Source organism: Vicia villosa, linkage group LG6 (assembly GCF_029867415.1).
Source record: "Vicia villosa cultivar HV-30 ecotype Madison, WI linkage group LG6, Vvil1.0, whole genome shotgun sequence".
In the NCBI taxonomy this organism is placed as follows: Eukaryota; Viridiplantae; Streptophyta; class Magnoliopsida; order Fabales; family Fabaceae; genus Vicia; species Vicia villosa.
Window position 1 is genome coordinate 127,769,628 of NC_081185.1, and position 72,089 is coordinate 127,841,716.

General features: G+C 34.3%; 2 protein-coding genes and 1 long non-coding RNA gene across 3 annotated transcripts; 2 read left to right on the plus strand and 1 right to left on the minus strand.

Annotated features, from left to right (window-relative positions):
• Positions 1-6,491: 6,491 nt before the first annotated feature.
• On the minus strand, positions 6,492-33,669 carry LOC131609956 (probable polyribonucleotide nucleotidyltransferase 1, chloroplastic). The gene is made up of 24 exons (XM_058881797.1): positions 33,210-33,669; positions 31,829-31,897; positions 30,134-30,240; positions 30,026-30,068; positions 29,741-29,824; positions 28,950-29,014; positions 28,437-28,593; positions 27,780-27,836; positions 27,069-27,182; positions 25,525-25,788; positions 24,924-24,995; positions 24,496-24,609; positions 17,780-17,872; positions 16,632-16,810; positions 16,238-16,421; positions 12,331-12,378; positions 12,088-12,160; positions 10,839-10,912; positions 10,607-10,714; positions 10,412-10,506; positions 8,987-9,050; positions 8,661-8,714; positions 8,525-8,566; positions 6,492-7,423 (listed from the first exon to the last, which is right to left on the minus strand). The coding sequence occupies exons 1-24, from the start codon at positions 33,498-33,500 to the stop codon at positions 7,058-7,060; spliced, it is 2,817 nt and encodes a 938-aa protein (XP_058737780.1). The 5' UTR covers positions 33,501-33,669; the 3' UTR covers positions 6,492-7,057.
• A 9,783-nt stretch (positions 33,670-43,452) lies between these two features.
• On the plus strand, positions 43,453-45,873 carry LOC131612330 (protein EMSY-LIKE 4-like). Its single transcript, XM_058884125.1, has 7 exons — positions 43,453-43,599; positions 43,678-43,787; positions 43,882-44,074; positions 44,606-44,794; positions 45,209-45,280; positions 45,378-45,444; positions 45,534-45,873. Exons 1-7 carry the CDS (start codon positions 43,453-43,455, stop codon positions 45,587-45,589), a joined length of 834 nt encoding a protein of 277 aa, XP_058740108.1. The 3' UTR covers positions 45,590-45,873.
• A 14,475-nt stretch (positions 45,874-60,348) lies between these two features.
• Positions 60,349-60,933, plus strand: LOC131612331 (uncharacterized). Its single transcript, XR_009287353.1, has 3 exons — positions 60,349-60,419; positions 60,515-60,581; positions 60,666-60,933. It is a non-coding gene; the product is annotated as an uncharacterized LOC131612331 (long non-coding RNA).
• The last annotated feature ends 11,156 nt before the right edge of the window (positions 60,934-72,089 follow it).

Below are 72,089 nucleotides of genomic sequence, written 5' to 3' on the forward strand. Positions count from 1 at the left end.
TAAATTTTTATTGTTCCTTTTTGTCATGGGTATATCCCCAATATTTTGTCATCTCCATCGCGGCTCACCACTAACTCAACGGATCTACTTGTATGCAGCAATGAAGATACCGTTGATATGTTTGTAAACAATGCCGAAGATTATTCATGGGTATATCCCCAATATTTAAGCATCCCTTCAGAGCATGTTGAAAAGGATGGGGAAATAGAGATTCCCTTATCTCTCCTCTTTGAAGAGCATTATTTCTTGATTTCCCTTATCTCTACTCTTTCTCTTAATGAGTTATGCACAATTTCTTCTTCTTCTTCTTCTTCTTCTTCGGCTCCAACAGACTATTCTGAATGGAGGAGTCGATTTCGGTCCTCTGATCACTTTATTTAGAAAGCTAGGGATTGCTATGTTATTTTTTCCTCGTATAACGTTGTGTAGAATTCTCTAGGCAACGCCAACTCTTTCAAAAAAGTTTGACGGACAAGAAAGTGATTCTCCTCTCCTTTACCAATCAAGCTAAATACGATTCGAAAACCGTAATTACCATCATCCTTAACATCTACAATTTGCTCAATCTGTTTGTGCATACAAAGCGGTATTTCTTCAATGAAGAATATTTTAGCCATTGGCGGCAAAGAATGTTGTTTGCTAATGTGAGCACCCTTGTACACACTTTTTTAAGATTTTGAAGGTGGAGAATCTGGAAAATGTGAATCAACATGTTCAAAGTATGATGGAGATTGTTTAGTTGAATTACCATTTTGTGTAGGTTTGACCGTTTTATGGGCACCTTTGATTTTAACTGGTTTCAAAGGAGGTTTCCAATTCGTGGTTTTAGGATGGGTAATCTTTCTCAACTACTCTTTGATATGAAATTTCATGGTGTCATCTGTAATGCCCCAAATTTAATTAATTGGTTAATTAAAATTAACTAAGGATTTAATTATTGGAAAATTGTCGAAGTTGGGATTTATCGATATGATTCTAAAAGGCGTAATTGAATTATTATGTTATTTGAGCAGTTAAGTGAATAGTCGGGTAAATTAGTCGGAGAAATATTAATTGCGAGTTGGTATTATTTAAAATTATGGATCGATTGTAGTTGTGGAATATTATTGGACATAATGGAATATTATTGGAAATAATATTTGATTATGTTATGTGACTATGTAATTATTTGGAGTTTAACTGTAATAAATCGGAGGTGTGCAAATAATAGGCCCAATTAGGAAGTTATGAGAAAGTACTATTATTGGGTTAAGTTGAATAAAAGAACAGAAACTAGGTTTTTAGTTGTATCAAGAAGAAGAGAAAAAGAGAACAATAAGGGTTTTGGAGAAGAAGATGGATCGTGAAAAAGTGCAGAAGAGGAAAAGTCTGAAGTTGTGGCGGAGCGGAATTCGACCGGAAAATTATAGAGAGACCGTCAATCCCAGGTAAGGGTGGGGTTCGATCTCTATAACCAGGTATATGATAAACCGTATGTGGATTGGGGTTGTGCAAAGTATTTCCTCTGTGTTTGTTGATCTGTGTTGAATTGTGTTGATGAATCTGATAAAAAAGTCAATTAATAGGTGCAGTTTCGTAAGATTGAAGAAGAAGATTATGAAAAAAAAACAAATTTAAGGGACGGGGGACACACCACTTGGGGTGGGCGCCCCTTAAGGGAATAAAGAGAGGGCGTGGGCGCCCCTTGGTGCTACAATGGGGTGGGCGCCCCTGTTTCTTGTGGCGGGTGCCACTAAATTTTGTTTTATACATTTTATTAACGTTTGGTTTTCTTTACTCTAAGTTAATCCTAATTTTTTGTTTAACTCACATGTTTAAGTAATCTGTTAGGAATCACTAAGGATAGAATCAGTAATCAATCATGGAATTTCAGTGGAGTTTTCAATGGAAAATCGAGACAAGAAAATTAGTAGAGTGGACATAAGTTTTAATAGCAGAGAATTTAGTAGCAGAGATAATTTTGTAACAGTTTCGGAAATAATACTTAGTAGGAACATTTTAGTAGCAATTTTGTACTAGTTTCACAGTGAGAACTTTATTAGCAGTAGGATAATTGTGTTATGAAGTAGCAGTATGAGCAATAAGAATAATACTAGTTATAGTAGGGATCTGTTAGTAGTAGTAGTAGAATAATCTAATAGTAGAAATAGTGGCAGACTAAATAAAGTAGTTGGGTTGGATTTTAATGACATAGTAGTTTGGCTAGCAGAGAATAGTTATATCAGTGTACCAAAAATTACTAGAAGTTGTATAATAATCACTAGTAATGCAGGGAGTAAAAACGGTACCGATTTAGCCGAATTAGCCTAACTAAGTGGTAAACTTAGTTGTCCGGAATTAATCGAAATTTGTCGGAGTAACTAGTATATGTTATTAGATATTTTTGGTTAGTTTATTTGGTTGGAATTATGTCGAATGTGTTGATTTGCAGGTACAGTTGAATAAGTTGAATTGTTCCGATTTATGGACATATTTGAGTTGTAGGTCTGATGACCAGTGTTGATTATGTGCTGCAGTTGATGCATATTTTATGTTGTTGTTGTCGTTGTATGACATGCATAATGGTCGCATACATCGCATTTTCTAAGTTGAAGCTAATGCTCACCATGTTGGCCTGGATTGACAAAAAGTTGAAAGTTGAAGGCTTATGCCTTGATGCCTCAATAAACTGACAGTTTCTAAGTTGGGAGTTCTACACCAATGGTACCACATGCATATGAACAGTTGATTCGCATCTTGAGTTGTGTGTTAAAGTTATTGTGTTATTAAGTTGTGTTGATTTAATTTGTTATGTTGATGTGATGGTTGATTAAAGTTGTCTTGTTGTTGTTATTAAGTTGTTTGTTGGTTGTTGCACAATTGTGGTTATGAAGTGGTAAAATTTGTATGATTCTAATCTAATATACTGTTTATCATACAGTTGTTTATATTGGTTGATAGCTCACCCCTTTCATTTGTTTTCGTTGTTGCCTTATACTGGTAACGTACAGGTATTCGAGAATGAAGAATTAGTTGTTGTTAGTCCAAGTCGGTTTAGTTGCTCTGATACGTAGCACTCGGGAGAAAGAATGATAATTGTTTCTATGTTGTTGTTACTACTCCAGTTGTTAAATAATTATAAGAAATTTGTTTTAGTTGAATAAAGTTGTAAATGATTTCTAAGTTGAAAGTTGTGATTCCGCTGCGTAATTGATAAAAAGGTTGTTTTTCCTTGAAAGAATAAAATGTGTCATTAATTGTTAATCCAAATGTTATGTATCTACGAAAACATGCAAATTACAGGTTTTGTTTTATGTTGAAATGTGATATCCCATTGTTTTGTCGAAATTTTATCACTCTGATTTTATTATAATTATCGGGTAGAAATGGGGTGTTACATAGTGGTTTCTAGATAGGTAATCTTTCTCAACTACTCTTTGATATGAAATTTCATGGTGTCATCAACTTTAGAAAATCTATCTTGGATTATTTCTCACTCGGTAATGATAGTTATACCTATTTTACCACCATTCGTCACACCATCATCATCATCATCAAATCAGAGTCTTTTCTAGTGACTGTAGATTTCATCCATACGTATCGGGAAAAGAAGCTTCATCTTTTTTGAAGTGAGACAAGCACATGGAAGACCGTAAGTCTTCCTAAGAGTACATCCACACTTAGAACTATCTGAACCTATCTTCTCGGCTCGGTTCGCTTTGTGAAAAATGAAATTCAATCCCGCCTAAGATATGTTGACAACTTACTACGAATAGAGGGTGTTATCTTTGAAGTTGTGTTCTAACACGATAATACTCCGACCAAAAGTTGTTTGTATTTCATTATGTTGGTTTTTGGCATTTGGTTCACGGTGTCCTATTTTATACAAAAATCACTCTTACTATCACCCAACTATTTCTTCAATGTCGCATGTTGAGACTCGAATTTGTTGGTTATTATGTTGACGGGGTGTCTAACCTGGTCGATCCAAGCACAAACAAGTTTCTCATTCACTTGGTCAAGAATAGTACTCTCAACGTATTTCAGGAAATCTAAATATTTGGAACACACACTCCTAAAATGCATTACAACGACAACATAGAAGTCTTCCGTGGATAAATTTAAAATATCAGTTCATACATCCATTATCGTTTCCAACATCACACCAGGTACGACCATTTTTCCGTCTTTACCCTTGATTTATTTGGTGCCAACTGCATATTTGATTCGACTTCTCACATTTTTGTTATGTGATATCAACAAAGTAATGCGTAATATGTATGAAACACCTTCGCAATCAAATTCATCATTGTTGTGTCTCGATCTGTGACAATTGCCTTCGACATGTTTTCTTGGTTATTCAATAAGGTCTTGCACATTTCCAATGCACATGTAACATTGTCTTCTATTTCGAATTCTAAAAATGTGAACCCCACTGAAAAAGTTTTGTCTGTATATGTAACACCAACAATTTATAGAAGCAAAAGTCTATACTTGTTGGTTTTATACGTTGCATCAATTATCAGGACGGTGGAAAATATGTTAAACAACTTGATACTTTCGAGATGAGTCCAAAATATGTCACGAACTGTGACAGTGACTTTAAGCTCACAAACTATGTACCTAGAAACATAGTGGTTGTCATCCAAAAGCTTCAAAAGTTGTTGCATTTTGAATCTTGGACCTATTTTTTCTATATTGTTTCGATAACGCGCATTGTATACTTGCTTGATATTTGAAACACTTTCGGGTTTTTTTTTTGTTTTAAATCTGCAAGTATGTTTTTAGGCGTCACACTAATTAAAAACATGTTCGAAACAATTTCCTTCTCCTCCATTTTAAGGCGACATACAATGGGACGACCGACTAGCTTTGATTGCAAGGCATGCTTATGTAAATCAAGAATCATATTAAATTTTCATGTATCATCAGTCTTACGGTATATGCTCTATTTAAACGGGCACTCACATTTTCTTGATCCAGTATCATCGCATTTCAACTTCAGAACCCGTGAAACATATGTGTGCCACTTCTCTCGCATCTTATGGTTACAAATGATTGCCTTTGGCTAGAATTATCGTCGGAATTTTCGATTACAATGGCAAACCCCAATTTTCGAACCACCATGTGAAACCATTCAAGCTTATGTTCACCAGTGGTAAACAATTTTTCATTTGTAAACTGCCGACCAACATCTATCTTGACATCAACCGGTCTAACATCTTCCTTCACCTAGGGATGTTCGCGGACCAATTTGATTCGATTTTGAGAGAATTCGATGCCCAAACCATTAAAAACTATATGGATTGGTTTAGATTGAATTTGCACATTTTTGCTATAAAACCCAAACCGAACCAAACTGAAAAATAACGGATTAGTTTGGGTTGGATTGATCTGATACATTAAAAAGAAATGTTCCAAAATATTTTTTTTTTTTTCTGTTTCTCAATATTGGTTGTGAATGTCACAAATGGTGTTTTATTTTTTCTTCTTGAAATTGAATATCTTATATTAGTTTCCATGATAATAATCATATAAATTATATGATTTAATATGGTTGGTTCGGGTAGACAAGCTCACGGGTATAATTGTTGAAATTCGTTGCCCAAACAATTTAATATTGAATTTTATTGGTTTGGTTCGATTTTGACCCGAACCAAAAACAGTCTTACCCAAACACTATGGTTTAGTTTGGATTCCGATTTGGTTCGAATTTTCCCGAACCAATGAAGACCCCTACCTTCACCTCATCCAATTTAACATCGCCCTTCATCTCATTCGGTTTAACTTCGTCCTTCACTTTATCAGATTTTGCATCATTACTTGCAACAGCTTTTGAAAACATCCTAGTGCATCGTATTTAATGCGAACCAAGACAAAAAAATTGTGAAAAAATCACAATAACAGGCAAATTCAAAGATGCGTCTCCAAAGCATATCGCAGGTGATTTTCGAGATGCATCTCCAAACGCAACGTACATTTTTCTGCTCAAAAACAAGATTGACGCAAACAATGAGGGATGAAATGAGTGAAGCTTACCTTAAATTGTTGTTTCTTTTAATCCCTTTGATATGATAAACCAAAAGAATGATGATTTGAAAATGAAAAGTTGATTGAGAATGGTAGTTTTTTTTAAGGTTTTGGGTTATGGATGATGAATGAAATATAGGAAAGATGATCATGCATGGTGTTGATATATTCAATTTTTCGCTAGACATTTTTGAAAATGCATCTCCGAAAATTTCACCGAATGAATAAAGGATAATGCTCATTGAAAAGTGCTAGAAAATTGGGTTCAAGAATGTTTTAGGAAATGCATCTTCGAATACCCTCTAGTAAGAGTCATAGATGCATCTTCGAACCAAATTTTGACAAAAATGATTCATGGTACATTCAAAAATATATCTCCGGAAATTTATGAGGACATTTTTATGTTTTCAGATGTGTGATTCATATGGCAAGGGTGGAAAAGAAAATTGTCTTTTTCAATTAGCCAAAAAAGAAACACCAAATTCAATGCCGTGCACATGCACAATAATATTAATTCTTCCTTATCACATGTAAGATAGTATTACTTCTCCCTTATCACTAGTACTGTTGTACTAAAGATTTACATTGGATACTTCCAAAACGAGAGTTATCACAGGAAGCATCACTTAAATAATTGAAGATTAGAAAACAAAGCTTAGTATGCAGAGGTATCATTGGGAGAAACAGAAAAAATTCCCATGACATACTATCACACACAAATATCTGATGCATTACACGTGAGATTTACAGACTATACAAAAGCAGCATCGAATAGTTAAACTCTGGCACCTTTCTTTAACAAGGTTAACTGCCTTAAAACATAGAGACCCGAAGTGTCTATTCTCTGAGTTCAGGCACCAAGATGTGCCAAAAACCTGTTGTAAATATCATCTGTTCAGGAAAAGTGAATCAGGAGAACGATATTGATTGCACATACCATTTATTTGTTATTTTGTATGTTGCAGCCTCCATTGTGTGCATATGAAACCAATTTTATCATAAGCATTATCATTCTCAGTTTTCGTTGGAAATATTTTAGCTCTAAATTTTATGCCTCTTCACCAACCAAACTACTTTCACCTTTGCTAGAGACACTACTGACTGTTTTGTTGCTGCTCTTCTTTATCTTGTCTTTGTTCGTGACAGGTTTCTCCTGGGAAGGGCTTACCGATCTCCTGATAAACTTTTTTGATGGAAGTACGGAATTGTCCTCTGAACTTCTTTTAGATGAGGCTGTGCCCTTGGGTGTGTTAACCTTATCATTAGGCTGTTCAGTTTTCTCTTCAAATAAACCAGCATTTGTCAGGCCGGTTACTTCTTCCAATGAACCCTTATCAGTCGAGTTTGAACTGTCTGAATCTGCATCAGGAAGCAATGCTCGGTGACTAAGGCGCAGCTGTCCCTTTTCATTTATCTGCAGCATATAGTTAAAGTCCATTAGAAAGAATGTATACAATGAGATACGGTAAAATCAAATATTGAGAATACAAGAATACAATGTCCATCAGATATAATAAATGTTCGGATTTGCGTTGAAATGGCTTGAACGTACATTGCTAGTGCTAAATATGATTTGCCTCTTATATATAATTTTAGGCAATTCAAAACAAAGCATATGAAGCAGGTATAAACTCACTAACATGGGATTGACTTGACTGGATGCAATTTACCAATTTTGGCAAGAAGTTCAAGTGATAAGAAATAATCTCAAAACCATATTAAAAAAAGAAACATAGACATATATAAAGACAAAGAACCAATCATATAAAGACTGTTTGCATCAGCTTCATCCCCACTTCTGAATGCATGTATAATACTACATGTCGTACTAATAATAAAATAAATAACTATTGAACTTGATATATATAGCTGGACTCAGATTTTTGGGTTTTAAAAAAAGCTACGAAATTTGATCCGAGGGGTTTTCACCAAAAGAGGTTCAAAAACATCTAATACAAATCAGTTTTGTTCAGTTTTCAATTATTATTTTTTAATAGGTTTATGGTTTTTTTTTATCATTAGATGTAAACACCCGTCGTATGGCAGGATAAATATTTTAGGGGTAACAAAACAAAGTTATGAAGCAAATAACAATAAATATAGTGAAGAGTGATTAAACTGATTATTTCCCTAAGCTCAGCAGTAGGAAACAATCTTGTACCATAACAAAAATTATGTAATGGGGGACCATTCTCTAAACATTTCACCCTTTAATATAAGTCGTTAACACAAAATGAAAGTGGTTAATTCAATAATTTCAATGACTCAATGGTTAATTTTAGTAGCAAATGAAATCATTTGTTAAACCGTTAGTAAATGCTTTTTGTTAACTTATTATACATAGAGTAAATTATTAAACAAAAATGTAGTTAAAATAATTATCTATGTAATTTGTGCATAAAAAGTGACTCCTGACTACCTAGAAGAACTGTACTACAAACCTGGGTACTTTAGGACCAATGATAATAATAATGTTCCACGTGATTTAAAGTTAACAAAAAGTAAAATGACATACCTCTATAAGTTTTACATCAATATGATCTCCGACCTTGAACACCTGGGAAAATGTAAGTCAGATAGTATCCTACCATTTTTTTGGGTACATGCACAATTTGTGTTCTTTAAAAGAGGAATCAAAATAAAATGCTTACATCTTCCGCCTTAGCTAGCCAACCTGAACTCAGTTCACTAATATGGCAAAGTCCCTACAAAAAAATGAGAAGAAATATCCAAATATTAGTTACAAAGTTTGGAATTTCCATCGTTCTAGAGAAGCATTACCTTTTTTCTTTAAAATATTTTTGAAGTATTATCAAATGAAATGATACAAAAAAGAAAAGCAAATATATGCATTTTCTGGTCATCCGAGTAATTATAAGCACGAGAATAATAAATATTAGCTCTAAAACATTTATAACACCTGAAGAAACAACTATAATTTTAAGACTTCTTTTGACAGCTAGGTGAAAGTATGTACCTCTCGTCCAGGTGCTATCTCTACAAAAACTCCATATGGAACTACTGTTTTAATTTCACAATTCCTGAGGTATACAAGGAAGAAAAATCAGATATAGTCTAATGTCAAGTAGTTTTGCAAAGATGAAAGAAAAAAGTAGTTTTATTTTTATTCAGGACAAATTCGTTCAGACAAAAGAAAAAGGGGATAGATACCATTCATGGCAATACAAAAACAACACAACCATATCATTAACTAGTGAAGAGATTATTATAAGTTCAAGAGACTAAAAGTCTATCTCTTAAGTAACTCACAACTAATTTTACTCTCATTCCAGTTCGTATTAGAGCTTACATTTCGTGGGCCTATTACCCAATCTTTTATGAAAGAGCAATGCAAATCAGCTTGAGACTGTTTACTTGCGAAATTCGACGATAGTGTAACAGCACTAACCATATATATGATTTACATATAGGAAATGAGTTTCAAACCCTGTTCCTCTCAAATTACAAATCAATAGCTCGTTCATTCTTTGCTTTGGTATATATGATTTTCATAACATCGAGTTCGCCTACCTCCCAATGCCATAAGGCCCGGTTCCTCTCAAATTCAACAATGCTGCCCTCTCTAATCCTCCTATTTATTTATGGGCAGCATACCTTATTTATTAGGCCTAACTACCTCTCAACAAACTATTAACTACCCATTAACTAATTAATTAACGAACTAACTACTTAACTAACAAGTAACAACTTAATTAACAAGTAACAACTTCTTAACTAACCATAATAGACCTATCAGACACCCAAACTAAAATATAAACTACGGTTATCCTTGACGGTGGCTGAACCCAACAACAAAGAACAATGATTTCAAACCTTGCTAAAAAAAAAAAACTATTGTTATATTCGCAACCGTTTGAGAATTCCATAACAGAAAAGTGGTGAGATGGTTCAAGAGGATCAAACAAACTCTAGATACCGTGTTGAATAAGATGATTTGAATTGCTTTAAAGAAATTACTCTAAGCCCTGTTATTTACAACCAAATGATTACGATCAAATCTAAAACTAAATCCCTTGATTATAGGGATAAAGCCAACAAACCTAATCTTAGAGATATTTACTCAACAAACTATAAATCTAATATATCTTAACACGCAAAAGACAGAAGTTGAACACTGAGTCTCTCACAAATGTTTCACTCTTTAGGAATACTTTGAACATTGAATCACTCGCAAATGTTTCACTCTTAAGGAATACTTAAAAAATTACATATTTTAAAGTATTTTTTTAAGCTCACTTGCTCATGCCATTGAAAATAGTCATGTCAGTTCAAACAACAGTCCGATATAAACATAAGAACAAAGAAATAATTACTCATATATTACCAATAGTTGGAACCGAGTAACATATCAACATAAGCAGAAGAATAAAGGGATATTTACCTATATATATCACCAATATTTGGAACCATTGTCAAATTACTAATGATAGCCTTAGACTTCTCTAAACTAGCCAAATCTTTTGCAAATATTTTTACCTGCAATAGCCACATAAACATTAATCATTATCTACAGAAATTTTATATCAACAAAAAAGTACTGCAATAGTCAGAGAAAATAAGCTGATTGCTGACGTACAGTGCCATTATCTTCGGTATCAATAGCCTCTACTCCAGATTGCTCAATAATGCTCTTCACTTTTTTCCCACCAGAGCCAATTATAAGATTTATTCTATCCGGTCTGACCTAAATTTTTTATAGATATAAGAAAGAGATGTCATGTGTTGTAGATCAAAATACTGGGATGAGGAATTAAAAATGTGCGACTGAATGAAAAAAACTGAGAAAAGAAGTAAATTAACAAACAGACCTTCATAATGTGAATCAAAGGAGCATACTTGGAAAGACTTTTGGCTGGAGGGGGCAAGCATTTCATCATTTCTCCTAGATTAGGTAATAAAAAAAAATCAGCAAGAAAATACAAACATATATATAGGACTTCTAAAACAACCAAAATTGTTTTAACTTAACTTCAAAAATTCAGATAAGAAAAACAGATCAAACTTTCCCCTCCTTAATTAATCTTCTCTCGACTTTAATTACCTCTCATAACTGTCCATTTTTCTATGACAAGAATCAAACTTTGCCCTCCTTAATTACTTTTCTCTCAATTTTAAATACGTCTACTCTCTCCTATTTGTGATGCACCCATTTAATTCACGATTACCATTTTTTAAGATCAGATTCTTTATCTCATAATTCCTTTATTTTCCGTAATTACTTTTCTCTCAACGTTAATTATGTCTTCTCTCTCTCTCTCTCCTATGTAATTTGTGATGCACCCATTTTAATATTCTCTCACAATTACCATTTTTTAAGATAGGTTTCTTTTGTCCCGTTAAGGCAGCTCGGTTGGTAGCTATGTAGGGACATCGAGTGCAAGGGCGCGGGTTCGAACCCGTGACATCCCACTTGTTCATCTTTAATAAGATGAACTCCAGCCATTGGGCTACCCAACCAAAATATATATAATGGCTAATTTTAATTGTCATATATGCATCTTAAACATATTGCATCCTATATTTTTCAATGACTGACGTATCGCTGTATCGGATATGTATTGCATCCGATACCCCTATTGTGTCTGTGCTTCATTTCTTGCAAGACAAGCTTGGGTTTATACATAAATATCGTTGTGACTATCAGATCAAACAGAAGCAAATCATTAGCAAAATTCACATATTTTTGGATCAATTCTCTTTTGATTCTCCCTTCTAGGTTCTCGTATGTGTTTGGTTTCATGGTAGAGTATAGGAACTGACTTTTCTTTATGTCAAAGCAAGTCTAGTGAAAATAAAGGTGTTCGGTAATAATCAGGCAAAATTGGTTGTCTCTGTATCTCACTTTAACTAGAAATGATAAAAAGTAGCTTTTGATTGGCTTGAAAAACTTAACACTAGGTTTTGTTTCAAACATGTTTTTGAGTAAAAACATTCAATTATAAATCACTTCACTTCAAACTCACTTGTAAGTAAATCAATTTTACAGTATCAATTTACTTGTAATCATCTTTTTTAAACATTCACAGTGTACCTAATGAGTTTCACCTTTGAACTTACCAAGTATATGCTTCCTGCCGTCTCTTGCCTGTAGCAGTGCTTCTCTCATTATGGGCAAAGTAATTCCAGCAACCTGTAATGCCAATACATTAATAGCCCTTAGAGAACAATATTATATCAAAAAAATAGATATCAAAAACTAGAGAAAATTATTATTTACTTATTCCGGAGAAAATAACTAAAAAAGGATATAAGCATGTCAAGACATTACTACTAGCATAAAAGATGTTTATACTACTAAACCTTAATGTCCATCTGAAATGCAGTTATGCCATCTTCATTCCCAGCAACCTGCATTATATCATTTTCACCATTTTCAGAAGATCCCTCTATTATACTAAAATCATCATCTTATTGATCAAATATGGCTTGAAATAAGAAAGTGGCTAGTGGCAGAAACCAAAAATAAGTGAAACAAAGATGAAAGAGCAATATAAAGAATCGGTGGAGCTTACAGTTTTCGAGAACTTTTAGCTGAATAAAACTAACAAAACTGTTTAATATTTATAATAAAGAATCAAACAGAGCCCCAACTACTTTATGTACAAAATAGTAAGGCCAGTTAAACTAACAGCTGAACAAATGACATGCAAAAGCATCATCAGCGTCAGAAAAATATAACAGCTGAATATAACTGACCTAAGTATTACTCTAACATTTACCCTTCAAAACTCAGGGTGAATGCATCAGTGAGAATTGACTACAACACCCTAAAACTTGTTGAGCAATTCAGAGCCTAGTGACAAACAAACCCAGCGCAAAGGATTCCTGACTCGAAGGCAGTCAGAATCTAAAGTTTCATGGCCAGTCATTCATTCGTTCGTCCTTTCAGATGTGCCCTCCTCACATGTGTTGTAAAAGAGGAATTTTGTCAGTTCAGGTACAACATGGGCCACGTTCTAAAATTCAAACATCATTGTCACCAGTTCCCACCTTGAAAGATTCAACCACCTCCTCACACGCCGATACAACATGCTGCAGCTTAAAGTAGCACCACCCCCTCCATTGGACAAGGAGGAACATCTGGCGGCTTTCCGGTCCACTTTCTTGTGGCCCAAGTCACCTGTCCAGCCTGTTCCTATTTGGGCCTCAGTTTTCTGTTTTACGCCATAACACCTTTGATAATTCTTAATCTGATTTCCTCATTACAAAATTCATCGTTGGATTTGTCATTGGATATTCAACTGTTGATTGAGCAAGAGATGCAAGTGATGGACGGTCTACATCAGGTTATTGAGTTTTCATTGGTGGAAATTTGATCTCATGGAAATGCAAAAAGCAAACTGTCGTTGTTTGATCAAGTACAGAGGTTGAGTATCCAGTGGCAGAGCTACACTAGGGCGGGTGGGGGCCACGGCACCCCAACCTTTTTATATATTTACAGTAATATGTGACATATCATACTAACTTTTCTTTAGCTTAGTGGTATTTCCATGTGAATTTTGATGCGTAAGGTGGTTCAAACCCTGCTGTAAACATTTTTGGTCTCATTTAATTTTTTTCTTTGAGAAACACATGGAATTTTACCACTAAGCCGATAGAACATTGTTGTTTTTATCTCGCATGTATTATATTTATATATGTGTAAAGGCTTGCCGCCCTCAACAAATTTTGTCAAGATCCGCCATAGTGAGTTTCGAGCCATGGGTCCTAACATACAATGACGCTAATATGTGAAAAACAAATTTTTAGCAAGCTTCAGTTCTAAGAGATTGTGCAAATGACGCTAATATGTGAAAAACAAGCCTCATAGCACTAATCTTATTTTCCATGAGAGGATCAAATATATTGAAATTGATTGCCATTTCAGCAGGAGAAAATCGCTTCAAGAAACACCGGAACAGGTTTTTCAACTTTAATGCTCGACTAGCAGATGCTTTCACCAAATCCCTAAGAAGTCCTCAAATCAATTATCATAGTAGCAAAGCTCGGTGCATATGCCAGTTTCCTGAGAAGTCACTTGGTTGTAAGGTTACTCTTGAACCTTGTGGTAATTAGTTCGAAACTTGGCACCAAAAACAAAAAAGCTCAGTGCATATGGTTTATATGCTCCAGCTTTTGGGGGAGTGCTGAAAATATATTAGGATCTTCACTTTATTGGAAGGCATATTGTATCATATCATACAATGTAAATAGGAATAATATCTCCTATATTCATTGTGTATTTATTGCCTTCACATTTATTGGATAGGCATATTGTATCATATCTTTAAATGTAAATAGGAATAGTATCTCCTATATTCATTGTGTATTTATTGTCTTGAACCTAAATAAATCTGACTCTGTTGTGTAGTTGAAACACAAGGTTCCGTCATCTCATGCCTGTTTTCTCTTATTCAACAATATGTAGCTCATTAGCCTTGATTAATCCACCAAATTGTTGTTTCTAAAGCAAAAGCTTCTCATCTAGACACATGGGTAAGAATGATAAATGCAACAGGAGCGGAAACGGGGTTCACAGAAGAGTTTGAGATCTAGAATTTATTAAGAGAGGAAGCTATGGCTTGATACCATCCTGAAAACCAAGAACCAGCACGAAAGCAAAAGCAAATGAGGGGTGGTGAGAGACAAAGCCAGTAACTTTGTATTCCTGAAAACTGTATACAGAAAAATGAAAATGTGGGCTTAAATGAAGAGCTAGCACATCAGCTGCCCAAGCCCATGGGGTGGTGAATTGATGTTTTAGGAAAAATAAGAGGAACAGAGAGAATGCAAATGCGGCAGACAGTAAGGGTGTGTTTGGTTCAAATGAGGGGGAGGGGAGGGGAGGGATTTTAATGAAGGGGAGGGAAGGGGAGGGGAGGTGAGGGGATTTTTTTAATCAAATGGGTGTTTGGTTCAAACGAGGGGAGGGGAGGGGAAGAGAGGGATTTTAATTAAAAATATGTTTGGTTCAGGAGGGGAGGGGAGGGGTTTTATTAATAATTTACATTTTTATCCTTATTATCTTATATAAGTGTTACAATATGATATTCAAATGTGAAAAATTTATACATATTTTTTTGTTAGTAAAATTTTTAATATTGAGTGACTAAAAAGTTATAATTTACTACATAACGTTAAAAAATTGAGTTAACTTAATTTGAATAAAATGTTCAAAAACAAATTAAACTATATGTTGATAACAACTTTGAAATCGTAATGAATTATTTAACACATAAAATACATAAAATAATTTATTATTAAATATAAATAGTTTAAATTTTTTAATAAAATAAATAAATTAATTAAAATGAAAATTTTAAAATTTGATATAAAAGAAAATATGATAGGATACATAACAAAATTAGAAAAAAAACATAAATAAACATAAAAGAGTTATAAAAAAAATCAAAAAAGTGAAATGATTATGATTTATATTAAGGATAAAAATTTCAAAATAATTTCAAGGTAGAGAATAATTATAATAAATTGATAGAAGCAATCGAGAAAAATCACACGGAAGAGAACAATAATACAAAAGAAAATGAATAATTTTAAAATATTAAAATTAAACTGAGGATATTATAGTAATATAATAATTTTTAAAATATTAAAGTTGAGATTCCCTCCCCTCCCCTCCAAATCCCTCCGATTTGGAGGAACGCAAAAAGTGTGTTTTGGAGGGGTTTCGCTCCCCTCCCCTTCCCTCCCCTCCCCTCCCCTCATAAAATTTGAACCAAACACATTTAATTAAAAATATTCCCTCCCCTCCCCTCCCCTCCATCTACCCCGAACCAAACACACCCTAAGGGTGGATTATTTATGTGATGATGAATCATATTATATTGAGTCTGAGTGAGAGTCAGAGAGCATCTTGGAGAAACATTTTGGGATTAGCTGTGGGTGTGGGTAAAGAACATTATTCGCTGTAGGAGCTCAGCTGTGTGGAAAGTAGAACATTATTGTGTGAAGCGGGATCGCAGCAATAACAACACAAGATAAACTGTAAAGATTATGTCATATCTATCGTTAGGAATAAAACTCAGATTCTCAGCTGATTCAGTTCCAGTGAAGGCTGAGCATAACTGAAATGAGTATTGCTCTAACAAATATAACTGAAGAAACGAAAAGTTTAAGAGAAATTCAACTAAACTCATCAAATCACTTATTCAACCAAATAAAATTAGGAACAAATAGGTATCACAAGTTCAGTTATGTAAATAAAAACCTTAAAATCCATATCGCCAGATGCATCTTCAGATCCAGTTATGTCTGACAGAATAAGCGGGGTTCCATCTCCACCAAATTCCTTGGTGTCAAGAACCAAACCCATAGCAATTCCAGCAATTGAGCACTTAATAGGAACCCCAGCATCTTGCAATGCTAAGCAACCTCCACAAACAGACGCCATGCTATAACAAAATAAAATCATTTTAGATAACAGCGGTGTGTTAAAACACAATTCTTAAAACTCTAATAACATCTTTAAAATTGCAAATGATTACAAGAATATGGACACATGTATGTGGCCTAACACGAGATTTATTGTTTATAGGAGAATAACGATCACAAATAATTAAGGAATGCAGCTTCGTGTAGGATCTATCTGTATATATACTCACCTCGAAGAGCCATTGCTTTCTGTGATGGTACTTTCAACACGAATAGTGTAAGGGAAGTCCTTATCAGCAGGCAAAATTGTTTCAAGAGATCTCTCAGCAAGCATTCCGTGACCAATTTCTCTTCTACTCGGTGCACCAATACGGCCCGCCTCCCCAACACATGAAGGGGGAAACGAATACTGCCAATTTTCTTGAGTTAGTACCAATAGTTTCATGTTGAAAATTTTACATAAACAATTATAATAAACTAGTACATCCCAACAATTTTCTTCATGTACAAACAATCACAAATATATATGTGTGGATGTACGTGCATGCGCAGAATATTGTCCAAAATAAAATGTTGCAGTAGCGGGAAAAAAAATGGAAGATGTACAAAGAAACCTATGCATTGAACAACCAGGCTAAATATTGAAATGCGTGTATAATTACAGGTCATGGAAGATCTTCATTATGAACTAATGAATAATCAAGTCGTGGAAGATCATAAGAAAAAAAAAGGTTTAGCTTTCAAATTGTAATTTGAGGAAAATTGTGAGCCCATGAGTTTCGTTCATATCACAAAAAAGAAACAGCAATGCCAAATCATGTTATAAATGAAGAAAAAACTCCTTGACTAATTATTTTACTATATTATGGAAAATAACTCCTTCAAAAAGATGAAGCATTGTTGATATTATATTACATAAAGGTTCAATAGAATTCTAATTCAAAATTCTCTATATATTTATTATCCTGGAAAAATCATCTTTAAACAAAATATGCTCCAATGAAACTAATAATTAATTAAATGACATAGAAACTGTTTTTTAAAACTTAGGTATTAAGCAAACAAAAAAACTAAAGTATGGACCTAAAAACTAAAGTAGTTTCCATCATGGCCAGTTAACTAAAGTGGACAAGGTTCCATTCTTCATCTGACTACCCTATCCCATATGATTTCATTTTGATGGCGCCATGTTATCTGGTCAGACTTACTGAATAACAGTGCAGTGTGTGTTTGTCTTGGTTCATGACATCTAAAGCTCTAACCAAAAACTGAACTTGACATAGGACTTGTTCACAAGTCAAACAAACCAATCCAGTTGGGGTTTTTCAACTACAACCACAAAAGCATAAGATAAAAGTAGTCAAAGTTCTAATGAGACCTGCAGATAGAACCTCTTATAATCATCAACTTCTATAAGATTGTCTATTCGTTGTGCCATCTTGTTATCTCCAAGCGTAGCAACAGCCAGTGCCTGCCAAACAGACAAAGCAGATTTACTACTCAAATACAGAGATATAAATATCACTAGCAAAGTACTAACTCTAAATATAACATAACAATATAATACTATTAATGTTTTTTATTAATCATGGGATATTATAGTGCACCAGATTGCCAAGATAGGTCAACAGATCATGGAACTGACCCTTTCTTGAACCTCGCAGGGCTAGAGCTCTGCTGTTACGTAATTAAACATTAGAAGTACCCAAAAAAAGTGTATAAACTTGTATTTTTTTTAAGCAAAAAGATGACGCCACACAAAGTCACAAACATCCCAACTAGGTTGGCACCCCGGCACCCACACCCAAACTGCTAAACTCTAACCAAATATTATTAAAATAGAAAGAAAAACAAAAGGCCTGGGGGACTAGGACAAATCCCAAGGTAACAGTAATGTAGATAACTTGAGCTATGCATCCTGTAAAATTCATAGAATTCCATCCTTATGAAGTTTTGGATATAACTTGAGTTATGCAACATGCACTTCTGGTTCTCTAAATTATATCATAGCTGGTTAAGATGAGCATACACGAACAACTCGAGGAATGGATGGAAGTATAAATGTGAAACAAAGTATGCTGATGAGACGAAGAGCCTGTATATTATTAGTTCTCATCCTCCTTTGTATTTTAATTGTTAGATTATCTTAAAATATCTTATAATATTTTATATTAATTTTGAGTATTCTAGAGTATCTCTTAGTATCAGATATGTGGAATAGTTAATACAGAATCAAATGATTCTGTTTGTACAGCTCATTAAGGATTAGGATTAATGTAATTAATTAGTTATTATTTCCTGTTCTTTTCTGTAATTAGAATCAGCATTCATGGGAAATTAATTCCCTTGATTCTTAGGTCAGATTTCTCTTTCAAATTCTGCCTTATGCAGTCTATAAATACAGCATATGTAATTCTCATCAAATAGTAGAAAATATAAAATATATTTCTATATGGTATCAGAGCACGATCTGAACCATCCCTAAACTAGTGCTGCCAAACGATGGAGGATCCCAAAGCCGATGAATCACTCAAAGTGGAGACTGGATCATTTCCGACCAGTTCACACGAAGGGCTCACTCACCTCATCACAGGCCATAAATTAAATGGTCAAAACTATACCCAATGGGTAAGGTCAGTCAAGATCTTCCTCGAAGGAAAAGGAAGGGAAGGCTACACTACAGGAGATTCTAAATGTCCCGAAAAAGGAGACAAAAACTTTCAGAAATGGAAACTTGAGAACAGCCAAGTAATGTCATGGCTGCTCAATACCATGACAAATGAAATTGGTGAAAATTTCATGTTCTATGACACTGCAAAAGAGATATGGGATGCAGTGAAAGAAACATACTCAAATGTTGACAATACATCTGTCATATTTGAGATTAAAAGCATTCTTCATGACCTTCGACAGGGAGAATCTTCTGTTACTGAGTATTTTAATATACTTAACAAACACTGGCAGCAACTCGACGTATATGAAGAGGTTACATGGTGTTGTACAGAAGATCAAAAGAAGTATAAGGAGCTGGTGGAAAAAGATAGGATTTACAAATTCCTATTAGGGCTAAACAAGGACCTAGATGAAGTTCGTGGAAGGATCCTTGGAACCAAACCACTTCTCAAAATTCGAGAAGCCTTTTCAGAAGTGAGAAGGGAAGAAAGCAGGAAGAAAATCATGTTGGGAACACCCAACTCAGTTTCGTACAGCGAGAGCTCTGCAATGGCAGCAAGAGGGAATCAGCCCCGGCCACCACAAAAGAAAACCCGCCCCTGGTGTGATCACTGCAAGAGACCAGGCCACACAAAGGAAACATGTTGGATCATACATGGAAAACCTTCGGAGACCAAATTGTTCAAAGGCAAGGAGGGCAGAGGTAACACAGCATTTAACAATCAAGAAGCTGAGGTATACTCTAACTCATCTCCTTTTAGCAAAGAACAAATGCAGGCTCTTCAAAAACTCCTTCAGCAAACCATGTTAACTGCAGAAAAAAGTGGTACTGCTGTAGTGGCTCAAAGAGGTAATTACTTACATGCTCTAAGCACTATTAAGGAAAAAACAAAATCATGGATTGTTGACTCAGGGGCTTCAGATCACATGACTAGTGATTTTACTTTGTTTAGTAGTTATTCTCCATGTCCCTATAACTATAATGTTCGAATAGCTGATGGTACAAATTCTAAGGTCATGGGTAAAGGGTCAATTGTCATTTCACCAAATATTACACTTGACTCTGTTTTGTATGTGCCTAAATTGGATTGTAACTTGCTGTCTATTAGCAAGATTACAAGAGATTTGAAATGTGTTACTAAATTCTTCCCTAACTTGTGTGAATTTCAGAATTTGGAGTCGGGGAAGACGATTGGCAATGCTGAAGAGTGTGCTGGACTCTACCTCCTTCAAGTGGAAAAATCAGAAGCAAAACTCAAGAATAATTATCATGTTGCAGCTGTAGTTTCAAGTGATGATAATCCTGTAATGATGTGGCACTATAGATTAGGCCACCCAAATTTCATATACTTGAAAAAAATGTTTCCCTCTTTATTCAATAAAAACAAGGAATATTTTCGGTGTGAAATTTGCCAATTGTCTAAACATACCCGAAACCATTACCCACCCCAATCCTATAAACCCTCCAAACCTTTTTCATTAATTCATAGTGATGTATGGGGACCATCACGAGTCCGCAACATTACAGGCTCGAGATGGTTTGTCACCTTTATTGATGATCACACACGTGTTACCTGGGTGTTTCTAATGAAGGAAAAATCAGAAGTAGGGAGAATATTTGAAATTTATCATAAGATGGTACAAACACAATTCCAAAGCAATATTCAGATACTTAGAACTGACAATGGTCGTGAGTATTGCAACCTTGCTCTAAATTCCTATCTTCAAAAGGTTGGAATTGTTCACCAAAGCTCGTGTGTGGACACCCCCCAACAAAATGGAGTAGCGGAAAGGAAGAATAGACACCTTTTGGAAGTGACTAGATCAATCATGTTAGCCACAAATGTCCCACAACACTTTTGGGGAGAAGCTGTCCTTTCCGCAACTCACCTTATAAATCGAATGCCCTCCCGTATCCTTAACTTTAAGACCACACTCTCCACACTTCAAAACCTATTTCCAACCAGCAAAATATTTTCCTCTATTCCATTAAAAATATTTGGATGCTCAACTTTTGTCCATAACCTCAACCCTCACCGAAGCAAATTAGACCCAAAATCCATCAAATGCATTTTTCTTGGTTACTCCCCTCACCAAAAGGGATATAGGTGTTACTCTCCCCATACCAAAAAATTTTACCATACTATGGATGTAACCTTCTTTGAAAATCAACCCTATTACACCAAAAATGGTATTCAGGGGGAGCATATCGTAAATTCAGAATACCAACTTTTGCCTCTTGAACTAACCGAACATGACAAAATCTTACCAGACCAAACCGACAACACTCAATCAGCCGAACCTATGCCTAAACCAGCTGGAAAATTACCAGAACAAACCTCTAACATTCAGCCGAGTGAAAGGACAAATGAAGTTATGACGGAAACAGGACCAATTATAATCTCAACCACATCTCAACAGGATTGTGATCCAAAAACAGGTAATTGGAAGGGTTTTTGTTATAAAAGAAGGAGGAAGGAGGTAGAGTCAAGCATATCTCCAATGCAAGGCCATGAGTCAAACCAGGCTCTAGAAAATGAAGTTCCCACAGGTAATATTCTTCCTAACTCTGAACATGTTGATACAGCAGATATTGATATTCCTATTGCTATGAGAAAAGGGGTTAGAACTTGCACTAAACACCCTATTGAAAAATATATCTCCTATGGTAAACTATCACAAAGTTACAGGTCCTTTGTAGCAGCTGTTGACAACATACAAATTCCAAATAATATTCAAGAAGCATTGCTGAAACCTGAATGGGCAGCAGCTGTAACTGAAGAAGTTCAAGCACTTGTAAGAAATGGCACATGGGAGATCACTGCTATACCAGAAGGGAAGAAAGCAGTAGGATGCAAGTGGATATTTTCAATCAAACACAATGCTGATGGGAGTATAAACAGGTACAAAGCTCGGTTGGTTGCTAAGGGATTCACACAATCATATGGGGTGGATTATGAGGAGACTTTTGCACCTGTTGCGAAGCTCAATTCTGTCCGGGTTCTACTATCTCTGGCAGCAAATCTAGATTGGCCCCTACACCAACTAGACATAAAGAATGCATTTCTAAATGGAGAGTTAGAAGAAGAGGTATATATGCAAATTCCTCCGGGACTTGAATCACCTGGAACCTCAAACATGGTGTGTCGACTTCGCAAATCTCTATATGGCCTCAAACAATCACCAAGGGCATGGTTTGATAGACTAACAAAAGTTGTCAAGCAAGATGGTTTTGTTCAATGTCAAACAGACCATACTATGTTTGTCAAGCACTCTTTGGATGGGAAGATAGCTTTGTTTATTGTCTATGTTGATGATATCGTAATTACGGGAGATGATGATACACAAGTCAACCAGTTAAAGAAAATTCTAGCAAAAGAATTTGAAGTCAAAGACTTGGGACAACTCAAGTATTTTTTAGGGATGGAAATTGCACGAACAAAGAATGGTATTTCAGTTTCTCAAAGGAAGTACACTTTGGATTTACTTCAAGAAACAGGTATGCTTGGATGCAAAGCTGCCAATACTCCCATAGAACAAGTAAAAAGGAGTGAAGACGAGGATGTACCAGCTAATAAAGATAGATATCAAAGTCTAGTAGGAAAACTAATCTATCTAACACACACCAGACCAGACATTGGTTTTGCTGTAAGCATGGCTAGTCGTTATATGTCAAATCCAACTGAAAATGACATGAGAAATGTGAACAGAATTCTCCAATACCTAAAAGGTACGCCGGGCCGAGGACTTTATTTTCAAAAGAACTCAAACAGAGGTATTGAAGTCTACACCGATTCTGATTGGGCGGGATGTTTATCTGACAGGAAATCGACTACAGGCTACTGCACATTTGTATGGGGTAATATGGTAACTTGGAGAAGCAAGAAACAATCTGTTGTGGCTAGGAGTAGTGCAGAAGCTGAATTCAGAGTTATGTCACAAGGTATTTGTGAAAGAATTTGGCTTAAGCGAATGCTAGATGAGATCAAAATTCCTACCAATCACCCCATGAAGATATTATGTGATAACAAGGCTGCTATTAGCATTGCTAAGAACCCGGTACAGCATGATAGAACAAAGCACGTGGAGATAGACCGACACTTCATCAAGGAGAAAATTGATCATGAAGTTATAAGTGTTAACTATATTCCATCATGCCAGCAAACTGCACACATTCTAACAAAAGCCCTTCCAAGGAACATATACGAGAATATCAGATCCAATCTGGGTATGATAGACATCTACCACCCAGATTGAGGGGGAGTGTGGAATAGTTAATACAGAATCAAATGATTCTGTTTGTACAGCTCATTAAGGATTAGGATTAATGTAATTAATTAGTTATTATTTCCTGTTCTTTTCTGTAATTAGAATCAGCATTCATGGGAAATTAATTCCCTTGATTCTTAGGTCAGATTTCTCTTTCAAATTCTGCCTTATGCAGTCTATAAATACAGCATATGTAATTCTCATCAAATAGTAGAAAATATAAAATATATTTCTATAAGATATTATAATAGTTATTATTAATATTATAATTTGTTCTTGATTTAAGATTAGGTCTATGTATCCCTATAAATAAGGATTAGTATTGAGTCTTTTGTATTAAGTCAATATTAAGCTATTATCAATAATATTTCTCTTATCTTTTACCTAAAATCCCACAACTTCAACAGTAATCAATCTCTATCCAATCTCTATCCGACAAAACAATTGAAAAAGGTAAAAGAGAATTGTTATATGACTGCATGAACAGTACTACACAGATATGATGATACAGGAAACTTTTGAAATTTATGATTCAATAGTAAACTTATATAGCTACATATTACTCCCTCCGTCTCATAATAAATGTCTTATTTGATCTCTGCGTGGTTCTTACGAAAATGATTAGATATGTTCATTTTAATGATAAAATTAATATTATTTACTAAAATACCCCTATTTATTATAGTTAGTGGAGTTGTTGAAAAGCGTGAAAGTTAGTAAATAGGGGTATAGTAGTGGAAAAAAATAATACATGTTGTATTGGGATTCTAAAAAGACATTTATTTTGGACAAGAAAAAAGTGAAAATGAGACACTTTTTATGAGACGGAGGGAGTAGTAAAAAAGGAGACATTGATCATTCCTCATTAATAGCAATTTACAATCTTCAAACAAGGACTAAAAAAGAATTTGTCAGTGTCCATGAATATGGCGAAGTATGGGAATATATCCAAAGAGTGTCCATAAAAATCATTTTTAAAAACAAATAAAAAAATACTTTTAAGATGCATAACAAAATATACAAAGTGTCTGACACCACCGACCATTTTCCTTGTTTAGACTGTATCCAGTCTTCTTAGCTGCATGCGCATATAAAGCCAGCACCACAAAACATCAAAGCATAAACTTGAAGACAAGGAAAGTCATCACAAACCTGTGTTTCGCCCCTCGTAAAAAGAGCACTTCCATGTGCTCTAGGTAATATGCTACAACTTGAGTTAATTGGGCGGATTTCTTTTGGTGTTCTCCCATCACTCCTTTTCCCACCCTGTACATGCATAGAAAAGGAATTAATAAACAAAGACTCTGCTTGGTAGATTCAATATTTAAACAGCTACTCCTCTTGATGGAATAATTGTTCTATTTGTGCTTCCACAAATGCTTGAGTAGATATGTTTACCGATATTATCATATCATTCTATTGGGGCCATGCCTATTTCTTCTACTTTCTAGGGCGAGATCTTTTCAGTCATGAAGAAAACAGAATTCTAAAAGTCCATTTGATAAAGTCCCACTGAGACAGAAAATAAACCATGCTTATATAACTATGTTGGAATAGTATTTTACGTTAGGTGTCCATACCTCTACTATGCGTTTCCTCAAAAACTTGGATGTAACTTCTTTAAATACCAACTTCACATCTACCTCAGAAAACTGTAAGAAGAAGAAACAACATATACAAGTTCAAAGGTAAAATAGAATGAATTCAAAACAACAAGGCACTCAAGAGGGAAGGGCATAAACTGTACAATAATGATCAATCAAGTAGTTCCAACTTCCAAGAACAAAGGAAGAAAGTATACTAGATCAAATGCATGAAAATAATTTAGAAAGAACATAATGTCTATTACCAGCAAAAATTGACGATTAGTATGCATAAAACGGGAAAAGACAAACTTCTTTGGATGTTATTTTGGTTAGTGCTAAATAAGTGAAGCACACATGAATGCAGATGCTATTAGTAATCCTTTTAAGCCTACAAAGAAACTACAGAAGAAAAAAAAATGAAAGATAAAAATTAGCTCATTCAAGAACACAATATATTTGCATGGCTAACCTAAACATGCTAATGAAACATAACAATGGGCAAAGAGAGCACTGAATTTATGATACCAATATTATGTTTCACTTTATAATCTAATAGAAAAAATGAAGACAGTAGGACTATATGAGTGGTGCTTACTAAAGGCGTTGGTTTGCGTGGAGTTGGCTTTATATGAACATCGCCTTCATCAACTTCACCATCAACAATTACTTCATCTTCATCCTCATCCTCAAGAATCTCTGCGATTGTTTCAGCATTACTCCTCGGTGCTGATTCATCAATGACAAACCCATTTTCTGTCAGTATCTTAAGAACCCTTTCTTCCAATGATGATAGGGCTTTCCTTCTTGGTATTTTATTTCTAATTTGAAGAACTTTTACCAACTCATCACCAGCGATTTCCTGCATATTACCACTCACTTTAGTTTTTATCCTAACCACCATATTCAACAGAACTATTTAACAAAGCCTTCAATGATTAAGTTAAACATGATAGTCAAACAAGTCATTGCCAACTACTTTCATAAACACGTGCATGTAACAAACTGAATATATGCCAAAATGACTATAGAAACGTTTCAACAACAAAAAAAAACACGTGCATGTAACAAACTGAATATATGCCAAAATGACTATAGAAACGTTTCAACAACAAAAAAATCCAGTAAACTTTGTTAAGAAATGTGGTTAGGTCTAACTCAATCCTACAAAACCGGCTTGTAGGGTGAGGATTACCCCCACTTATAAGGACATGTTCAGGCCATATATTGTCCGATGTGGGACTCTTAACACACTCCCTCACGCCCAGGACTAGACAACTGCAGCATGGAAATAAATGGTGGGTGGCCCGATAGCTGAAACCATAGAAGGTGGCCCACCGAATCTTAAACGAGGCTCTTGATACCATGTTAAGAAATGTGGTTAGGCCTAACTCAACCCTACAAAACCGGCTTGTAGTGTGAGGATTACCCCCACTTATAAGGACATGTTCAGGCCATATGTTGTCCGATGTGGGACTCTTAACAAACTTCACCCCAAATTACGTATAATGGCAAATTTCTGAAATTTTAGAGGAACCATTTTAGGGGTGTTTCTTGGGGAAATGAGGACTGAAATGATAATAGACAACCACAGCTTCATCAGCATCATGAACGGCATAAATCTGACTAGATATGGAATACAAGCAGGGTACTATTCCTCCCATAAATTGTTTCCGGTAAAGGGTCCATTGACCAGCTTGATTCGAGGTCAGTCGTCTTTGGGCCCAATAACGAATACCACTGCTCCAACCAATTATCAAATAGGAAAAAAAGAGAAGATAGAGCTCCAATTTACTAGACTAAAAACTTCAGAGCAATCGATACAAATGAAGAAGTCCAGCAGACGCTATATTAGGCATTTATTAGAAGGGGAGAAGGTAGATGTGTTTAATATGACAGATCATTTGAGTACATGCAAATACACCCAAAAAAAAAAATACGAGGGTTACAATCTTGTTGGAAAATGAACAAGTGGATGAGGACCGCGAGATTGTACAAACAAAGGAAACAAATTGCAAGTAATACAGGATCTAAGGGGAAGAGAATAACGCCTCACATAGAGAATTTCATGAATCAGGGGCACTTATGAAAAACTTTATCATAAAAAAACAAAAGATGATGTAGGATAGCAAAGGGTTATACCTCAACATGTTTATAAAGCTCAGAAGGAGGTAACTTGATGGCATCAATCATCTTTGGCTTCCCACATTTCTTGACCAAGGCTTCTACCTCATTACAGATTGCTCGCACTGCATCCTGACAACGGACAATGGGAAAAAGATTAAGCATCAATGCAGAGCTGTTCATAAACAATCAAAGAAAACAAATAACACATAAAAATAAGAACATCAGCGACATAAACTAATATCAAACCCTTTATCCCTAAAATGAAATCCCTTAGGGAGGCAAATGGCTTACTTTTGTACTGATGAATAACCATATCACCTTTTCCTAATGAACGTTTACAATGGCATAATAATCAATAAAAAGAGGAGTTATTATAGGTCTTAATAATTTAATTAGATTTACGTTGAATAATAGTGGGTTGAAATAACATCGTGAGGTAATTTATTTTGTATGGTACATTTGCAGAGCCAGTAATATTTTAAGAACACATGCATATCAATTTAGGGGAAGAAAAGGAAATTCCTAATAATTAGTAAGCTTGTCTACAAACTACGAGATGAAAAGGTGTCTGAAATATTTTTGTCAGATAATTCGGAAAGCGATTATATATATAAACTACTTCTAACATAATGAAGGAATTACAAATCGCATCACATCAAATCTTTCCGAATTATGGAAACAAATCTCTACTGACTATATTAGACAGCACTACGATAATGTAACAACCTGACCGACTTCTACAGCTTTAAGTAACTTCTCTTCTGGAAGAAAATTGCCATAACCCTGCAATAAAATTTTAAACCAGTTCATTTAATATGGAAGTACAACTATAAGAGTTCGAAGAATCAAGACGGGGGAAAGATATCAGATTCGGGGAAGCTATTATTTCCCAGTATTTTATGTACCAACTTCAATGCAAATTCCAGCAAACTTGTCTTTGACAAGGCTGAAAGTATGTGGTAATAGTTCATCTTTAGCAAAATACATGGAATGGGTAAGAAAAATTGAGAATCTGTTTGCCCTACTGACAGATGATAGTTCAATAACAAAATCTGGTAGCTGGGATAGCATGTACTTGATGTGGAAATGTAATAGAAACACCTTAACACACGGTTTCAAACATTGGATTTTTATATGTAAAAATTCTCAATTTTGGTTGCACACAAAAATTATTTCTAAATTAAAGCCCTGGTTAAATGTTGGAAACCAAAAATAGTAATTTTGGGTTTTTCCCTTTTCAGCAATTCCACAGCACTAAACCAAGGCATATAATGATATAAATGCGTGATTTTATTTTGAGTTATAAATAACAATGATAGCGAGCATCGTTTCTATTATCATATCCCTAACATGTTATTGGCCACAAGCAAGTGATTTTACTACCTCTATCATCAATATTGCACTATCTGTGCCCGCCAGCATGAGGTCCAACTCAGAGTTTTCCATCTCTTCAGTTGTAGGATTTACTATATACTTATCACCAATGAGGCCAACTCGAACTCCAGCAACTGCTTTTGACATAGGCACTTCTGAAAGTGCACTGCGGAAATTATATTATTAAGAATGACAGTAATGCATAGAGTGTCTCTGGGCATAGCTTCATGTAAGTGACCAAAGTACTTCAAACTTAACTTAGATACGTGTCTATCTACATGTTAGCATCGATGAGATCATTGGGTGTATACGCTTTATTTTGACAGCTTTTACAAGACATCTTATCATCTTATCCTCATATTGTCTATTTACTCAACTCTTTTTAATTTTATATATCAGTAGACAAAAGTATAGAATATAGAGTATGAGAAATTTTTCTTAATATTTTAAAAATAAATGGATAGCACTGTGCATGGGGTCGAAGTGCCTAGGGTTGGGAGCAAAATAAAATGGCCAACTTACAGTGCTATACCAGCAGCAGTGATGGCTAAGGAATCGGGGGCATGCGATCCATCATAGCTTAAAACCTGGAAGAGTAAATTCAAGGCTGACAACATCATGCTAATTTTCCACAAGGTACATATTATTTAAAGCATAATAGAGTAAAGAAAGAATAAAGCAAAATACAAGACTCCTTAAGGTTAGTAAAGCGGAGAAATGAAATAAACGTTGTTAAGTTGTTATATCTCCTAGACTCCTGGTTATATCTCCCACTGGAATTATCAACAGGAAGCTATACATTCCTACCACCAGCCAATTTCTTTAGAAAATACTTTATCAATGATAAAATTTATGGTATTTTCTAACATCTAATGAAAAACAACAAGAAAAGGGGGGAATATTTATATCTATGTATCCATAATTTTTTTGAACAGAGGTAACCCAAAAGTTTAATTTAATAAATAATAAATTGATTAACTAATTATTAGCTATTTAAATATTTTTTCATGTCTCATACAATTAATTAACAAGTATACAAATGTCCAATATGGAGATGATGCATGTGATATTTTTAAAATTACAAAAATAATTTTAAAATATTACAAAAATTATTAAGTCAAAATTTAATAAAAATAACTTTCAGGTTCCAGTATTTTGCTTTACAGCCAATGTAATCTGTTCCATTTTGCATATATTTCATCAAATAACTATTGGACACATTCAATGCTACTACATCAGTTTAATCCAAATAATATTCTATTGCTTATCAAGCAAAATATTTTATGAAAGGAAATTGTAAGGACCATCCATACCCAAGATAATATTTGAGTTTCATGGTAGAATCCCTTAGGCATAGTAGGACGCAGAGGCCTATCAATCAATCTACAAATAAGAACCTGCAAGAAACAGATGAAGATAAAAAATAATGAAAAGAATTAAGAACAAAAGCCTTTTCCAGATAGCAAAAAAATTTATTTGATTCAGATTTCTCCTATTGTTCAAAAAGAGCTATTCAGATCGAAACAAGGAAAACCCTCCCATGAAAAATAGACAACTTCAATTGAATTGGAGAATTTAGAAAGAATCCAAAGTAGTACCTCGTGATCCTTTGTTTTTCCTTCTCGTTTGAAGAAACTTCCACTACAAAACATAATTGAAAATCAGAAAAAACAAAAAGAATAATTGAAAGTATGTGTAAGACATACCTAGTGCGACCAGCAGCTGAAAAACGCTCTTGATAATTCACAGAAAGGGGGAAAAAATCGGATGGCTCACTAGGAGTATCATCCAAACAAACAGTGGTGTACACAATCTGCAATAAAACAATAAAAATGTTTTTTGTCACGAATCAACTATCTTAAGAATTAAGCTATTGGTTGAAAGCACAAATGATTTTACACGCCCACTATAAATGTCATGTATCTTTATTTTGAATTCGCTTGATTACTCTTGTAAGTTGTATTTATTGTTTCTCCTGGAGTTGGATTGGGCTTAGAATTGGACATTGGAACGTGGAAAAAATTCAGGTGGCCCTAAAAACTCTGACCCCCTTTTAGAATTTAGGCTACATCTAACTCAACCCTAAAAACTAGTTTAAGAAGTAAGGATTGCACAAGCTTTATAAGGACTACATTGCCCATGTCTCAAGTTGATATGGAATCTCAGCAGTTAATTATGTATATAAATATCATTCAAATGAGTGTTCATTAACTTATGATTCTATTAACCACTATTAGTTAGTAAGATAGTCGATACCGTTTCTGATAATTGTCCAAAAACAATTGGCTTATCATCAAAGTCATTTTATTGTAGTCTATTGGGGTCTCTGTCATTTCAACTACAATAATTTGTGATTCGAGTGTGCAGTCCTGAGCGTGAGGGAGGGCATTAAGAGTCTCATATCAACTAGAGATATGACCAGGTGATGCATTTGGAACTTATCAACTTTCAATATCAATATGTTTCCTAACATGTATGATGGAGACCAGAATCTGATATTTTGACATTGAAATTGAAATTGAGAAAAACCAGTAGGACAAATTAAAAGGAAGATAATAGTGGAGCTATGCTCCTTACAAGATGAACAAATGAAAATTACAAAGAAACTGACTACCCTTTCCTGAGGAAGAACCAACTTCTTCACTCAGTTTTTCCCCAAATTCCTTTCACAGTTATCTTGATATCCATTCTGTTAGACGCCCTCATTTAATATTTCTCATTTTCCCTCTCATGAATTACCCCCCCTACTTTGTCTCATTCCCTCCACCTACTCCCTCTTCCAACCAACATGTTTATTTTCTCTTCCATTACATACACTCACAGGCCCGTATTCATGGGCCCAATTTCACTTCATTATCATGCCCATACATCACAGGCTTATCAATGGTACATCTAGAGTTCAGTATTCTCTTTTTTTTTGTTTATAGTCTGGCTGTCTCTTCAGCGGTGAAGGAAATAAATAGGAATAAAGAACAAAAACAAGCATCTATTTCTCTAAATTTGAGAGAATGAATGTGTTACAATGATCGGCGAGGAATCTTAGAATTTGGGCTTGGGGCATAACTCAACCCCACAAAACCAACTAGTAAACAAAATCTCACACTTAGAATTGGAACTCACGCTCCTTTCCCTTCGCACTTAGAACTAGACATTTAAAGTGTGAGCCAATGCGGATGGAACAACGAGGATCTCAAAACACAATCTCACACTTAGAATTGGACATCTATAGCATATGGACAAATATGGGTGTAAGCAACATTGATCGTAAAATCACTTTTTTAAGCTTAAACAATGGCCCACTTAGAGAGTAACAAAAGGTTTCCTTTTTAACACAAATTATGATCCATATGACAATGATCACAATAATGAATAAACTAATCAAAAGAAATATGGAAACTTACGGTCTCCCCATCCGTAACTGTAACAGAACCACTTGCTTGCCTTCCCATGTGACCAGTCTCAACCAAAATCTGCAGAATGCCATAAAAACTGTTATTTAATAAGTGTCTTTTATTCTATAAAGATAATTTTGCAACAATCACACCACAGAATGCATTGAACACAATAATGTAAAATACGACTTTATGAAGATTTTCCATTTTCGAACAAAATCTCTCTAACAAGCCAAAGGCATAATCTTGAGAAGCAATAGAAAAATAACTTTACCACAAAATGCATTGAATTGTTCATTACATGTATGGCCCAGTATGATTCCACGTCACCAATATGAATTGCAAGATTCAACAATTTATTTCATTTCATCATAATATACCACAAGCATCACAACTTGAGTATTACGATTTATGATCAACCATACAAAATCAAGAGGAAATAGAGGGAAACATCAACTGGAGCCAAACAAGAGTATATAGATCTGCAAGCCGGTGAAGTTAGTAATATGTAACTTACGTGAGTTGGGACAAAGCATATTGCAGACCCATGTAAATGTGGACTGCAAGACTGGTTTAAACAGGTTGTGGTCCCGGTTAACATACAAGCCGGCAAACCCTTAGTATTTAGCTAATTTCTCATATAAGAGTTATGTGAAGGAAGTGTGAACACTTCTAAAATCTTTGACCTTCATAATTCAGAGAAAGAACCTTTCTTGGCACAGGATAGGTCAAAGCATAATTTGTCTTTCATAATCATAAATCACACACATTTTATGATATCACATCACGAGTAAGAATTCGTTCAAACTAGGCGTTAATATTGACATATACGCGCCACTAACAACTTTCTCTATATGGTGAATTTTATTAGCACAACCATTAGATAGAAAGTTCTCATGATGCTGAAGTGGATAAATATTACAACGTATAACATTTTTTTAATAACAACATTTCATATAATTTAAGAGGTTAAAGCTAATGCACTTACGGTGTAAAATAGTTTTACACCATCATCTGATAGGAATTCATCATTCAGTCATGTCATACCACTAACTTAAAAATATCAATGTGATTTGGCATGCATTGTCATCCAGATATCAGTATATCTATGTACATATGTATGCACCCATTGGAGCAAGCATGGCCACAGTTTGCTAACCTCCCTCCATTGTTGGAGATTAGCAACTTTTCCATCAATTGATTTCAGTCAGACAAAAATCATGCTCGAATATAAAATAATCAAGTGGCATTTAAAAAACGAAAAGTCCCTTATTAAATTAACCACAAACCAAATTAATCAGTTATTAAATAAAAATCATTTCACAATCAAAACACATGCAGACGAAGCTGGAAACAACTGTATCAGTTCAAAACCAAGAAAAGAATTTACATGTCTATCGCCAACAGGAATCTTCACGGAATGCTTTTGCAGGGAGCTGTGCGGGACACTAATATCAATGGACTCCAAAACTCCTGACGATGAATCAACCGAAGATTTAACATCGAAACGGCGGCAACTATTCTTACCGGAAAACGGAGAATGGAACTTTAATTTCCGGAAATTGACTACGCGAGGGAGGGGAGGGAAGAGAAGAGGCTTAGAGAGTAGGAATTTAGAAGGCTGGGATTGGCGGTGGAATGTGGTAGGGCCATGGAAGATGCTGTTAGTACATGCTAGCATGTTCTCTGTTAGGGTTTGTGGTTTTTGAGCGGTTGTAGCTGGTTGTTGCTGGTGGTGAGAGTGAGTGGTGGTGGTGGTTGTGGAAATGAAGTTCAAGAGGGAAGAAATGGGAAGTACCGTTATCCGCTTCTGTAATTTTGGTTCAGAAGCGCGCAGAGTGTTGGGCCAAAACTACGACGGTATAATAATGGGCTTTTCTTATAGTTGCTACTTGCACCCATTTTCAACATTTTGGATCTCTCCATCTCTTTTTCTCTCCTTCCTCTCTATCTCTTTCTTAATCTCACTCTCTCTCTTAAGCAAAAATAATTTTATATTGAAGAGAGAGAATGAAATTAAGAGAGAAATAGAGAGGAAGGAGAGGGATGGAGAGAAAAAGAGATGGAGAGGATCCAAGTCCCATTTTCTAAGGGTGTTGTTCAATGTACTTTGTAGTGATCACGTACCATATGGAAACTCCAAAATGCTCTTAGTATCGTCTGAGTTTCAAAATTCGGACGAGTCACCGAATCACTTCATCAGAATGTTCCCTATTTTTTTCAAAATATAATTTGAATTTCAATCTCCGAATTAACCTTACTTACATTTTTTTGTCTTTTCTTAGAATGGAGAAAAACACAATTTCGGATTCTAATCTATGGATTAACCCTATGAAAATATTTTACATATTTAGACATTAAATTAGAAGAATTTTGTCATTTTTAATAAAAACTTACATTATGAGTTATTTATAAATCATACACATTTAACATTCAATAATAAAGATCAAAATAGAAGAGCTAATGTATATATCTTAATGTCAAATTGTCGTATGAATCACTCAGGTAGATGAGGGTACATAAGTCAAGGCCCATATGATACTCATCTAGAGTACAAGGTTATCACCTCCAAGGATTGTGTCTCACGATGATTGACGTACGACATCCAACAAATATCATTGGCACAATACGTTCAAGAGCAACTTGGAACGGATCGTTCACCTGATTCCCTTTAAGAGGGATGATCAAGCGCGCATGTGGAAAAGCCTCGGAATAGTTTCCATGCATGCCCAACCAACGAGACATGGAAAATACTAGTGAATCAATGTCTGAAATATTATAACATTTAGCATAGGTATTATGACATTAATATCAATAAAACTAAAAAAAATATTGTAAATAGATTGTTGTTTTTGAAAATGAAAAATGATGGAACAAGCGTTGTGAACACAAATGAGAATAACCTCTCTAGTTCTTTGGTGTTGCTTTATTTGCAAAAATGAAAATGGGAAAGGATATGGAAAGGCGTGAGTTTACTTAAACAGAAGCATCTAAATTTTAATCTTCATAGGAAATTAATACATTGGATTACAAAATATTTTTAAAATGTGTGGTTCTAAAGTTGGGCATAACGTGTTAGGCGCGTCCAGAATTTACTATACGGATTCCATAGTCCAAATTTACTATATGGATTCCATAGTCCAAATTTTCCTTTAACTCTAGCTTTGGTGTGTTTTAGAGATGGCTTGTTGTGTATTAGGTGCGTCTAGAATTTAGAATTCAGATTTGGGGGTTAATTTTGGAATTTTGACATGGTGTATGAGTAATTCATAGGGTGTATTGAACAATACCCTTTTTTTAATACAATTGTGTTTCTAATTATTTTTATGTTCAAAATAGTCTAAGTTTTAAAGGAAGGTATGAAAATAGATCCACTTTAATATTTGTAATGATATGTGCCTAAAAGTTCTGACACATTTATCTAATAGATTGTCCGTCAAATAAGTATACATGTAAAAGGAGTAATAAGACCAACGAGCAAAGTTCAAACCCAAGATTATTTGAAATGTTCACTTCAAAATAGGGCATGATCACCTCGGCAGAAGAATGAGGCAACGCTGATTTCTATCTTTGACATAATCCTCATAAAATTATATATTTCTATTTAAGGTATCTATAAGCACTAATGTGCTCCTAGTGTTCCACATATCAAGGAAATCACTCAAATCTTATAGCGCTATCACTTATCTCAAATTCAATTTCCATAACAAATTAAACTTATCTTATATTGATTTAGCTTAAAGATAACAACAACCGTATATGTTAGAATTTGGATGCACGCTATAAATAAGGAGTATCCCCAGGAATTTTCATCACACAATCATTTTTATTGATCTACTACTTACTAGTGCACTACTTAACTTGGACAATAAGGTACCTTTCCAAATACACCACTGAGGTCTAGATAATAAATGGAGTTAAAAATGGGGGGAAATTTAATAATATGATCAGTGATGCAACAATCGCGTAATTTCATCAAGCGGTCAGTCACGTAAGGTCATAAAAGAATATTGGTGCCCACTTTGAGACCAAGTAAAACTTACTTATACCTTAAGATCTCATTAGCATGATGTCGCTACGCGAAAAAAATTATAAAGTTACAATCGAACTTTATTTATCCCAAAGAGAAGGGGAAACATCGAGAAAACCCCAATAAGGTGAAGGAAATGGTCTCACAACCAAACTTGGGTTCGAAAGTTGGTTATGCATGGGGAAGGTATTAGCACCCCTCACATGTGTTATACTCAACGGGATCCATATTATTTGTTTGTTTCTAAGGGTATTGTTAACTACGGATTTACTTGCTAAGAAAGGGGAATGATTTAAATTAATGAGCTCGCCAAGATTTCCTGAATCTTGTGCCTACGTGTCCTCAATGTGCAATGAAGAAATCAGAGTTCCGTAGTTCGTCTAGAAAATGTTTTTTTGTTGGTTGTTTTTAGTGGACGGTGTTAACGTTCACGTTCTAGCATTAGGTGTTGTTGCTCGTTGTGTGGAGACTTATGTGTTGTCTGTGCTATGGTAGAACAGAAATAAGATGCCCTTTTCGAAGAGGTTTTAAGTGAAAAAAGCCCTAAGGCAAGGTGTCACGTTTGATTGGTTGAAGGTTGATTTTTATGGGCTGTATAGCTAAATGGCCCCCCATGTAGAAGGCACATAGCTATATAGGGAACTAGGAAGAATGCACTATCAGTTCTTTGTCCATCTTTATTTTTGAAATTATTTGTGAGTTGAATCATGCTAAAGTCTATGAGTGGGAGCAAATATTTTGCACGACTGGGTCAAACTTCATGCACACAAAAAGTATTTAGAACAAGGTCAGGAATGCAATTTCTCTTTTTTTTCCACCGCTTAAGGTTGTTGCACATGATTCGTCTCTTAATTGTATGTATGTTTGGATTTTATTTACAAAAAAGAGAACTTTGTTTTCATGAGTAAAAGATAAAAGATAATGCAGGGATGCAAATATGGGGGAAGTTAATTGTTGTCGTGCAAAGATGATGTACCTAATTTTAGGGATTTGAGTGGAAAAAATCCTAAGGAAACATGTATTGTTTTTGTTTCTTGGACAAAACTACTATTTTAATTTATTTAACCAAACAAGGCTATTCAATTAATTAAACTAAAAATCCTTAAGGGAGCATACAAAATTATATGTCAATTTATTATGTGTTTTTTTAATTATTATCCATGTACAAAAACACTGAAGGAAATGCTAACAAATAAAGTAAACAATCAATTCTATTAGGGGTGCAAAACTGGAAAATACGTGCAGAAAACAATGTAGTGCAAAGTCAATAAATATTAAGCTCAATCAGAATTTATTATTGGTTATTTAAATCAGAAAAAAATAAGGTTAATGGGCTTAAGTAAAACAAGCTTAATCCTAAAATGGCCTCAATAATAATAATATAAAAATTGAAACAAATAAAAAAAATAGAACCAGGAAAAAAATAAAAAAAACTACAAAAACCCATGAAATCGGACTAGTTTGGCCATCTCCTTCTTCTTCACACGCGCATTAGCACTAAAACACAAAATGGGGGCAGCCCCCCCCCATCTCTTGAATAGAGCTGTCAAAATGGACTCGGCCCAACGGGCCGGTCCACGAGCCCTATATTTTAACGTGGGTTGGGCCGCAAAAAATCTTTAAAAAATACAACCCTAACTTTTCGGACCAGTCCATCGGACCTATGTTTTTCATGGACTGGGTCGGCCCGGCCAAGCGGACTTCGGGCTGACCCATTAAAAATAAAATTTTAAAATAATTTGAGTTAATTTTGCAGAAAAATATTGAGATAAGATATAATTGCATAGGTGTATTTCAAGGGAAAAATAAAATTTAAAGAGGATAAATATATGTTTCAAGATAATATGATTAAAGAAATAGTTGTGAGATAAAGAGAAAGTTTGATAAGTATTGGAGATAATATTCAATTTCTCTCTACTTTTACATCGATATCTTCGTGGGGTTCATATATGTGGATGTTGATTTGATGAATATTTTATATATCACTTAAATAAGTTTATCACTACTCGCTACTTGTGTTATGTAACTTTTATCCATTACATCATTTTTATATTTAAAATTATAATATTGAAGTAAAGGACTGACTGGTCCATCGGGCTGGCCCACCAGGCCACATGGCCTATTAGTAATTGGGCTAGGCTTTTTGCAACCCATGAAGTAATTGAGCCGACTCACTTCCTCCCCTTTATACGTTTTGGCCCCCTAGGCCGAAGCAAGTTGGGCCGGGCCGGCCCATTTGACAGCTCTACTCTTAGGGGCGGTCGATCGACCGGGAAAGTGTGGCAGTAGCGGCGTCCCCCCCCCCCCAAAGCGAGGTGGTGGTGTTTTCAAATTCATCTTCATATTCTCAAACCTCATCATTCCTCCATTAAAGCTCCAATGAAAGTAACTTGAAATTGGTCAAAACTTAACCAAAATTGATGATTTAAGAGTCTATTATGCATAGAATTTTATGGGTTTTATGAATATATGATTACTTTTCATTAACTTTGTTGTTTGCTTGGTTTTTGAATTTTCAAGAATGAGTGAGTTTATGTGTTCATGTAAAAAATGGATTTTATGCAAAAAAAAGTGTTTTTCTAACCAGTTGTTTGTTTGTATTCTATGCATCTAAAATAAACATTATCATTATGTCAATGTCATGTTATGTTAATCTTAAATAAAAAAAATCATATTATGTCAAGTTTTCATGTTACTTGAATTTAACTCATGAAATGGAAAAAGTGCTTATGTGAAGAAGTGATTTTTATACTTTCTATGTCTAAATGATATGCTATTGTTATTATAAATGCAACTATATGTTAGAACTTAGTTGAAAACATATCAAGAATGCTTGTGTTGATTTTTCTAGCTACTTAAATGTTGATTTTGAAGTGAAAAAGTGTTTTTTCTAACAAGCTTTTCAAAAACAGTAGCATAAATCAAGTCTCCACCACATACATTCAACAAGAAGTAATCATACAAGAAAAAATATAGCCAATGTCGTGGAATGAAGAAGGTCCAAGGGTTATCGACGGAGCGGAGGTTTGCTCCGGTTAGTGTTGAAAATTGCCGATAAATTCACCAACGAAAAATCCGGAAAACTTCAAACTAAGCTTCGTTCACTCCAATTAATTTCCAATGATGATGATGTTTGAATATAGGTGAATAATCTTGAATATTACTTGTTGGAACTTTGATGATACTTTGGTGATGAATGTATATTAGAACCTTGAAGTAAAATGATGAAAATGTTGATGAATGTGATAAACCTTTAACCCATGAAACTTCATGAAATCTTGGATGATGATGATTGAATAATTATTGGACGTAAAATATAACACTCACACTTGAATATGAAGAACATTGAGATAATAAACACTTGAATTTTGTTGATTTTTGAATGATGAGTACTTGTGAAATTGTTGTATTTTGGATGAGTTTATAATGAAGATGGTTATGAAAAAATTGGTTTATGAACTTTTTGGTGATGGTGATGAATTTTGGCATAATGACTTTGCTATGACTTCATGGTCCGAAGAATGATGAAAAATGGTGGCTTTTTATAGTTTTTATGGGTGATTATGGATCCATGGATTATAACAAAGTATGTATTTTATCAATGGTGGAGGTTTGATGAAAAATTTGTAGAAAATTGATTTGATTTTGTCTTAGTTTGGAAACTTTAAGGAAGTTGAAGTTAGTTAGGAAAGTTAAGGGTAAATGAGTAAATGCATGAGTTTGGGAATAAATAGGTAGTTAAGGGAAGTTAGAGGCAAGACATGTTGGAGTTTAACATAAGTATCAAGTCTCAATCTCTTGCGTAGAGACCCGAGTATCTTCATCTTGATCAACCTTTCTTCTGGAATCTTTTCTCCCCAAACACCTGGATGTGCCTTTATGAGTGGACTTGAGAATTTCTCAAGTATCTTTGGCCACAACATATGTGATAATCAGTTTGAACAAGTGCTTAGCAATTCCATTGATTATGGAATTAACAGTTTCAGAGTTACAAATAGCCAATCTGTATCCGTACTCTTCCCTTCTGTATCCAGGACCAGGATTCTCCCATCCTGATAAACTTCAAGATTTTGGTGTCCAATGATTTCCATAATGCTATCGTTGTAGCTTTTCTAGAGACATAGATTCCCATAAAACTATCTCCCTGGAGCTCACCCAATAAACACAACATGGTGTATGCTCTGATGCCAATTTAAATTCTGGCACTTTTAAAACATATCACTATTGATGTCCCAACATCAAAACATGATGTCAAGACAGATGTTACAACATCTTTTGAAAGAAGAACCCAATAAACCAGACTTTAAAATATGCAGAAATAAGTTGCAGAATGGTAAATTACTCAATCAATTGTTAACCCAGTTCGATACAATGTCACCTACTCTAGGGGCTATCAAGTCAGGAAGGAAATTCACTATGATAGTATTAGTTCAAAGCCTAAACAGTCTCAACTTACAACTTCTCGCCAAATCCCTATCTACTGAAACTTCTACCTAGGAACCTCCTAGATATGAGATCCCCCTCTCACTTCCTACAACCAGCCACAATCCCAGTGACCAAAACCCAATTACAATCCTAGTGACTGGAACCAAAACAAAGAACCAAAATAGAAGATTACACTTCCAATATAAAACAATACTTAGTCTTGCATTAAAGCTTCAACCAAGAATAATACTCAACTTTATGCTTACAAGCTTCAAGAGTGAGAATAATAACTTGACAAACAATCAAGTAACAATCAGTCTACCTCGTGGTTTCAAAAGATACATGAGTGACTTAAAACACGAGAGACTCTCAAAATCTAAGACTCTAAGCTTCTCCTAATTTTATAATTGTGAAAGGCTTAATTACATTAGGTTTAGGTATCCGTTTAAATACTTCTCAACTATCCACGGGCTTTGAAATCTTCACCCGAATATGAATTGATCCACAAACTGAGAGCTCTGCCACTTATGCAGAAAATCTCCTTAAATCTTGGAACAACACTTTAAGTTTCCTAAATTGTCTCAATATTTAATTTTAGAAACTTATGTACAGTTGGAGATCAAATCACTTATTCCAGATTAAGTCTTCTTTACATGTGAAAATAATTGAGATATATCCAAAAGAAATATCACAAACTCAAATTAAATCTGTCAAGATTTAAAACAGTATGCACTGATGTTCTGGTTCAACATGTCACAACATCTGTTTTCAATGCAACCTTCACACTCTACTGTATCAACTTGATCAAGATGTTATGATATCTTGCTCAACACCTGTCATAAACCATGTTTTAGCAAAGTTTTTTACTCAGTAAACACAGACATAATCCAGAATGAGAGATTCTTTTGTTTATAGTGCTCGTTGTGATCAAATTGAGGCTCGAAGATAACACAAATTTAGAATCCTAGTGTGACTAGTGTTTTTTAAGAGTACATGAATGAGTGACTATCACCTTAGCATAATTGTTTTCTTTAATAGGGATCAATTCCCTTGTCTTATTGTCTACGACTAAGACTGTCTATTTATGATTATTAATAAGTCTTTAAAAGTCATGTCCGTGTAGAGATGATTGTGTCATCAAATGAGATGTGTCTATTTTGGGTTAACTTGCTTGCCTTGGCCCAAAGATCCATCTACCTTTGAGTTCTCACCCAACCTTATTACTTTATGCATGGATTCACGTGTAGTTCAAAATAAGATCAAAATGCACACAGTCACTCAAGTATGAAGTTCAAAAGAATGAAGTGCTATAAAAAGAGAGACTGAAATGTACGTAGTCCTCAAACATGAGACCTAAATAAATAAAGTGCTTTAGGAGGAGACCAGAATATACACGATCATTTGATGTATTTGATATTTAATTAAAATTTTCTTCAATATTGTTTCATAATTATATATAAAATACTGACAAACTATTATTATTAAATATAAAATTGTTAAGAGTCAAAACCTATTTTATAAAAAAAATGTCAACAAATCTTTATCAATGGAAAATTTTGGTGGATAAAAATATCGTAATTAACTATGACTATTTGGGTGGCAAATTTTCGTGAGAATAATAAATTAATGTTTTACATAACAAAAAGGTTTTACATAAACAAGAAACCCATGTGACATTTTATTTAAATAAAAAATAATAAAAGATAATACTATAATAATATGTCCTGCTTAAGATTAAAATTAAAATATTTTTTAAAAATTTGGATAATTCGTACAATTTTTTTTTCAAGGAGGGTTTTCGAATATATTTTTCCTAGAGTAACGTTTTACATAACAAAAAAGTTGTACATATTTTTCCGACCTTTTCTACATATTTTTTCTCCCCAGTCACTTTTTGTTCTACTGAACAAAATTCATTAAATTCTACTAAATCATGTAATTATGACGTAGGTCTCATAGATATTTAGCCGATCTCATATAAATTTCATCTAGCCATTTCTATTTTAATAACTTGATCCATATTTAAGTAGTGGATACGCAAATTGTGAGCATCGTTTAAAACTTTTTAAACTTTGCAAATTGTTAAGTATATACATCATTGAAATTGTAACGGTTATTTCTCTAGATGATAAAATTGTAACGGTTTAGCATGATTTTTTTTTATTAAAACGGTTTAGCATGATAAAACGATATATCTCACATGATTAACACCACCACGTCACCAAAATTAAATTTCATTTGTATAATATAAGGTCAAATTTAATTGACGCCTTTAGAGATAAATTAACATAGTTACTGTTTTGACTTATAAATTTTTTTCCTTATGCTATATAGTACACTTTTAAAATTCCTTACATTTTTTTTAAATATTAAAATATTATATTATTTAATATAAATTTTTATTTTATATTTTTTTTAACATTGCTAAAAACTCGCTCCGCACTATAAGTTTTCAGCAGAGAGAACGGAAGGTGGTTTACTCATCATGGACTACACTCACACTCACATTCACGCCACCAACCACCACCGCATCGCCGGTAAACTCTCCTTCTTCTCCGGCGACTTTTTCTTTTAATGCTAACTTCATCTTCATCCATTACTCTCACTTTTATGCATTCACTGTTTTTTAAAAAAAAAAAAACAGTGTGGGTCCCAAGAAAAGTGAAATGAAAAATTCAGAACCAAAAGAGCTTTGTTTATAGCAACATTGCCACTTGTTGGAGTTTTTATTTGCTGTATTTTATGAAACTGAAGTTGATTAAACAAATGCTACATTGTTTTGTTTTTCAAGGAAAAGTTTGATTTCTGTGATTTTAATGGCCGACAGTAGTTCTGTGTTGTTGCCTAGGTTATTCTTGACATGTAGTATTTGATTTTGTCCCTTTTGTTAACCTTTTCAATTTTGTTTATCATTATTTTCTCTGGTTTTTATTTTGGTTTTGGAAAGGGGAAACAAAGTATTATTTTAGTATTTGTTGGTGTTGTTGTTTATTGAAAATATGGGACCCATATCATTGTTGCTTTTTTATATTATGCTCCACTGGACCCTTGAGAATGATTCTTCATGAATTTTTTATGTGTTATTATCTATATGATGCATGAGAATCTTTGGCATGATATGATGGTAGGTTTATTGTTGTTTCTTTAGATTTTCTCAATGCATCATACATGCATATTGATGACTTACCTCTTAAGTTTGTTGATTGTAGATCCAAATGGGATGAGGGATGCAGTGAACTTGGAACATCATATTCACTATCTGGAAATTGAGGCTTACACTTCCATGTTGAAGGCTTTTATTGCTCAATCAGATCTTCTTACTTGGGTAAATATTTATTCTAAACCCTCTCTCCATGGTTGAGTTTCTCTCGCGTATATGGTTATAATTAGTTTGTGGCTGTAGGGAAAAGAGGAGCTATTGACTGAACTACGAAAGGAACTAAATATTGCTGATTCTGAACATGGACAGATTCTGAGTAAAATAAATTCTGATGAGACAATTAGATGGATAAGGTGTTTGTTTGAAAATGTTTTTGTGCTATTCTTATGACATGGCATTGTAAAATGCAGAAGTTTCACTACCTTTTTTGATATTTTTATGTTGCAGGGAGCAAAGGAAAAGGGCATCTCATTCTCATGCTCAGGGTTATATTCAAACTAATACTTCTGGGTGTCATTCCGCCTCAATTGGAAATTCAGTTATAAGATTGAAAACTCCTTCTTTGGCTACATTTTATCCTCAGAATATATCGCACAGTCAAGCTTCTCTTAATTCTATTCATGTTTCTGCTCCAATGTCTGTAAGTAAAACCAGTCCCATGCAACTGTGAAAATTGTTTATCTTGCTCTCTTTTTGCGTTTAGAGCCTGTTTAGTTTAGGTTCATGCAAAGCTCCATCTGAAATCAACTATTTCATTCCCTTTATGGTTGTTAATAGAACTAAGTATACCAATATTATGGGTTCGTTGGAGGCATAAGGCTTGTTCCACTGATATATGTCCAATGTGTCGAATGTGGTGCTTGCTCAGAACCATGTCACTTCTGTTTGCACATTCTACTGCTGTTTCTTCATGGAACTTCAAGGATAATTCTACTAGCCATTGTTTTTCAAACAAAATACATTTTAAAGAGGCAACACTATGATTAGGTTATTAGTTATGACAAGATTGTTTTCTAAATACATGTGAACACAGACTGTTTAAAAGGAAACACATGAGCTGCTTATCTATCATTATTTTGATTACTGAATAATAACAGTTGAATCTGGCTTATTAATTGCATTTTGTCACTGCCGGTCCAAATTTAATGACAGTCTGTTGATTGTGGAATAGGTCTATGGGAGTGTTGAGAAACCCAAGGAAATGTTCAATTATGATGTTCAGCTGCCACCTATTGGAAGAGGGAGTGTGCCGAAAGGGAATTATCAGTTTAAGCAGTACTGTCAACCATCCGAGAGTCTCACGTTAAACAACAGAGATAACATAATTGAGATTCGTGCAACAGATAGGGTTATCCATGATGTAAGAAAATTCTGATTTCAAATCTGTTTTTGATTGAATTTATGCTAGTTACATTTTCACTAAAAGGAGGAGAGATAGTTAAGATGACCCGATTTTTCAAAGATACTGTAGTTTTTTAGCATCAAAATCTTGTAAGCGATGAAATGGTTGTCATAGATTCTATCAAATAGTATTCATTCACAACCTAAATTACAGTATTGAATAGCATTCATTCATGGAATCGTTTGAAGAAAGGCTGACAGTACATTTTCTGTTACACTATTTATTATTGGCTTAAATGCACATCTCCCGCTAAGTCACGTGGGTCTCACTTCTTAATTGACGGGATTTGCATGAATTTCTTCTTAATTAAACGCTGTATTTCAGGTGTTTTTTAGTTCTCATTCTGTTGTGTTAATTTCTTACATTTGGCAGGTTGAAAAGATGCTTTTTGGTAGAGAGAAGCCTAGTCCAGTTGATATTGAGAATGCGAAACAGGCTCTTGATGTAATTTCTCCCTTTTGAAATGCATTGAATTACCCTACATATTTGTCTTTACACAATTCTAACAAAGTTTATTATATGGATGTATACTTTGGTCCAGGAGCAAGAAAGAGCTATACTTGAAGCACTCGGTAAACTTGGTAAACTGGGAGACGTGTTAGACAGGGGTAATGATCTTTTCCTTATATTCTTACTTAGCTTAGCTTTCTCTATAGCATGTTTTTACAAATGTATGTGTGAACATTTGGTTTTCCAGATGACAGGGTGCTGCGAAATCTCCAATCGAGGGCAAGAAATGACGGTCAATGGTAGTTTCAGCGGGACTAATTGGTAGTAGTTTGAATAGACTTTGGGAATTTATTTTGATCCTTGCATAGATATGATGCTTAAGGTAGTAGGTGACTGAAGCAAGCTGAACACTTTGATATGACTTGTTTCAATACTTTTTGAGTTATACTCCTGCTAACCATTTTGGTTAAATGTAAAGTTTAAAGGAGAATCCAATCTCTTTTTGTTCTTCAAAAAAGAGCTCAAAAGTTCTTGTTAGTTTCATTATATTTTATACCATATGGGCATTAATTTTCTGGTATGAGTAATTAAAAGCAGTTGTTTTGTACATAGATGTGAAGGGAATTTCATCAGTTATTGGTGCTCTATGAGTTCTTAAGGCTAACCTTTCGGACTAACTATAAATATGTATTTATTTAAGGCTCTGATACCAATTATGAGTTTGCCTATAATAGTATCATAGACATAAAGTTGTAAGGTATTTATATACGAAGAGAAAATTGAAAAATAAGACTGAGCTGAATTGAATCTCAAAAAATTAAACAATGACTAACAAATTGTAAGCCGAACTGAAATTGGTTCGGTTTTGTTCATGAACCATGCAAGCGGTTCAGTTGATATATATTTTTTTTAAAAGAGTTGTTCTATTATTAGATTTGGTATAGATTTTGATATATTTTTTTAATGATCCTAGTTATTAGTTATTAATACCAGTGTGGTTAGAAAAAGTACATTTAGATGTTTGTAAATGTAGTTTTGGTTCAGTTCAGAACTAGTGATTGAACCCTTATAATAGTACGGTTTGCTTCAGAAAGAGTTGATAACAATTTGGTTATTTTTTTAGAATGGTAGAAACAATTTGATTATTTTCTTCTCGAATTGGACTATAAACAACCTTATAAATTTGTGTATTCGAGATTGATCGAACCATGAAGAAGGTTGTTCAATATACCATAAATCCTATGAATTTAGGAAATCATCCCACTCATCTTGTACGGGTAATACAATTTGGACGCATCTTATTCAATCAACACTATTGGTTATTTGAAATGACTTTTTTGAGAAAGAAATTTATGTCCCGATTATTCATTCAGACAACAAGTTACATAAGTCTGGGTGTTATAGTTCGGAGCATCACATTTATTGCATAAACAAGTTCATAAATCCTCTCACTCAAGATCTTATAACATATTTCCTTGAACTCTCTAAAAATACTTCATTTATTAAATAATTGTGTTTGGCAACATGATTCATATGTATTTCTACATCATGATCATCACAATCATTCTAAATTTTAATTAGTGTACATCTGTATCTCTTATAATTGAATAGCAATATAGTTTTTATTCATTATGGAAGTAGTATCATAATTTTTTTTATAAAATGCCTTCAGATTGTAACTTTCAGACGTTTGCAATGATTGCTTGAATTTTATTTGTATTCAATGGTTGTAGGTGTGGATCATTTTTCTTGCAGGTACAATGTTTATAGCAATTAAATCTTTTCAATGGTTTTGATGATAACAACATTATGATGTGAAATCTTTATATGAAGTTATGATTAAGATGATTAAGTTAATTTTGCTTACGAGTTCAAGGTGTCAAAGCCAATCTCTTAAGGACAACACCTATGTCAAATGGCATTCTGTGGAATCCCCGATGATCTCTATCAAGCAATCTATGATGATGATGTTTATCAAGAATCTATATTAAACCTCATCAATTAGAAGTAGTTAAGTTTCAGATGAAATGTTGAATATTTAATGAATCAAACAATGGATCTTGAAGCTTCAAGGTTGTGAAAGAGAAGAGGTGTGAAAGCTCGTATAGTCTACGTCTGAATGATCAGAGTATTGCAAAGATATTAGCGTAATCCTCAAATTACTAAGGCAATGGACACACTCTCCTAAAAGTGTTTTAAACCTCTCAAAATTGGCTAAAAACGTCTTAAAGCATATAAAGGACCAATGAAGGTGATTGTGTGATTGATCAAAGATGTTCATAAACATTTAGGAAGCCTGTATATACTTCCAAATCAAATAAGACCATTAAAAATCACTTAGAGTAAGACATAAAACTTCTTAATCATTTAAGAACACTCATAGTCAATAGAGACACTAGCCACTGCAGGTTTTTCTTTTAAGGAATTAGGGTTTCCACATTTTGAAACTCATAATTGATTAACCTTATGGCTTATCAATTATGAAATTTAAAGGCCCATGCATATTTTTCCTTTTTGAGCAAAACTTTTTAACTTATAAATAGAGGGTTTCTCCTCACTTTTAAAAGACAAAATAAACGCATTTCTACATAATTGTCACTTTCTACTCTCTCCATTTTTTGCGTCAAAATCACCATTAGGTTTGTAAGCTTAGCCTGATGTAAAAGCTCTTGCTTGGTTTTGAGATTAGCCTGGTGTAAAGTCTCGTGTTTTACTTAAAAGATACCCAATATAAAACTCATGATTAGTTATGATATGGTTCTTAGGCATAACTTGTGAAAAAACTCGCAACTAAAGTGAAAACTCTCAAGAAGAATTTTTTAGAGAGAAGAGTATGCCACGTGGTTAGGTCAAACCTGTATAAATCTTTGGTGCAATTATCTCAACCTTTATCTCTTTATATTTCCTCTAATTCTTTATTTTCAACGTGTTTTGATCTTTCATTTATTTCGATTTTCTTTTCTTTAATTATTTTGCTGCCTATTCTTTGTTTGGTTTACAATATTGCTTTAAACAATTTCTTTTATCAAAGAATTTTTAATAGGACATTATTTTTCAAACCTACATAATTCACCCCCTCTTATTTTCGGAGTCACTTGTCCAACAAGCGATAAAGCCTAACTCCTATTATAAAACTAATTGTCTCAAGAGGTAGAATGATGACTACAAACACTTCTATTTTTTAGGTCTTTTCATGAATGCACCTCAATTGTTTGACGGTGAAAATTTTGAATCATGAAAAACAAGAATGACAATTTTTGTTGAAGAAAATGAATTTGGATTATAGGAGTTTATCATTAATGGTACGTTTATTCCTACTTATTGTGTCAATAATAAAGTAGTAGATAAACATAATTTTCTATGGACCGAAGAAGGTAAAAGAAAAGTTAAACTCGATTTTAAACCAGTGTACTTGATGATGAGTGCTCTCAACACTAGAGAGTGCCTTTTTGTTTTTAATTTTATTTGTGCCAAGGAAGTATGAGACACTCTTAAAATGATCCATGAAGATTTTACTAAGATAGAATAAGAGAGAATGAACATACACATTCAGGAAGATGAAACACCAAATGAACAGATATATCATATTCAAGAATTAAGGCCAAAAATTTGATCATTCCTTGATTCAAAAGATAAAAGTGTGTTTATGGAGTTTCAGAAAAAATCCAGGAGGGAGATCATTGAGAAACTCAATGAAGTAATATGTTGAAATATGAAGGAATGAATTCAAGAACATTAGAAGAGTCATCATTTGAAGAAATAATTCAAGAATATATTGTGATAATTGTGCAAAAGTCTTCTTGTCTAAGAATGAAAAGTACTTAAAATATGCTAAACCCATGGCTTGCCTCATCATCCTACATTCTTACAACACATCAAGATCACAATTTTGACTTGCCTCTTAACCTTTGCTCCCCCTTATTTAAGGATTGCCTTTGAGAGGTTGCTAAGCACCCATATGTGTATCTTATGCATATATGTTTTATGTTTTACTAATCTCTAACAAAAATCCAAAAAGACATTTTATTTCTCTTTATATTTTTTACATTGTAGGTGTTAAGCTAAGTACACTCACCTCATATCCTAAACTAGGGTTTTAAGGATCGACCCTCAATCAACTAATCATTCATTGAACTTCCATGGTTTTAATTTCAAAGTAATACGCCTATCATAAAAGTGTTATGTATTAAGCATCTCTTAGCTTCATTTGATCAAGTTCATCTTAAGGTTTTATGGTTTGATTCATCAAGGAACTCCAAAGGTTCATGTGTTTATTTTCATGCCTTCTTCAACAAGTTCATCAAGCTGTGAGTCTCATCATCAAGTGTGCTACAAGATAACATCATTTCAAGATCTTATATGCTTCATCATGCATTAAATAGCAAGAAAAGTTTAAAAGATTCAAAGTTGGTTCAAGATGTTTGACCTAATTTAGCTAATTGTTGATCCCATGATCAAAAGGGCATAACTCTCTCAATTTTCAATATTTTTGAGTGCCTTTTTTGGTACTAGAATTTGAAAAAGAAAGAAAAAACCAACACAATTCAACCCTCCTTTTGTGTTTTTATCACCTTCACGACTAACATCAAACACTAGTGTAATTCCTTAAATTAAATGTATAGAGTAATAATTTGACATTAAATTGTATTCGATACATCATAATAAAGTACTATTAGAAAACAATTTGTCTTTATAACATAAAGTTCTTAAGGTACAACTGAATACAAATACAACACTTAATCATACAACATAAACATGAGGATAAATAAGTCATCATCTTTCAAATAGCCATTTGCTTGTCTTATCCTGATATTTGTGTTGATCAAGTGACTTCAAACACGACAGAATAGAGGAGAGAGGGAGGATTGTATATTTAATTTATGTAATTCGACGCCTTTGAAATAAATTAACAAACTTACCGATTTTTTTCTTTTATATAACTTCAATTTTTAGTTGACGCCTTTGGATATAAATTAACGAAGTTACCATTTTTTTCTTCTTTTTATTGAATTATGCCATAGAATTTTAAATTATATACGTAAGATTTTGTTGACGCATTTGGATATAAATTAACGAAGTTACTAGTTTTTTTCTTTTACTGAATTATGTCATAGAGTTTTAAATTATATAATTCAAATTTAGTTGACACTTTTGGACTTATTTAACGAAGTTATTATTCTCCCCGTCCCAAGATAATTGTCACATTTAGAAGAAAAAAATTTGTCCAAAAAGTCATTTTAGATTACCAATACAATTCTATTATAAATTTAATCTTCCAATTGTACCCTATAATAAATACTCTTAATTTATTATTTTTTTACTTAATTAATGTTAATTTGAATAGACCAAGAATTAATCAGGATAATTTGGTAAACTCACTATTTTCTCTCTTTCATTTATTATTGTTTCTTAATCTGTATGAAATGTTCAATTGTGACAAATAATATAGAACTAAGATAGTATTTTTTTCTCTAATTGAATTATGCTGTAGAATTTTAAATTATATACATGAAATTTAGTTGATGCATTTGGATAAGGTAAACGATCAATAATATGAATAGCATGAACAATGGAGAGATGCCAATTTTTTTTAGGAATATTTTCTTGAAAAAAAAGGGATCTTGCAACATTGAGTATATGTTGATGCTTTCGCTCAACAATACCGTTTTGTTGAGGGCATTCAACGCATGATCTTTGATGCAAGATACCTTTGGATTTGTAAAATATCATGCATGAGAAATTCAGGTCCATTGTCGGTACGAGTGCACTTTAATTTGAAAGAAAATTGGGTATGAATGAATGAAATAAAGTTAATTAAGCGTGTTTTAGTTTCGCTTTTATGGGTCATAATGATAACCCCAGTGTCTGCTCCACCTGCTGATCAGAGGGAGGCTGCTGCACCATTCTCGGATACAGAGGGTTGAGGCGATTGAGTGGATGGTCGACTATCTGGGTATGGACCCAAACATGGCTGACTATGAGTGTCAGGCGACGAGTGGGGCCCATATCCGGTTCTTCGGCTTGAGAGAGCTGTATGAGAACCACTTGGTGGCGGCGGCCGAGTCCGAGCAGGAGGGGACTAGCTTTTTACTGAGTATCACCGTGCCTGCGCTTTGCGGTGCTGGTTCATGTTCTTGGTAGGCACTGCACTCTCTGTGGACAAGAGTGCAACCTACGTCGACGTGACATATCTCCACTACTTCATGGACCTGACTACCATTCACCAGTGAAACTGGGGGTCAGATATTCTGGTATACCTATACCATAATCTAAATGAAGCCTCCAACTAGAGGACCAGACAGTTGACTGGATCTTCCACACTCCTGGCGGTACGTTTCCTTTTAATTATTTCACATTTATTCATGGTTCATATTTATTTTTAACATATTATTGTATTGGTGTTTCAGGGCTGGATCATCTCTTACTTCCCCCGCATCCACGGCTTCGCCATTGATCCTGCGTACACTGGCACCTTGCCTAGGGCCGCCCGATACGTTCTCCAAAGGGGGAACAACACAGTGCTACCATATCGTGTGTACCCCGACCGCACAACTCACGATGACATCCGTTGGACGTCGTTCACTGACTATCATGCTGTTGTCCCGTTCGACCATATCGCGTTATACTCTGGCTGGTTGGCATGGGCCAAAACAATCCATGGTGAGGTATATGCCTGAGCGGTGCATGAGGCAGTTTAGACGTGTACAGCTGATATCGAGATCACCGTTTGAGGCTGCACCCGACACAGTTATCGGAGTGGAGCTCACTGCTATATTTGAGGATTGAGCGCATCATTTGGTCTCTGAGGAGTATCAGCGTATGCAGGCCACCCAAAAGTGGCATTGTGTGGATGGGCACGTGACATGGTTTCATCGGGTGTCACATCCTCTACTGACAGCCGACGCACTCGGAGCTCCTAGGCCAGCACACGAGAAGATCTTGGAGAACCAGCAGGCCGAGGATGACCATGCAACTAATCTCCTGTTGATATGTTAGCAGATAGAGATGCTTGGGCAGGATGCACTGGACCGAGGTATCATTGCGCAAGCCGGTCTAGAGGCAATTGCCATCGTGGAGAGGATGGTCGGTGACGCGGCCGGTGCGGCGACATATACCAGATAGAGGAGGTCCCATGGAGTTAGGGTTAGGCATACTCAGTAGCTGGTTCTAGTTTATTTTTCATTATTGACTTTATTTTATTCGAGTTGTATTTTGACATTTACGTACACTATTAGTTGTATATATAATATTAGTATTTTATTCAAATACGCGTGTTATATTTTGTTTATATCAAGCACGGTTTACTCCAAGCGTTGTTGTTTAATTTAAAATACGAGACTAAACATTGTTTAGAAAATAAAATAAAAAAAGACATGTTGTGAAAAACGATACCAATAACAAAGTATAATAGGGAATTAGGGAAGAGAATAAGAACACAAGAATTGGTTATAACTGCTATTCTTTTACTTTCTCTTAAAACAAGATTACAAGTTTACAAGAATAACAAATAACCTCTCTCACCCTAAATTAGGATTTGGAGCTTAGCAATGATGAGAGACTAGTATGCTATTTATAATAAAACCTAACATACTAACTAATGGGCTTTTTCCACAAGGCCCATTACACAAGTCAACTTAATAAACAAGCTAACTTAACAAATTAGGGTTTAAACACTAAAACCTAATTTAACATGCTAACAACCCTAGCATCTTCGACACAAGCATGTGAACAACCTTCGACTTCATGCTTAACCCTGTCGAACCAAGAAGCTACCGTTCGGCCATACTAGAGTTCGATCCAAAATCTCACAAATCTCCACCTTGGATCTAACTCTACAACATCAAGGGAACAAACTAGCTTTCTTCATGCAGCTTTATCAAATGCATACAGTGGAAAAACTTGCAACTCGGCAATGTCTTGGTGATCATATCAGCAGCATTGTCTTCAGTCGAAACCTTCAGCACTTGGACTTCTCCACGCTCGATTACTCCTCTGACGAAATGCAGCCTCACATCAATTGCTGAATTCTTCGACAGGTGTATTGCACTTTGACTATCACATTTAACAGTGATACCTTGACCTTGAAGTTTCAGCTCCTTCGCAAAACCTTCAAGCCACAATGCTTCTTTCACAGCTTCAGTTAATGCAATGTACTCCGCTTCAGTGGTTGATAGAGCAACAACCTTCTGAAGTGTTGCTTTCCAACTAATTGCTGTGCCAAACATAGTGAAAACATATCCAGAAATAGATTTCCTGGAATCCATACAACCTGCATAATCAGAGTCGACATATCCTTCGATTACTGCTTTACTATTTTCACCCAAGGCTCCACCATAAATTAGGACTCTATTCAGAGACCCATTTATGTACCTTAAAATCCACTTCAATGCTTGCCAGTGAGCCTTTCCAGGATTCGCCATGTACCTGCTTACAAGACTTACTGCGTATGCTATGTCGGGTCTAGTACAAACCATAGCATACATCAAAGAACCAACTATATTAGCATATGGGATGCTATTCATATAGGCTCTTTCCACATCAGTACTGGGACACTGATCAATACTCAGCTTGAATTGAGGGTTTGTTGGAGTCACAACTGGCTTCGAATTCGACATACCAAACTTTTCAAGAATCTTCCGTAGATATGCCTCTTGAGATAGGCATAACTTCGACTTCTTTCTATCTCTTCGAATGTCAATTCCAAGAATCCTGGAAGCAGCTCCCAGGTCCTTCATATCGAACTCCTTATTGAGTTCAGCCTTCACCCTCATCACATCTTCGACACTGTTGCTTGCTATGAGAATATCATCCACATAAAGCCACAAAATAACAAATGAATTACCAGGTCGAAATCTGAAGTAAACACAGTGGTCGAACTGACTTCTAATGAAACTTATGCGTGCCATGAACTTGTCGAATCTCCTATTCCACTGTCGAGGAGATTGTTTCAGCCCATACAAGGATCTCTTTAACTTACACACATAATCATCCTTCCCCTTTTCGACATACCCTTCAGGTTGCCTCATCAGGATCGTTTCATCTAGATCACCATACAAGAACGCAGTTTTCACATCCATCTGTTCTAGTTCAAGATCGAACTGTGCCACCATGGCAAGCAGCATTCGAATGGACCTATGCTTCACAACAGGAGACAACACATCATTGAAGTCGACACCTTCTTTCTGAGTGAAACCCCTTGCAACTAACCTTGCCTTGTATCTTTTCGACGTCACTCCTTCAATTCCTTCCTTAACTTTGAAAATCCATTTACAGCTGACTAACCTTGCCCCAACAGGTTTCTTGATCAGTTCCCAAGTATGATTATCATGAAGAGATTTCATCTCATCATCCATGGCCTTCAGCCATTCAGTCTTATTTCGACTCCTCATAACTTCCTTATAGTCTCTAGGTTCTTCGTCTAGAACCTCACTTGCAGAGATTAAGGCATAAGCTATAAGATCTGCATATCCAAGTCTCTGAGGTGGCTTGATGACTCTTCTCGACCTATCTCTCGACAATAGGTAGTCATCGTCAGTTTCCTCAACTTCAGCATCTTCTGCTTCTTCTTCGACTTCATCTGGGATATGCAATTCAGCATCAACATGCTCCACCTCAACAGGAATCTCTACCTGTTCCAGCTCTTCGTCAGATGTTTCTGTACTTCGACCAACATCATCAGTTTTCTTAAAAGCCATTTCAGCTTCATTGAAAACTACATCTCGACTGGTGATACACCTCCTGTGACCTGACTCTAAGCACCATAGCCTATAAGCTTTGACTCCTTCAGGGTATCCCATGAACATGCATTTCAGAGCTCTAGGTTCGACCTTGTCTTGCCTAATGTGAGCATAGGCTACACAGCCAAATACTCTCAGTTTGTCGAGATCTGGTGGATGTCCCGACCAAACTTCTTCAGGTGTCTTCATATCTAACGCTGTCGAAGGACATCTGTTTATCAGATATGTTGCTGTCGAAACAGCCTCAGCCCAGAACACCTTCTTTAAACCGGCACTAGTCAACATGCATCTGACTCTCTCCAAAATAGTTCGATTAAATCTTTCAGCCAAACCATTTTGCTGTGGAGTACCTGCAGTAGTTCTGTGCCTTGCAATACCAAAGGCAGCACAAAAACTGTCGAATGCCTCATTGCAAAATTCAAGGCCATTGTCGGTTCTCAACCTCTTGACCTTCCTGCCAGTCTGATTTTCAACCAGAGTCTTCCAACTTTTGAAATTCTCAAAAGTTTCATCCTTAGTCTTCTGGATGAATACCCATAATTTTCTGGAATAATCATCTACTATGGATAGAAAATACCTTGCTCCTGAATGTGATGCACACCTTGCAGGCCCCCAAAGATCAGCATGGATGTAATCAAGGGATCCATGTGTTCTTTGTTTGCCTTTGTTGAACTTCACTCTGCAAGATTTTCCAAGTACACAGGGTTCACAAAACTTCAGCTTTTCGACTTTGTCTCCACCAAGCAGATTTTGTTTCCCTAATTCGACCAGACCCCTTTCACTGACATGGCCCAATCTCATGTGCCAGATTTCTGTTTTCGACAAAGGTTTCGTGGATGCAACATTTGTCGAACCACTTACAACTTCAGCCTCAAGGGTATACAAGCCTTGTTTCTTCACGCCTCTCAAGACTTCCTTCGAACCCTTCATGACTCTTAGGATACTTTTCTCTCCTTGGAAAACATATCCTTTCTTGTCGAATTCACCAAGAGAAAGCAGATTTCTCTTCAAATCAGGAACATACCTGACTTCAGTCAACAACCTTATTGACTCATCATGGAGCTTGAATCTCACAGATCCAACACCTGCAATCTTGCAAGCCTTGTTGTTTCCCAGCAATACTGATCCACCATCTTGATCACATAATTCCTCGAACAAGTCTTTGTTTGGAGTCATGTGCCAAGTGCAACCTGAATCCATAATCCACTCCTTCTTAGAGTCACTGCTTGAAACCACAAGAACATCAGATGATTCGAAATCATCTTGAACAATGGCAGCGTTGCCATTATCCTTACCTCCATGATATTTCAAGCGTTCAGGGCACACCTTTCTTGTGTGACCCTCCTTCTTACAATGGTAGCATCGAATGCCAGATGCTTCGCCACTATAAGTCTTCGACTGACTTTTGCCTTTCTTCTTGTCGAACTTACCATCCTTTCGTAAGAGTTTTCCTTTAACGGCCAAACCTTCGCCAACAGTCGAAGGTTTATGCTCCTTTCGTTCATTCAAATCCTTAGAGTACAAGGCTGGTTGAACTTCTTCAAACGTCAGGGACTCCCTTCCATACAAGAGAGTTTCTTTGAAGTGAGCATGTGATCGAGGCAAAGAACACAATAGTAACAGCGCTTGATCTTCATCATCGATTTTCACATCAATATTTTCAAGATCAAGAATCAGCTTGTTGAACATATCCAACTGCTCAGCCAATACTTTGTCTTCAATCATCTTGAATGAATACAAAGCTTGCTTCAGGTAGAGTCGATTTACCAGCGATTTGGTCATGTACAAACTTTCAAGTTTCACCCATAACCCTGATGCCGTCGTCTCCTTTGATACCTGCCTGAGAACCTTATCACCAAGGCTCAACAAAATTGCGCTGTGTGCCTTCTCAATCATAGTCGTCTTCTCCGCTGCCGTTAATGCAGCATTCATGGCTGCCTCTCCCTTCAACGCTTCCAAACAACCCTGCTGAACCAGTAGGGCTTTCATCTTCAAGCGCCACAGACCGAAATCATTCACTCCGGTGAACTTTTCAATCTCATACTTTGTAGACGGCATCTTCCCCACGCTCACCGCACCAATTTGTTGTGAAAAACGATACCAATAACAAAGTATAATAGGGAATTAGGGAAGAGAATAAGAACACAAGAATTGGTTATAACTGCTATTCTTTTACTTTCTCTTAAAACAAGATTACAAGTTTACAAGAATAACAAATAACCTCTCTCACCCTAAATTAGGATTTGCAGCTTAGCAATGATGAGAGACTAGTATGCTATTTATAATAAAACCTAACATACTAACTAATGGGCTTTTTCCACAAGGCCCATTACACAAGTCAACTTAATAAACAAGCTAACTTAACAAATTAGGGTTTAAACACTAAAACCTAATTTAACATGCTAACAACCCTAGCATCTTCGACACAAGCATGTGAACAACCTTCGACTTCATGCTTAACCCTGTCGAACCAAGAAGCTACCCTTCGGCCATACTAGAGTTCGATCTAAAATCTCACAAGACAATTTCTGCATATTTTGGAGAAGCATATCCGAAAACACCCAAAAATGTGAAAATGGTGTTTTTGGAGATGCATATCCGAAAACACTCTCATTTGATGATTTCGGAAATGCATCTCCGAATTCAGAGAAAAAAAAAAAACAAATTGCAGAGATGCATCTCCAAAGGAGTGATATTTTGAGATTTTCGGTAGAAGTTCTCACCATAGAGGATCTACAAAGAAATTGTCTTTTTCAATGATGTATGTATCCGGGTTCAGATAAAATTTTGGCATTTGATTTATTGATGTGGTTGGAGTCGCGAGATATCCGGACCAAGGATTTTTCGCAGAATTTTCACAACAATAAAATTTACCATCATTTATGAGGAAAAAACAGAGAAGACTTAATGAAGAAGATGGTGATGAAAAAATTCCACCTCAAATACCACGTGTTTAATATTTAATGTCTTTTCTAAAAAAAACCAACGAAAAAGACTAATATACCACTATTTAACTATTTAAGTAGATAAAGAATCAAATTAGTCTTTTTTAAGTTATATAACATCTAATTTAGTTGAACCTTTTGCTATAAACTTTTATTGAGCCATGGGTAGAATTTTAAATTATATAATATCAAATTTAATTGTCACCTTTGGACATAAATTAACGAAGTTACCAATTTTTTCTTTCTTTTATTAAATTATGTCGTAAAAATATAAATTGTATAATGTATAATTTAGTTGACGCCTTTGCCCATAAGTTAATGAAGTTACCTATTTTTTCTTCCTTTTATTAAATTTTATAGTAAAATTTAAAATGTATATTTGGATATAAATTAACGTCGAATTTACCATTTTTTATTGAACTGTGCCATGGAATTTTATATTATATATCATCAAATTTAATTAACGTCTTTGGATATAAATATACAAAGTTATCAATTTTTTTCTTTTATTGAATTATGGAATAGAATTTTAAATTATATAACCTCAAACTTAGTTGAGGCATTTGAATATAAATTAACTGATTTACTATTTTGACTTATATGATTTTTTTTCCTTTTATTGAATTATGCTATAGAATTTTAAAATAAATTCTTAAAAACTAAAATATTATATTTACTTAATATAAATTTTAAAAATACTTATTTTATTTTATCATTTGTATATATTCGCCTCGCACTATCCGTTTTCAGCAGAGTGAAGAAAAGGGTGGTTTACTCATCATGGACTATACGCTCACTCCCTCCACCAACCACCACATTGCCGGTAAACTTTCCTCGCTTCTCCGGCGGCATTTTCTTTGTCTTTTTCTTTTTAATGCTAGCTTCATCCATTACTGTGTCAGTTTCGGACACCGATTTGTTTACATGAACACATCTTTTTTCTGAGGTGTGAGATATAAATATTATTATCTATATGATGCATGAGAACTGGCATCTTTTTGCCATGATATTATTGTAGATTTCTCCACATGCTATGTCATTATTGATCTTATTCTTAAGCTCGTTGATTGCAGATTCAAGTGGAATGAGTGATGCAGCAAACTTGGAGCATCATATTCACTGTCTGGAAATTGAGGCTTACAGTTCAATATTGAAGCCTTTTATTGCTCAATCAGATTTTCTTACCTGGGTAAATATTTATTCTCCTTGGTTGAGTTTCTCGCATTCAATATTCTCTTGCAAATCCTCTCTCTTTTTATGCATGGCTGCAGGGAAAAGAGGGGCTCTTGACTGAACTACGTAAGGAACTAAACATTGCTGATTCGGAACATCGAGAAATTCTGACTAAAACAAATTCTGATGAGTCAATTAGATGGATAAGGTGTTTGCAAATGTTTTTGTGCTGCTATTATTATGACATGGCATTGTAAAATGGATAAACTTCACTACCTTTTTAACATTTCATGTTGCAGGGAGCAAAGGAAAAGGGCATCTCATTCGCATGCTCATGGTTATGTTAAGGCTAATACTTCTGCCCGTCCTTCTGCCTCAAATGAAAATTCAATTGTAAGATTGAAAACTCCATCCTCGCCTAATTCATTTTATATCTTATCATTATTTTAAATGAGGGTCACTGCCGGCAAAAATATAATGACAGTCTGTTGATTGTGGAATAGGTCTATGGGAATGCTGAGAAACCCAAGGAAATGTTCAATTATGATATTCAGCTGCCACCTATTGAAAGAGGGAGTGTGCCGAAAGGAAATTATCAGTTTAAGCAGCAGTACTGTCAACCATCCCAGTGTCTCACATTAAACGACAGAGATATCTTAATCCAGATTCGCGCAACAGATAGAGTTATCCATGATGTAAGAAAATTCTGATTTCATATATATTTTTGGTTGGATGTGTATGCTAGTTAATTTTCACTGAAAGGTGGAGGAGAGATGGTTAAGATGACCCGAATTTTCACAGACTAGTTTTTTTAGCATCTAAATCTTGTAAGGGATAAAATGGTTGTCATACATAGATTCTTTTTAATTATCAAATAGTATTCATTCACAACCTAAATTATTGATCAGCATTCATTCATGGACTAAATCATTTGAAGAAAGGCTAACAGTACATTTTCTGTCACACTATTTATTATTGGCTTAAATGCACATCTCCTGCTAAGTCACGTGGATCTCACTTCTTAATTGACATGATTTACATGAATTTCATCTCACAATAAAGAGTATGTTGCTAGCATTCCTTGATAAACTCATTATGATTTTATTGTTGTTTTCATAATAAATTTGTTATTGCAGTCAATTAAACAATGTATTTCAGGTGTTCTTTAGTTCTCATTCGATTGTGTTAATTTCTTATATTTGGCAGGTTGAAAAGATGCTTTCTGGTAGAGAGAAGCCTAGTCCAGTTGATATTGAGAATGCGAAACGGGCTCTTCATGTAATTTCTCCCTTTTGAAATGCATTGAATTACCCTACATATTTGTCTACACACAATTCTGACAAAATTTATTATATGGATGTTACTTTGGTCAGGAGCAAGAAAGAGCTATACTTGAAGCACTCGGTAAACTTGGTAAACTGGGAGACGTGTTCGACAGGGGTAATGATCTTTTCCTGATATTCTTACTTAACTTTCTCTATAACTTGTTTTTAGGAATGTATGTGTGAACATTTGGTTTTCCAGATGAAAGGATTCTGCGAAATCTCCAATCGAGGGCAAGAAATGATGCCGGTCCATGGTAGTTTCAGTAGGACTAATTGGTAGTAGGTTGAATGGACTTTGGGAATTTCCAGATGGTGCTTACTTTAGTTACTGAATCCAATTATGGAGGTATATGATGCTTAAGGTAGTAGGGGACTGATGCAAGCTGAACACTTTGATATGACTTGTTTCAATACTTTTTGAGTTATACTCCTGCTAACCATTTTGGTTAAATGTAAAGTTTAAAGGAGAATCCAATCTCTTTTTGTTCTTCAAGAAAGAGCTCAAATGTTCTTGTTAGTTTCATTGTATTTATCATATGGGCATTGATTTTCTGGTATGAGTAATTAAAAGCAGTTGTTTTGTACATAGCTGTGAAGGGAGTTTCACCAGTTACTGGTGGTAACCTTTGGGACTAACTATAAAAATGTATTTATTTAAGGCTCTCGTACCAATTGATGAGTTTGTCTATAATAGTATATAGATATAAAGTTGTAAGATATTTATATACGAAGAAAAAATTGAAAAATACGACTGAGCTGAACTGATCCCTAAAAAAATGAACAAACACTAACAGTTCGTACACTGAATTGAAATTGGTCTGGTTCATAAACCATGCACGCAGTTTAGTTGATTTTTTTTATTCTTTTTTATAAAAAGAGTAGTTCTATTATTAGATTTGGTATAGATTTTGATATATTTTTTGAAGATCCTAGTTATTAGTTTAATAATACCAATGTGGTTAGAAAAAGTACATTTAGATGTTTGTAAATGTAGCTTTTGTTCTGTTCAAAACCAGTGGTTGAACCTTTATAATAGTAACAATTTGATTTTTTTCATCTCGAATTGGACTATAAACAACTCTAAGGAATTGTGTATTTGAGATTGAACGAACCATGAAGGTTGTTCATTATTATAACATAAATCCTATAAATTTATGAAATTATCCAACTCATTTCGTAGGGATAATACAATTTGGAAGCATCTTATTCAATCAACACTATTGGTTTTTTGAAATGACTTTTTTGAAAAAGAAATTTATATGTCTTGATGATTCATTCGAACAACAAATTACATAAGTCTGGATGTTACTCTTCGGAGAGTCATGTTTATTGCACAAACAATTTCATAAATCCTCTCACTCAAGACCTTATAACATATTTTCTTAAACCCTTTAAAAATATTTCCTTTATTAAATAATTGCGTTTAGTAACATAATTCATCTAAAAATATCTCCTTTATTAAATAATTGCGTTTGGTAACATAATTCATCTTTATTTCTACATCATAATCATCACAAACATCCTAAATTATAACTAGTGTACATATGTATCTTTTATAACTGAATAGCAATATAGTTTTTTATTCACTATTGAAGTCGTCCAGATACTATCATCAGAAATTTTATAAAATGCCTTCGAATTGTAACTTTCAGACGCTTGCAATGGTTGCTTGAATTTTATTTGTTGGGTAATGCTATCATGTGCTCTAAGGGCACATGTTAAGAGCTAAATATGGAAAAAAAATCTTAGAAATTGTGCATTGTTTTCATTAAAAGTTGATAATTAATGTGTTTATTACATTTTCCAATATAAATTTTTTATATTTAGGTTTCTTAACATGTGCCCTTGGGGCACATGCTAGCTTTATTCTTATTTGTTTTCAATGGTTATATAGGTGTGAATCAATTTGTTTGCAGGTACTAGCAATCAAATGTTTTCAATGGTTTTGATGATAACAACACTATGATGTGAAATCTTCATATGAAGTTATGATCAAGGTGATTAAGTTAATTCTGCTTATGAATTCCAAGTGTCAAAGATAGTCTCTTAAGGACAACACCTAATGTCAAACGAAAATTTATGGGATCTCTGATGATCTCTATCAAACAATCTATAATGATGGTGTCTATCAAGAAGCTCTATTAAACCTCATTAACTAGAAGAAGTTAAGTCTCAATGTAAATGCTAAATCTCGGATGAATCAAGCAATACTTCTTGAAACTTCGAGTTTGTGAAAGAGAAGAAGTGTGAAAACTCGTCTGGTCTATGTCTGAGTGATCAGAGTATTACAAAGATATTAGTGTAATTCTCTAAGGCAATGGATTCACTCCCCTAAAAGTGTTTTAAACTTCTCAAAATTTGCTAAAAAAGTCTTAAATCATATAGAGGAACAATCAAGGTGATTGTGTCATTTATCAACGTTGTTTCTAAACATTTAGGAAGCTTGTATACACTGCCTAATCAATTAAGGCCAGTAACAATCGATTAGAGTAAGACATACAACTTCTTAATCATTTAAGAACACCCCTAGTCGATTAAGACGATAGCCATTGCAGGTTTTCCTTTTTAGAAATTAGGGTTTGCACATTTCGAAACTCATAATCGATTAACCTTATGGCTTAATCAATTATGACATTTAAAGGCCTACAAATCCTTTTCCTTTTTGAGCAGGAGTTTTCACCTATAAATAGAGGGTTTCTCCTCACTTTTAAAACAAAAAAAACACATTTCTACATAATTTTTCACTTACTACCTCCTCAATTTCATTTCTTTCCTGTTCACTAAATTATCTTAGTACTTTGAGAATTAAAAATATCAAGTGAGGTTTTTGTTTGTTTTGGTATTGGGGTCAGTGTTGTAATTTATCCAAGAGAAATTTATCTCCCGTGTAATACCTTTCGTCAAAAGTTGTTGTTAGGTTTGTGAGCTAAACTAGTAAAATCTCTTGTTTGATTTGTGAGATTAGTCAGTCAAAGTCTCTGTTTGGTTCGTGAGTTTAGCCTAATGTAAAATCCCTCATTTAGTTCGTGAGATTTTTTGTCAAAATCTCCATTTAGTTTGTAAGCTTAGCCTGATGTAAAAGCTCTTGCTTGGTTTCGAGATTAGTCTGGTGTAAAGTCTCGTGTTTTATTTAGAGGATAGACAATGTAAAACCCCCGTTTGGTTGTAATAAGGTTCTTAGGCATAATTTGTAAAAAAGCTCACAACTAAAGTGGAAACTATCAATAAGAAATTTTTAAGTGGACACCATTTTCAAACCCACATAATTCAACCCCTCTTATTTTCATAGTCATTTGTCCAACAAACGAAAGAGCCTAACTCCTGTTATACGACTAATTGTCTCAGGAGGTAGAATGATGACTACAAACAAATCTATTTTTAACAAAAGTCTTTTCATAAATACACCTCCATCATATGATGGTGAAAGTTTTGAATCATGAAAAACAAAAATTACAATTTTTGTTAAAGAAAATGAATTTGAAATGATTTTATCATTAATGGTACATTTATTCCTACTTATTGTGTCAATAATAAAGTAGTGAGTAAACATAATTTTTTATGGACCAAAAAAGTTAAAAGAAAAGTTGAACTCGGTTTTAAAGCCATGTACTGGATGATGAGTGCTCTCAACACTAGAGAGTGCCTTTTTGTTTTCAATTGTATTTTGGCCAAAGAATTATGAGACACTCTTGAAATGATCCATGAGGATTTTACTAAGATAGAACAAGAGAGAATGAGCATATACATTCAGGAAGATGAAATACCAAATGAACATATATGTTTGATTCAAGAATTAAGGCCAACAATTTGATCATTCTTTGACTCAAAAGATAGAAATGTGTTTATTGAGTTTCAGGAAAAATTCAGGAAGGAGATCATTGAGAAACTCAATGAAGTAATATGTTGAAATATGAAGGAATGAATTCAAGAACATTAGAAAAGTCACCATCTTCATCATCAGAAGAAATAATTCAAGGATTTAGTGTGATAATAGGCAAAAGTCTTCTTGTCTAAGAATGAGAGGCACTTAAAATATGCTAAACCCGTGAAATTGAAGTGGTTGTCTCTAAAATAATAAATACATAAACAAAAGTGTCATTTGTATATTTGAACATATTGTTACAAATTTAATGATAGTGGATGAGTTTACTAAGGCTATGTTTGGGAGTTTGGAGGGGAGGGAATGTGAGGGCTTTGAAAAATAGGAAGAATTGGATGAAAAGAATAAAAAGATTTTGGATACGAGGGTTTTGAAGGGTTTGATTTTATTCATAACACCAAAAACCCCATAAAATGGGGAAAACCAAAAATTGTATTGAAGAAGAGTTTTGGAGGACTTACATAAATTTTCCAAATATCTTTTAGATTGTTATACTATTTTAAAAATTAGAAATTTTGTAATGATAACGACTCTTTTATCATTCTAAACAAAATTATTTTTTCAAAAAATGTCAAATATTTTTTTATATTTTTTTAAAAATTCGTTTTCGGAAGCCTTTCTCTCTCCTCCAAACTCCCAAACATAGCCTAAAAGTTTGTTGCGCGAGATAATTTTTTAGCCATGTTCAAAGGAGGGGCCTGATGTAAAATTTGTTGTTAATTTTATGTATGATCGTTATTGTAATATCTCGGCCTGAAATACAAATTAGAAATGTGTTTATTTGCTTACTAATGGAAAAATATAGAACTAAGGGTAAAATAGTCCCTAATGGGCTTTTTGGTCAATTATTAATAATTTCACATGTTATATAAGTCAAGTAAATAATAAAATAAGGTTGAATCATATGGCTAAGCCGCTATTTCATTTATTTGGATAAAAAAGCATTTTAGAAATGAGGCTGACGATGAAATGAGGATTATCTTTCTCTTCTCAACCTTTGCAGTTCCATTTTTCACACTTATCTTCATTCCTCCAATTGTGATCATTCAAAATTTATAAGTTGTGATGCTTGAAGAAACATTGGGTAGTTTAAAAAATTAGGGTCACAAATAATTGGAAAGCGGATGATTAATAATTTGAGCACATGTAAGACTCAACCGATAATTAGTGGGATTCAAGTGACCACTGCGTACTTAGAAATTGTTTAACTGACAAGTGATCGAGCACAATCCATAAGCTTAGGAATGAGACTAAGTATTTGTTAGTCATTAGAGAAAAGTGTAAGTTCGTAAGTTTAGGAATGAGACTAAGTATTGGTTAGTCATTAGAGAAAAGTGTAAGTTCAGAGTGCAACGTAAGAAGGAGTGTGAATTAGGTTTTAAGATTTTTTGTTGTTTTTTATTAATGGTTCTAATGTTCTTATTTTTTCGAAATTATTTCTATGAACTTATAAAGAAATTTTTTGATATATAAATGCAAAATTGTAAAGAAAACAAGGATATATCCTGACACCCTGTGAGAGATTTCACTAAGTTATTAGATCTTTGTACAAACATTACTCTAAGACTCTCCTACAATCTTCTAACACAAACCAACATAAGAAAGCAACACCATTTTCTTTTACAACAAACACCAAAACTGTGGTGGATTTTGAATATCCCTGAATCAAATAACTTTTTACAATAATCATGAACAACTTGTGATGATCACACCAAACAACAATGGTCAATATACAATGCAACCTTGTATAGAATATTTAACTTGACTTAAATTCTAAGATAATCAATTTGATCACACACGCACGCGCACACACACACACATGCTAAAAATGATTGAAAAACATATGTATTTTTAGTATATATATGAAAAAACTCGTTTGAATCATATGAAAAATAATATTAAGGTTGATTATTTAATATAAATTATTACGTGTGCATATATATATATATATATATATATATATATATATATATATATATATATATATATATATATATATATATATATATATATATATATATATATATATATATATATATATATATATATATATGAGGAGGGTTATATTTACTCCAGGAGTAAGTTATTATAACTTACTCCAAATTTAGACCATTGATTTTTCTCAATCTAATGGTTAAAAATAATAAGTAATAGTTTTCTCTCTCCACATTTAATTACTTATTATTTTTAACCACTAGATTGAAAAGAATCAATGGTGTAGATTTGGAGTAAGTTATAATAACTTACTCCTGGAGTAAATATAACCCTCCTCTCTCTCTCTCTCTCTCTCTCTCTCTCTCTCTCTCTCTCCCTCTCTCTCTCTCTCTCTCTCTCTCTCTCTCTCTATATATATATATATATATATATATATATATATATATATATATATATATATATATATATATATATATATAATATGGGTAATTCATTTCTAGTATTTTAACTTTGTTACTTAGTGATGAAGAAATCTAAAATTTGATGTTGGTAAAGAAGGCAGTTTTTTGAAAATGTTTCATGATCATTGGAAATGATTTGGAATCACAATGGTTCATATTTTTTTTCAAAATATTATACAGTTTTAAAATAACAATTAAAGTGCGGTGATTTCAAAATGCCACAATTTATGAACCAGTGTGCTGTTTGAAATAAACAATAAACTTGCAACGGTTTCAAACTGCCACAGTTTATGAACCATTATGCTGTTTCAAAAAATAATAAGATTGCAGGGGTTTCAAACCTCCACAATTTATGAAAATCAGCTTTTCAAATAGAGAGCATATCAATCAATTGACCTATTAAGTAAATTAATTTACTCCCTAAAAAAATTGAAATTGTGCCTTTTAAAAGTTTTGTTTTGAATGAAAATCGTGCATGAATGTTTAAGAAAAATAGAATGGTTTAGATGAAAACATTTTTAGCACCTAAAGCTTATATACATATGAATTGCCATTGTACCTTAATCTTCATGATTTAATCCTTTGATTTACAAAGTTTATGCAATATTGATATTTGATTTCAAATTTTTCTTCTTTGATCTTTCTTCTAAGATAGGCTTTTGTCTTCATCAAAGCTAAGATAAATGATGAATATCTTCTTCACAAAAAGCAACATGTCATGCAATTCATAATGATACTTAGATTGATTGCAAACCATTTTACCTAGGTAATGTAGAGAGTAGAACCTAATTATTGATATAGGATCTAGCTTAGCATTGGCTAATTATTTATGGATAGCATCCTATGGAATGGAATACCCTAAGTTGGTTTGTATCATAAGTAGATGCTTAATTAAAGGATTATGGTTACATGATGCTAGTAGTATCACTAGGAAAACCTAGACTGGTTACATTTAGTGTTGGAAAATCTTGGATACTTGACACTATTATGAATAGTACAAATATAAAGGATATGTGGACAACAACACATGATTCAGGATGTATGCTGAGTAAGCCAGACTAGAGTCTCATAGAATGATAGTAGGATATTGATGATCAAAATACTATGCTCGGCTGTGAGGAGCCCGAAGTGGTCATGACCTGTGAATTATATAGGAGTTATGTGGTTGCCAATTCATATCTATATGATTTACGAAGTCATTATAACCTATACCTCTGACACTACACTTGGACATGCTCAGGATCGAAGTCTCATGCAAAAGTAGAACATTCAGTGATTTGTACGTTAATCGAAATAGATGAGTTCTAATTTGTATAACTCATGGCATCTTATGAGTATAGGGGATGGTTTCAGTCATGGTAATATACTTACATATATGGATTTATACTTGGTTAAAATCTTGTGAGTGGTAGTAGGGTAGACTACATTTAGATGTTATGTTCATGAGAGGGACCCCGAGAGATTATGGTCCAGGTGAGTTACATTGGGGTTGTATGGTTGATGATGCTTGTTTAGACGTTGTACAAGATGAATGGGCACGATGCATAGTTTTGTCTGATCTTAGATGGGTCACACGACCTCGGAGTTGGACCCTGTGTCAGTGTTACAAGACTCAATATAATTATCATGTTGTTGGTTTGGGAACCGTATTGGAATAGGTATGTTATTTCAATAAGTGAATCAAATAAGTAATACTAAATAGGTGACCTTCAATGAGATTAGCGTTAGGTATTTTGTCGGTAGTCGAATCGCGTTAGGATGTGGTATACCTTGATGGACTATTCAATTATACCTTGACCCGAGTATAAGGGTTGTGATATATTTGGTAGTTTAGATCATAAACCTAGTGAAATTATTATCTTATTTCACATTGTTGTATTAATTTCAAGTAAATAGGTATTTGGATTGGGCGCGTAGTTGAAGGCTAGGCATTGAGGACTTGATGAAGCATATTCCGCCATGCTTAAGATTCTGTCTAATTAATGATGTATTAGTTATTTTTGTTGTATTATAAAGAAAATTATTTGGTCTAATTTCAGATTTGTACAATGATGTATCTAGTACCAAAAATATTAATGCCACAAGTTATAATGACAAAAAGGTGTATATGAAAAGAGATAAAAGACACACATTAAATCACCCCTTAAAGTTATTTAAATTGAATTGATTCATGATACATAGATAGAATCAAAATGATGAATAACTATTGATGGCCATGATTCGATAATTTCAATTCAAGTAAAGATGATGACTTGATACTTTTACTAATGCACATTCATGGTATACAATTGAATCATCAAGTCGTCACATGAGTCAAATTGAAGAATATTGAATTTGGTTGCGATGCTTAATGGTATGGAACATGTTAACTTTATATTGGAGATAAATACATGTTTTGTGAAGAGTGATGAATTCTTGAAATGTATGCTTAATTATGTTGCATTTACCATTATTATATTTTCTATTTAGAATTTGAATTCTCACCCTTCTGTTTGAATGTTATCCTTCGTTGATAACGTGCAGGTTCCGACGAGTAGTAGCTTGTCCGAGGATTTAGCCGAGGAGCTCCTGAGTTTGTTATTGGATTAGGTATAGGGGTGGCAAACGGGCATGCCCACCCCGTTTAGGCCCGCCCCGCAAAGCCCGCGAAAAAACGGGACGGGGCGGGGCGGGCATATGAGAGAGTGCGGGTCTAAAACTTTTCCCCGCCCCGCAAAAAAGTGAGGGCGGGGCGGGGAAAGCCCGCGGGCATTGAACCTTTTAGGCCTAAAAATAGTAAAATTGTATGAAAAAGCTCATGCCCGCACAAGCCCGCAAAAAAACGGGGCGGGGCGGGCAAACTAAAGGAAGCGGGCCTAAAACCTCCCCCCGCCCCGCGAAAAAGTGCGGGTAAAACGGGCTTTCCCCGCGGGCCGGGCCCGTTTTGCCACCCCTAATTAGGTAGCGAGTCATATGCTCTGATCATGTAACACTTGGGGGGATTTTATTTAGACTTATGCTTATGTTTAGATATTGCTATTTCCTATGTTTTGTTGAGATCTCGGATATGTTGTTTGAGGCTATGTGGCCAAGATTGTGGATTTAAATGTTAATTCGAATTTGGTAGATGAATATAGTATGGGATATATTCATTGAAATTTTAATAGCAATTCAATTGTTTTCCGCAAGCGTTTATGCATAATGTATGAAAGCATGAGATTTACATTGTATTACAAATATGATCTTTGCATATTAAGAATGTTGGATGTTTTGTTTTAGGTTTTCATTATGATTGAAAATAACATCTGACTCCCTTTTTCCTTATGCATGATTACTCTGTGTGATTGAATGATATATTTGGTGTTAGAAAAGGGGTGTTACACACAACTCACGATAACATCCGTTGGACGTCGTTCACCGACTATCGTGCTGTTGTCCCGTTCGACCGTATCATGTTATACTCTGGCTGGTTGACATGAGGGGCCAAAACCATGGTGAGGTATATGCCTGAGCGGTGCATGAGGCAGTTTGGACGTGTGCAGCTGATATCAAGGTCACCGTTTGAGGCTGCACCCGACACAGTTATCTGAGTGGAGCTCACTGCTATATTTGAGGATTGGGCGCATCATTTGGTCCCTGAAGAGTATCAGCGTATGTAGGCCACCCAGGAGTGGCATTGTGTGGATGGGTACGTGACATGGTTTTATCGGGTGTCACATCCTCTGCTGACACCCGACGCACCCGGAGCTCATAGGCCAGCACACGAGAAGATCTTGGAGAACCAGCAGGTCGATGATGACCATGCCACTGATCTCCTGCTGATATGCTAGCAGATAGAGATGCATGGGCGGGACGCAATGGACCGAGGTATCATTACGCACGGCGGTCTAGAGGCAATTGCCATCGCGGAGAGGATGGTCGGTGACGCGGCCGGTGCGACGGCATATACCAGGTAGAGGAGGTCTTAGGGAGTTAGGGTTAGGCATACCCAGTAGCTGGTTCTAGTTTATTTTTCATTATTGACTTTATTGTATTCGAGTTGTATTTTTTTTTACATTTACGTACACTATTAGTTGTATATATAATATTAGTATTTTATTCAAATATGCGTGTTATATTTTGTTTATATCAAGCACTATTTACTACAAACATTGTCGTTTAATTTAAAATACGGGACTAAACATTGTTTAGAAAATAAAATAAAAAAAAACAATTTCTGCATATTTCGGAGATGCATATCCGAAAACATCTAAAAATGTGAAAATGGTGTTTTTAGAGATGCATCTCTGAAAACACTCCCATTTGATGATTTCGGAAATACATCTCCGAATTCAGAGAAAATTAAAAAAAAAAAATTACGGAGATGCATCTCCAAAACAAAGATATTTTGAGGTTTTCGGTAGAAGTTCTCCTATAGAGGGTCTACAAATAAATTGTCTTTTTCAATGATGTATCATGTATGTATCCGGGTTCAGATAAAATTTTGGCATTTAATTTGTTGATGGGGTTGGAGTCGCGAGATATCCGGACGAAGGATTTTTCGTAGAATTTTCACAACAATAAAATTTACCATCATTTATGAGGAAAAAACACAGAAGACTTAATGAAGAAGATGGTGATGAAAAAATTCCACCTCAAATACCACGTGTTTAATATTTAATGTCTTTTCTGAAAAAATTAACGAAAAAGACTAATATACCACTATTTAACTATTTAAGTAGATAAAGAGTCAAATTGGTCTTTTAAAATTATATAACATCTAATTTAGTTGAACCTTTTGCTATAAACTTTTATTGAACCCTGGGTATAATTTTAAATTATATAATATCAAATTTAGTTGTCACCTTTGGACATAAATTAACGAAGTTACCAATTTTTTTCTTTCTTTTATTAAATTATATCGTAAAAATATAAATTGTATAATGTATAATTTAGTTGACGCCTTTGCCCATAAGTTAATGAAGTTACCTATTTTTTCTTCCTTTTATTGAATTTTATAGTAAAATTTAAAATTGTACATCGTATAATTTAATTATATTTGGATATAAATTAACGTCGAATTTACCATTTTTTATTGAACTGTGCCATGGAATTTTATATTATATATCATCAAATTTAATTAACGTCTTTGGATATAAATATACAAAGTTATCAATTTTTTCTTTTATTGAATTATGGAATAGAATTTTAAATTATATAACCTCAAACTTAGTTGAGGCATTTGAATATAAATTAACTGATTTACTATTTTGACTTATATGAATTATTTTTTTCTTTTACTGAATTATGCTATAGAATTTTAAAATTCTAAAAATTTCTAAAAATTAAAATCTTATAATATTTAATATAACTTTTTCTGAAAATTATT

What these genes read in the sequence shown, in the direction of transcription:
- LOC131612330 (XM_058884125.1), top strand. Translation starts at nt 43,453, where the DNA reads ATGACTTACCTCTTAAGTTTGTTGATTGTAGATCCAAATGGGATGAGG. An exon ending in ATGTTTCTGCTCCAATGTCT is followed by an intron (nt 44,075 to 44,605) that starts GTAAGTAAAACC and finishes ATTGTGGAATAG; the next exon opens with GTCTATGGGAGTGTTGAGAA. An exon ending in CAGATAGGGTTATCCATGAT is followed by an intron (nt 44,795 to 45,208) that starts GTAAGAAAATTC and finishes TACATTTGGCAG; the next exon opens with GTTGAAAAGATGCTTTTTGG.
- LOC131609956 (XM_058881797.1), bottom strand. Translation starts at nt 33,500, where the DNA reads ATGCTAGCATGTACTAACAGCATCTTCCATGGCCCTACCACATTCCAC. An exon ending in TTCCTGTTGGCGATAGACAT is followed by an intron (nt 31,898 to 33,209) that starts GTAAATTCTTTT and finishes GGCATTCTGCAG; the next exon opens with ATTTTGGTTGAGACTGGTCA. An exon ending in TCAGCTGCTGGTCGCACTAG is followed by an intron (nt 30,069 to 30,133) that starts GTATGTCTTACA and finishes TATGTTTTGTAG; the next exon opens with TGGAAGTTTCTTCAAACGAG.